Source organism: Papio anubis, chromosome 3, assembly GCF_008728515.1.
Source record: "Papio anubis isolate 15944 chromosome 3, Panubis1.0, whole genome shotgun sequence".
Taxonomy (NCBI): Eukaryota; Metazoa; Chordata; class Mammalia; order Primates; family Cercopithecidae; genus Papio; species Papio anubis.
The window spans coordinates 177,445,666-177,517,754 of NC_044978.1; the positions used below are offsets into that span (position 1 = coordinate 177,445,666).

General features: G+C 45.8%; 1 pseudogene across 1 annotated transcript; it reads right to left on the minus strand.

The window, feature by feature from the left end:
* Positions 1 to 28,069: 28,069 nt before the first annotated feature.
* Positions 28,070 to 38,073, minus strand: LOC101003484 (annotated as a pseudogene). The gene has a single exon (XR_004182851.1). The product of XR_004182851.1 is annotated as a zinc finger protein 532 pseudogene (transcript).
* Positions 38,074 to 72,089: the final 34,016 nt, after the last annotated feature.

The window sequence follows — 72,089 nt, forward strand, 5'->3', positions numbered from 1 at the left end:
GGGATGACTGTCTGTCCACGCACCTGTAGAACCACGAATCCAGCCCTAACATGTACCTAAGATACTTTGGAAAAAAAAGAACCTGCTGATATCTGGGGGCATGCAGGGAGGCGAACGGGATGCAGAAGCAAATTCCATCCCAACAAGATGAGATATCATCAGCCTGAGGGTCCTCTAATTGTCCCCATACGAGTCTTCTTAATTAATTCAAGACAAGTAAATGATACGAGGCCTCATAGGCTTCACGGGGCAGCTTCCTGGTGACTAATATTTGAAGCAATAAAAGGAGCCAGAGCATTCCTGCTTCTTAATGGTCTCCAGTCGTCCCTACCCTCGACCCAGACCCACACAGCCCCAGCCTCCTCTGGCTTGGGTCAGAAAATAGCATGGACTAACTTTGGGATGCTTCTGGCTTTCCGGTCATTTACAAAGTGCGTTGGCATCTTTTGCCTTGTCTGAGTCTTGTGTCAAGTCTGGTAAAAAACAGGAGATTTGGCAGGGCGGGGGAATATGATTCCCATGATACAGGGAAGGGAACTGAGGTTCTGGGAGTAAAGTGAGTTGGTGGAGCCACACTGCGGGAAGAGAAGTGAGAACTGGATTCTCGGCCTGGGGACACGCTTTCCTTTCATCTGTTCCCTCTCTCCAAGTAGAGGCTTGTGAAGAACTCACCAGAATATCTCATTCTGGGTTCTATGTTCCTAGGAAATGATGGGGCCAAAGAAGTCAGGTAACCCACAGATCCCGGAAACAGCCCCTCCGAACCGAACCGCAGAGCAGAGTGAAGGAGGCAGTGTCCAGATGACAGAGTGCTTTCATGCCCACTTTATCCTAATGGCCTTTTAAATGACCCTGCAAGGCATGCATTCACCCAGATCAGAGCTCAATAAATACTTGCAGTGTGAGTAAACGAGCCCCAGGTTATAACTGGGGAAATTGAGGCCAGGAGAAACCAGGTAACATCATAAAGAAGAGCCAGAACCCTATGGCCAGTCATCTGACACTCCCTCCACCCCATCACCCCTCAAGGGCCTCTGCAGGCAGCAGTTTAATCTGAAGCAAATCCTAAAATAGTCCTCAAGAAGATGAGCCCATCCCAGCTGTAATTCGCCCTCCAGGTGCCTCGAAAGATCTTTTCTAACAAAAACACAGAAATGATTTTTACCATCCAACCAACCATCAGCTCCGTGAACCTTGAGAGAGACGGGAAGGCTGTCGCAACCTCTGTGAACTGAAATGTATTATCAGAAGGATGTAATTACAAGTATTTATGTACACTGATTCTGAACCAGAGAATCCCGGGATGGCGCTGGAGCCAAAACAAGAGAAAAAAAAAAGAGAGAGAGAGAGAAAGGCTTAAAAATGCCTGACAATGAGCAATTCTTCATGGAACAAAACTATTACAATAGCCAGCCTTTGATCTTGCCCGTCTCCTGTTGCCAATTGTATTTTGTCACCATTGGACTGTCACCCGCGAAGGAGCACTTTTGAATTAAGCAGTCTACAGCAATTTAGTCTGCACCGGCTTTGAAGTGCCAACATCAGTCAGGCCAGGACTAACTTTTTTCATTAAAAATTTTTCAGCTTCTCTAAGGGAGCTTTTTGCCTTTTTTTTTTTTTTTTTTTTTTTTTTTAAGCCTGCAGGGGCATTTAGATAAGTTGAGCCTCCAACCCGTGGCCCCAAGACATCAAAAGGAGCTGGGTCCAGTAATGCTGGAGGCAGCCATCACTAAGCCCTAATGGAGTGCTTCATTAAGATCGCTTCAAAGGCCCCCGTTTACAGACTCGGAGATTGACTAATTTACACATTGTGGGAAAATTGCTACCAGCTCTGCCCACACCCCAGCAGGGGGAGAGACGCCCTCTTTCTTTGAAAGGCAAGAACTGCAAACGGCCCCTCTAATTGCAGACTGGCCTTTTCAAGGGAAATACCCAAGCCCTGCCCTGAATTTTGCAATCGGCTGCATTAGCACTCCGCGTCCTCGCACCGACCCTGGGGTCCTGTTTGTCCAGAGGCAGCGTGGCACCAACCCAGCTGTGTGTGCTTTGAAGCTGGATACTCCCAAACACGTTTGGGTTTGAACCCCAGCTCTGATCCTGCCAGCGAGGAGCCTTAGAGCAAGTGACTTAACCTTCTGGGCCTCAGTTTCCCTCATCTGAAAATGAGTGTGATCAAGTCACCTCCCAGGGATGTTTTCGAGGATCAGAGGTAAGGACAGCAGGAGAAGCTCAATGTGCTGGCTATTTTTACCTTAGCGTAAACATATAAGAGGGTGAAAAGGCATCCCCTGAAACTGAAGCCATGTTTTCACAAGCTGTCTTTATGGCTTATTGATTATTTGAGATGTTGGCACACAGATTGGGGCATGAGGTCCACAGACAGGTGCAGGTCAGACCCATGGCTGTTTTAAGAACTGTGTTACATGGCCTCAATGGCAGCACATAACAGCATCAATTCATGTATTAATAGTTTTCCTTTGTCATAAAAGCAAGTTGGGAAGGGTGTAATGAGGCGAGCTCTCTTTGGGATGCTGTGACGTGGATTCACCCACGGGTCTGAAACCAGGTCTGGCTATGGAAGGTTGGTCACCAGAGGCCCTATGGGAAAAGCACCAAGCCCCAGGTGCAGTCACCCTCCCAGCCTGGCTCTGTTCCCAACGTGCTGAGCAACACCAACCATGCCGCCTGTCCTCTCTGATCAGCAGGGTTCTCCTGGGACTGAGAGGGCAAGGCCTAAGTATGCCCAAAGCCTCCTCCCCAGCCTGACGCCTCGGGGTCTTCACCTGGCTTGTGGCCTCAACGTCTCTAGGACCTTGTGAGAGATGCTCGCTCACAGGCTGCCCCAGCCTCCTGAATGGGAATCTGCATTTGGAATGATCCCTGGTGATTGGGGTGCACAGTAAAGTGGAGGAGTTCTGCCCCAACACTTCTCTGGCCCAGGAAAATACAGTGATGGTTGTTTCCTCAGGGGATCCAGCCCGGTGACTTTGGCCTTGGAAGTTGTGATTTTTGAGACTAACAGCCTGGCCAGCCCCTTGCCCACCACCCAACTGGGACTCATTGTGTTTACATCAGTATCACGCAGCTTTACTCTCTAGGGTCACGTGGGATCCCAAGTGTGGTAAAGGAACCTCTGCATCATTCATTGAGCACCTACCGTGTTCAGGCATCCTGCTGGGCACAGCACACCTGGTAAGTAACTGAGATTGTGAGTCATTTGGTCTTTTGGTTGAGTCAGTGGAGCAAGAGATTGAGTGACTTGCCCAGGGTCACACAGCCGGTGAGTGGCCTCCTTCCAATGGGCCCCTGCACCACACCCCCCCTCCAGGCTGCACAGAGGAAGCCCAAGGTGTCCATTTCTGAAGGTACCCCCTGGAGAGGCTGGTTAGATGGGGACCCAAGGGGAGGCCAGAACTGCCACGTCCTCCGGTATTGTCCCCTCCCCCTCTACTTTCTATTTGCCCATCTTCCTAATTAGAGAAAAAAATTCTACACTCACTTCCTCTATTCAACCTTTCACTTAAAAAAAAAAAAAATGCAACTCCCACCCCCTTGGTTCCCAGCCTCGAAGGGAAGCCGCCCTGGCCAGGGGCAAGCATCGCAGCAAACCACTTAGCAAACCGCAAATTTCAGAGGCCTCGTCACATCTGCGTTTTATCAGCTTTTTCCGGATAGTATTACCCTGAGCAATTGTCTGCAGATCGGCCGACAGCTGAGACGTTCAAGCGCTGAATTACGGAGAAAGGGCCGGAGATAAAGCCGAGCACATGTATCCCATCAAAGTAATGAAAGCCGCCTGCCGCCAGGCCGCCCTGCTGCCTCCTTCCTAGCCACCCTGCCGCCCCGCAGGAAGGCTGATTAACCCTTGCGAGGCAGGGGAAGAAGAGCAGGGGTCATCCAATACTCAGGCTAATCAGGGTCCCAAGAACGGGAGGGGGGCGAAGGGGGTGGGCCGGAAAGAACAGCCATCGCAGAGGGCCACTCTGACCTCAGGATTAGACCTGCTGCATTTCCTGTCACAGGATTCGGTGGGACAGCAAAAAGGCAAATGAATAAGAACTTGGTGCCCACAAGGTCCCAGGGACACTGCCTGGGTATTAAACATTCCTAGAGGAGTGAGGGCAGGCCATTTCCTCTGAGCACGGCTTGCCTTACTGTGAACGGATGCCATGTTTGCAAGAGTTGGTAATAATATTTGCTGAGCACTTACTATGGACTGGGCACCTTTGTTCCCCTTGCTTCCTGGCCCACCCCATGGTGTGCTATACCTGGAGCTCATTGCATTGAATTCCAGTGTTTCCTAGTGAGGTGTGGACACCAGGATGTCCCCAGTCCTCTGCTCCCATGACCAATGCTACTTAGGTGTCTGTGTTCTGCCCTTCTAGGGGCCTATGTAACAACTCCCCAGCATCCATACCTCCACAGCCCAGAGTAGGGTCTCGGATGTGGGCTGTACCTAGGCCTAACTTCTGTCCGGACTGACCAGCACGCCTTCAGAAAGACTCTCGGGTTTACAGTACATGAGAGTGCACAGCTCTCCAAGACATTCCAGGCAATGTTACTTCATCCACTTATGGAAATTTGCCTTTTTCATAGTAAGTCTAAAGCGAAGCCGCTGCTTGAAAAACTACCAGTCATTTTTGCTGAGTTTGAACATCTCATTATCCTTGTTAACCATTTAGACCTCTCTTCTGCCTCTCACAACCTGTGGTTATTTTTCTATCAGATCTTTGATGTTTTTCTTATTGTTTGGTAAGAGTTCGGTGTATATTCCAAGTAGTCACCGTTCATCAGTTTGACTCTTTGCGGCATCATCCCGTGCGTCCTCTGTCTGCTGCCGTGGCCGGCGGTGCCTTGGGTGGACAGGAATCCTTAGTTTTCACACAGTCCAATTCTTCATATTTATCTCCTCTGTCTTGTGCTCTTAGGGTCTTTGGAGTAGAATCATTCCTTTTTAGGCACAAAGATATCTCCTTAAGCTTTTTTGATTGGCTTTATTATTTTAACATTCACATTTAGGCCTTTAATCCATCTGGAGCCCACCTTTTGAAAAGCTTAAGGAAGAGATTATCCATTTTTATTGAAGTAAGACAGCTCTGTCTGATGCAGCGTGCTGTTGGCTGAACTGGACCTTTGATTTCCCAGCAGGGACCTCAGCTTGCTCTGGGGCCCTGTCCTGCACCCTAGGCTCCCCAGCAATGTCTTGGGGAGGGGAACATCACTTAAAGTCTCATTTCCCAGCCACCTTCTCCACTTCCATAAACTGCTGCATAGGTTTGGACATCTTCTCTCTGTTTTGTATTCAACCACAATACACACAAAGTAAAGGAGGCCAAGATGACAGAAGATGGTCCTGCAATTAGGACCCCTCCCACCCACCTTCACCCCAGCATTGCAGCCTTGTGTACATTCTTGCCAGGGATCTTTGCCAGTGCAGATCCCTCTGCTGTGAGGGCTTTTCTTTCTTCAGTCCTTCCCATCTGATTGGCCATCTTGAGGGGAGACCTCAAGAGTCAGCTCATTTGTTCACCAATCTGTGTGATCTGTGCACTAAAGAATAATGGATATGCTGTATCTGCCAGGGTTTTCTGGAGAAAAGCAACACAGATGGACACCAGCAAACCTCATGCAACAAAAGACGCTATTTCCAAGATTTGGAGTAGCTCACAAAAGTCAAGAGAAGTTGAACCATCAGGCCGCAGGAAGACAGGAATTGGGTAGCTCTGGGCTTCTACAGAGCAGGAAGTAAGGGGAGGTCAGAAAAACTTGGTGTCAACTCTTATCCCACCTGGCGTTACTCTCTCATGCCTGAAGTTCTCAGCAGGGAGCACAAAATTAATTCAGCTTGGGTCACATGCTCAAAAAGGGTCAGACACCACGACTGACCCTCCGCCAAGACCACTTGCGACAGGAAGGAGCTGGCTCCTGGAGGAAAACACCTCGCAAGGCTTCTGGCAGCCCAGACACGGGTCATCCCTGATGGGCTCTTTATCCCAGATGTGACCTTGATGAGTGCTAGACCCCTAGGTGGGTCCCACAGTGCCTGCTCAAGGACCTCACAGCCCAGTGGAGGAGGCTAGTTAAGTAGAAAGTGCTCAAAACAAGGTAAAGAGTGCTGTGACAGAGGGGGCACAGGGGTGGGACCCCTGACTCCAGGCAGAGCATCAGAGAAGGCTTCCTGTAGGAAGCAGTGCTGTGCTGGGCATTCGCAGAGCTGCAGGAGCTGGTTGAATGGAGAAGCGGGGGAGGGTGTTCTGAGCAGAGGGTGAGCAAAACATGCAGTGAGAAATAGACAAGCAGTTGACGTGGGAATGCTTTTCCTCCTGAGTAACAGAGGGGTCCTGGAATGTTCCATGTGGCCTCGGGGTCTCTGGGGCCCCACTCAGGGTTGGGTTGGAGAAGCCTGAATGCTGGATGAAGGAGACTTCCTATGTTTCTGATCTGACCTGAGAGCTTTTTGGTGGCTGTGAGGGCTGGGTACTCTTTCTTAAGACATTGACGCAACAGCCCCAAAGAGCTGACTCGATCATCAGGGCCAGACCCCTCACCTCGGAGTAGATGAGAAACTCCAGACGAAGGGGAATCTATCTGAATGACTCATCTTTTCTTCCCCTGGGACTCCAGAAAGCATCTGCACTATTCCATTTCCGTAGCAAAATATCTCCATCCTCTTCTCTCTGCCATTTCCACAGAGCTCATTTGAGACACACTAATCTAAACCAACCGGATCATGATACAGAGGGGAAAACTGAGGCCCAGAGAGAGGAAATCCTGGCCACAGTTTGTTCCTTGAGTCTCCTTGTTGAGCTTATAACGGGTCAAGGCTGTGGGGTCAATGCTTGTGTTAAAAAAAAAAAAAAAAGTCACATCCTACCTTCATTTGAAAACCATGTTGTTATCTATTCACACCCACTAGGCTGGCTAATTTAAAAAATGGAAAATAAATGTTGGTGAGAATGTGGAGAAATTGGAAACCCTTGGGTATTGTTGGTGGGAATGTAAAATGGTGCATCCACTGTAAAAAACAGTTTGGTGATTTCTTAAAAAGTTACACATAAAGCTACCATATGACCCAGCAATTCCACTCCTACGTATATTCCCAAGAGAAAGGAAAAGCGATGTCAACATGAAGACTTGCACATGAATGTCCATAGCAATACTACTCTCCATTGCCAAGAGGTAGAAACAGATGTCCATCACTGATGAATGGATAAATAAAATGTAGTCTGTTAAGGCAATGCAATACTATTCAGACATAAAAAAGAATGAGGATCTACAGTGTGGGTGAACCTTGAAGACACTGTGCTAAGGGAAAGAAGGCAGACACAAATGGGCAAACACTGTATAATTCCATTTATATGAAACGTTCAGAATTTGTCCAAGAAAATCCATAGTGGAAGAGAGCTGATGAGTGGTTTACAGGGACTTGGGAGAGGGAAGAAGGAAAGTGACTGGTGAATAGGTATGGGGTTTCCATTTGGGGTGATGGAAATGTGCTGGAACTAAATAGCGGTGATGGCTGCATAGCATGTGAGTGTAACGTACTAAATGCCATTGAATTGTGCATTTTAGAATGGTTACTTTTATGCTAGGTGAGTTTTACCTCAATAAAAATTAAAGCCAGGCTGGGTGCTTACACCTGTAATCCCAGCACCTTGGTTGGCTGAGGCAGGAGGATCATTTCAGCCCAGGAGTTCAAGACCAGCCTAGGCAACATAGGGAGACCTTGTCTCTACAAAAATAAAAAAAAATTAGCCAAGTGTGGTGGGCGTACCTGTGGTCCCAGCTACTTGGGAGGCTGAGGTGGGAGGACCAGTTGGGCCCATGGGGGTCAAGGCTGCGATTCTTCATCGCACCTCTGCACTCCAGCCTGGGCATCACAGCAAAACCCCAGCAACCCCAATCTCTACATAAATACATAAAACCATGTTGTTTATGTCTGAGGGACTTTTGAATGCCATTCTTACACTGTGTCGATTGAGGATGATGTGAAGTTGCAGCAGAACACTTACCGGTGTGGGCCCTGTTCCGAGCCCTTACAGCTCCTCTAGTTCTCACGGCAGCCCTGTCACAAAGCTATCCTCATTATTACCATTTTACAGATGGGGAAACTGAGGCCCTGAATGATAAAGCAGATAGCCCTATGTCATCAAGGAAGGGTGGAGCTGCGATTTGAATCCAGGTAATTTGGCTCCAGAGCCCATGCACTAAAGCATCACAGTGAGACCCTGACTTCGAGTAAGAACCCAAACCGCTCTGAGCCCTGATGGTGCAGTGTGGATCAGAGGATCGGGGGCGGTGAGGATGGATACCTGGGCCTTGAAGGTGCTCCACCAGGATCAGATCCACCCTCCCTCAAAAGTGCTTTGCTTGGGCTTGGTGGGCCTTGAAACAACAATTTGAGGCTTCCTATCCATCCCCATGGGTTCCCTGGGTAATCATGATTAATGCCAGGACTAGGAGCTGGGTGCACTCAGGGCCCTGCTCAGAGTGACTGGCTCTGTGATCACCCACCCCGGCCGCTTGTTACCGGCCCCTGCTGCATAGTGGGCAGCCTGTGGATTCCCTAATGAATTCTATCAGCCCAGTGTGCAGGAGATGGACAGATAGAGAGGCCAAATCCCAAAGTGGATTTATAAGCGGAAATTCAGGGATAAACGCGGGGTTGGGGTAGGTGAAGGGAGTTGACCACATCCACTGCTAAATCTCAGATTGCAAGAGGAGCTTAATTCGTAAGGCTATGTGCTGGAAAAGTCTGCATTAGCCACTTTGGCGTGAGTATATCTCTAAAACCACTAATGAAATTGTACTTTGGTCAATCAACATTTCTGGGGCCAGTGGCATGGGTAATCACTGGGCTTGCGTTGTACTTTTAGACAGGGAAGCCAATGTGGTCCCTGGATCATGCAGTTTTCTTCAACACCGAACGTTTGTTTTTCCATCTTGTGGGTAGTGAGCCTTTCTTGAGCCAAAATATATGTAGCTCACCCATAAAACTTGTATTTTGTAGGAAAGGGAGGATAAAAGCTCCATTGACCCAGCATCCGTCTCCTGCCACACTCTGCCCGAGGCAGGCTCACATGGATTATTGCTTGAATCTGGGAAGTGGTCATTCTTGCAGATGGGAAACTGAGGCTTTGGGAGATGGGGTACCGTGTGCAGGGTCACAGAGCAAGTTGGGGTGAAACAAAATCCCGATCCAGTTCTGTGAGCCTGAAAAGTGAGTTCTCTCTGCTTCACCGATAGGTCCTGGCAAGTGCTGTGGACCCTCGGGGAGCTGGAGGGCTGAGACTGTCTCAGAAAACCGGCTTTGGACTGGATGGGGTGTAGGGAGCGAATGGCAGGAGCTAAGTACAAGGCAGGATGGGGCCCAAATGCCTTGCTCAGTGCCTGAAGTGCCCATCAACCTGTTTCCGTCTCCTGGCCACCTGGGAGAGGACTCTGGAGTTTCTTGGATTCTGGAGGTCAAACCGTCAGGCATGCACTTCCAATAAGGCCTTACACCTGCACGTTAGTTGAAACTCCAAAAGCTGTACAGAGCTTTGGAGGACACATCCTGGCATGGCCACTCACAAGCTGTGTGACTTTGGGGCAAGTTGCTCAGCTTTCTTCTCCTACAAACTTAAACCCTGATCTCAGTCTATTGTCAGCCTAGGAATAGCTGCAATAACAAAATAAGCAAAAGAAAATAAATTACTATTGGAATGGAGGGAAAAGAATACATCTCAGCCATGTACCAGCTGTGTGCCCTTAGTCAAGTTACTTCACCTCTCTGCGCTCAGTTTCCTTACCTGTAAAATGGGCAAATCTTACCTACTCCGAAGGTGTTGCCTGTCATTAAATGAGATAACACATTTAATTACATTAAATGAGTGCTCATTAAAGCACTTAGCAAAGCTCCTTGCATATGATGTTCAAAAAACTGGCTGTTTTATTGACATCATCATCATCATCATTATCACTATAATTACCACCATCATCACTGCCATGATTTCCACTACCATCACAGTTAGCATCAGCATTATCATTTTCATTACCATCCTTATTACTGTCATCATCATCACCATCACCATCACAGCCATGATCATCACTAACATTACCGTCATAACCATCACCATCCTCACCATTACCACCACCATCAACATCATAATCATTAGCATCACCGCCATCATCACCAACATCACTACTGTAACTATCACCATCACCATCATCACCACTGCCACCACCATCATCATCAAAATCATTAGCATCACCATCATCATTACCACTATCATCATTACCAACATCACTATTGTAACTATCACCATCATCATCATTACCACTGCCATGATCGTCACAATCATTACCATTACTATCATCATTATCATCATCATCATTATCACAATAGTTACCATCATCATCATTGCCATGGTTTCCACTATCATCACAATTAGCATTAGCATTATCATTTTCATTACCATCTCTACCATTGTCATTATCATCACCATCATCGCCATTACTAACACCATCATCACCACCACCATCATCACCAACATCACCATCATAACCGTAACCATAACCCCATAACCATCATTGTCACAATCACCACCATTACCACCGCCATTGTCATCACCATAATTTCTAATATTGACATCATTGGTTGTCATGATCATCATGACAATCAGCATCATCTTCATCACTATCGATTGTCATGATCATCATCATCATGTCATGATCGTGATCATCATGACATCAGCATCATCTTCATCATTATCATCCCTTTCGTCATCACCACCACCATCGTCACCACCACCATTATTACCATTAGGTGGACTGCTGGTGTTTCCATGGGACAGATCTGTCATGGTAAGTCTGTGTGGTGGTTTAGGTCTTGAAGCTGATTTTTGTGGCTTGTGGTAGTTAAAAATACTATCCTGGCATTCTCTCCACTGTTTATTGTTTTAGAAAATCTATTAGAAAATTGCTTTCTTCCCAGTATGGTTCTCAAATAGCCAGCATCAGGATTTTCCACTGGCATCTTGGAATGTTCTCATCAGAAATCTCCTGAAAGGCATGATCGTTGAAGCTGGGAGATTTGCCCAAGGGCTGTCTGGGAACAGAGCTTCTAATGCCAATATTATTTGCTCATGCCTAGCTCTTTCCAGCAAACAGAGGCCTTTCAAACTATTAATATATAAACCAACAGCACAAGCACTTTGAAAGGAGAAGGGTATGGGGGCAGGGTACATTCATCTATGCAAGCTGCCATGACAAAATACCAAGGACTAGGTGGCTTAAATAACAGAAATTTATTATTTCACAGTTCTGGAGGTTGAGAAGTTTGAGATCAGGTGTCAGCAAATTTGGTTTCTGGTGAGGGTTCTATACTAATAGTTATGGTATTGTTCACCATCATGCAGTCAGCAAAACATAAACAAATAATCTTGAATGAGGCAATAAAATTCCTTAAGGATTGTCAAATCTCAATCTTTGAGAACGTCTTTTTAGCATTCTGTGTGACAAAATGGGAAGCCTGCATAAAAACACTTCTGCCGCAGACAGAAGAAACACAGTTAGTTATGCAGTCGTTTGAGTGGTAAGAGAAACTCACTGCCTTCTTCAAGGAGCACCCTTTTTATTTGAAAGAATGATTGACATTCTCATTCTGAGAATGAGCAAAGTGAGCCTGTCGCTTCAAGGTGAACAGCTAATAGTATTTATTGCCAGAGAGATGTGAGCTTTCTTTTTCTTGAGACAGAGTCTGACTCTGTTACACAGGCTGGAGTGCAATGGTGCAATTTCGGCTCACTGAAACCTCTGCCTCCTGGGTTCAAGCGATTCTCCTGCCTCAGCCTCCTGAGTAGCTGGGACTACAGACACACGCCACCACACCCAGCTAATTTTTGTGTTTTTACTAGAGACGGAGTTTCACCATGTTGGCCAGGATGGTCTTGATCTCTTGACCTCATGATCCACCCACCTCAGCCTCCCAAAGTGCTGGGATTACAGGCATGAGCCACCATGCCAGGCTGAGATTTGAACTTCTAACAAAACTTAGAGTTTTAGAAAACTTGTATCCGTCATTGTGAGCTTGCTCTCCAAATGTAAAGACTTTTTTGATGATAGTATTAGCGAATGTGCTTTCTTTTGATATTGTAAAATTCATTGTGTCAACATTTGGCAGATCTTGTAAGTCAGTGAACCAGCATTTTCCAATGACTAATGCATGATGTTTCAGAATCTCACATAGGCAGAAGATACATCCAAAGTGCAAGACAGACTAGTGGATTTTAATGTGACAAAGAACAAAATGTGCACTGATGTGTTTTCAGATTCCACATTAAAATACTATACTACTGCTTGTCAAGTTTTGTGTAGTATCAAGAAATTATCTGAAAAGCCTATAAAAATACTTGTCTTGCATCCAACAACATATCTGTGAGGCCAGATTTTCTATATATACTTCAACCAAACAACCTATCTCACAACAGATTGCAGAAGTAGATAGGAGAATTCAATGCTTCTATTAAACCATAAGATAAAAAATTTGCAAAAAATAAGACAATGCCACTCTTCTCACTGATTTTTTTTAAAAAAAACAGGTTATTTGTGTTAGCACATACAAGATTTGTTATTATTGTTTTTAAATGAATTAATAAATATTTTAAAATATTTTTAGTTTTAATGTCTAAATGCTGGTAGATTCAGAACATAAGCAAAAGCTATTTAGGGGTCCTTAGTAATTTTTAACAGTACGAAAGAGGCCGAGTGTGGTGGCTCATACTGGTATCTCAGCACTTTGGGAGGCTGAGGTGGGTGGATCACTTGAGGTCGGGAGTTCAAGACCAGCCTGGCCAACATGGTGAAACCCCGTTTCTACTAAAAATACAAAAATTAGTCAGGCATGGTGGCAGGCGCCTGTGATCCCAGCTACTCAGGAGGCTGAGGTGGGAGAATCACTTGAACCTGGGAGGTGGAGGTTGCAGTGAGATAAGCTTGCACCACTGCACTCTAGCCTGGACAACAGAGTGAGACACCATCTAAAAAAAAAAAATGTACAAAGGGGTCCTGAGATCAAAAAGTTTGAGAACCACTGGTTAGTCCATTTTGCAGCCGAGGAAACCAAAGCTGGAGAGAGGATGGGAATGTGCCTGAGGTCGCCATGCTGGAAAATCACTCAACATGGTGGGAGGGCTGGTGATGTTCCTCCCAGATTCCCCAGCTGCTGGAGGATGGAACTTCGCTGTCGGCCCTCTTTGGGGATTTTTTTTTTTTTTTCTGAAGAAAACTGAACCTGGACTTGGGCTGGAGTCATCCAAACTCATGCCCCTTTCCAGGGTCAGCTCCACCCAGGGCCTGCCCAACTGGGCATCAAGACCTGGCCTCTTGTCCCAAACCAGGAAGGCTCTGAAGGGTCATCCCTGATACAAAGCCCTGGGGAACCTGCACTGCAGTTCCATGCCTTCCTCCGCTCAGCCTGCTCCCTCTTCGCCCGCCCCATAGGTATGGAGCCTCGGAACACGCCCTGAGAACCATCCTGCCCACTTCCTGGGGGACCCCACTGTGACAGCCGATGGAAATGCAAACTGGGCACCTCAGACCCCAGTCCCAGGCTCTTCCACTGGAGGAAGGTCTCAGGACATCAGCAAAGGGTTTAGGTGACACTGAAAACATTTGTCCCATCCCTGATTCACAAGCCACCACAAAGTCAGCTCCTGATGCTCCATTGTTTGATCAGCGGGGCGAGGGAAGCCACACAGTGTTCAGGATCCTTCATACTGGTGGGTCATTTGAAGAAAAGATAGTCCAGTAAAGTGCTGCCTAAAGGGAACTGATTCATTACCCAACTTTTCTCTGTGTACCTACTGTGTGCTAAGCATCTTGCCAGATCCCAAGGAGCTCTGTCCCCTTCCTGAGAGGAGCCAGGGGATGGGGGAGAGAAACCTACAGCTACCATTCTCTGCTGCTCAGTCCAGCGTTCTTTTCCTGAGAACTCACAGTCTAGAGTTTGGGGTGTGGCTTCAGAAGCCAACACTCTGGGCCTCGAACACCCCTCTGCTACTCTCTGCCTCAGTTTCCCCGCCTATGAACTGAGATAGTGATGTACCTACCTCCCAAGGTTACCTTGAGGAACTAAGAATACATAGCAAAGCTTTTGCCGATGTGAGCTATTACTAGAACTTCTCCACCCAGCCCAAGTCCAGACCCTGCACGGGGTCATCTGTAAAAGGATGGGGAAGGGTATTCTGCCGTGAGGGACCAGCATTAGCCAGGGCCTAGGGTTGGAAAGCGTGTGGCTCTGTTAGTCTACCAATGTTCCTCGAGCATCTGCTCTGTGCCGGGTCACACACCAGGCGGGAGGAAGGAGACTTGGCCCCGGCTTCACAGTGCTGACAGAGTTATGCTGGACGTGGCATCAAGCAAAGCACTACAGCAGTCACTGTGCAGCCACCACCGTGGCGATTTGGAGAGTGGAGAGGAGGGCAGGCACTGGCTGGGACTGAACTTAGGCCTATGTGGGGCTTTGATGGGGTGTGGAGGGACAGGGGTGGGGAGGGCCCAGACCAACTACAGTCAGCTCTGAATTCAGATTGAGGAATGCAGACCTGATCCTCTGCTGGCGCTAAGCAGCCTTCATCAGGTTCACAGCTCTCCTCTGCCTAGGTTTGAGAGACTTCAGGGTCAAGGACAGAGCCCTTACAACTCAGAAAAGCAGCTCTGAGCCTATAATTCTGGCAGTTTCTACCTCCATTCAAAGTGCATGAGAGATGAGAACTGAGCTCTCTAAATGTGCTTGTGTATAAGAGGGGAGTGGTTATCTGATCAGAACCTCGGTCTCTCAGAGGTAGGAGAAGCCTGTGCAGCCATTCCTGGATGCATGAATCCACCCTAGGACTTCCCAGACACAGGTTCATGCAGCCCTGCTTGCACACCTCCAGCGACAGTGAGCTCATTGCCTTACTAGCTGGGAAGCTCTCTCCATTCTCCTGCTGAGGTGAAGGCCTTCCCTTTGCTGAAGGTCTTCCTCTTCTATCTCTTGCTTTTATTGTGACCGATTTCCCTTCCAGGCTTGCTTCTGGTTGTCTTTCTCCCTATCTTTTGCCCTTTTACTCTTCTGCTTCCTTGCTTCCTGTGTTCCCCAGGCCTCCCGCTCCCATGCTCTCCCTGCATCAAACCCCTGGAGTCCCATTCACTCACTGTTACCTGAGCATCTCCTGCATGTCGCAGGAACAGAGGCGTTAACTGGGTCAATCCTTGCTGTCATGGTGCAGTGGGGCCCTGCCCACATGGTGGATGAGGTATGAAGGGTGAGGGAGAAACCATTTGTAAATAAATCTCTTCTAGCCAGAAGACTGGAAAATCACAGCATGGAAAGAACACGGAATTCAAACCCAGATCTGCCTGAGTGGGAACAGATCCCATTTCTCCTGCCCCTGTCTGTGTACACCAGTGACTTTACTTTTCTGAGCCTCAGTTTCCTCATCTGGAAAGTAGGTAGATTATGATCTACTTCTCTGGCCTGTTGTGAGGATAAAATAAAATCTGGTGTGTGAGCCCCCTGGCACACAGTGGGTACACAGCCCTCCTGTTGGGGTCCTCCTGTCCAAATCAGCAGGGCCTCAGAGCAACTCCTGAATTCCAGCACCTGGCAAGTGGCTGGCAGGTCAGATTAGGGACATACGTTAGCAACTTTCCGGTCAGCAGAGGTCGGCCAAGCAATTGGCTCCACCAGACTCTGGGCTTCCCTTAACCAATTTGGACACAAGGAACAGCCACAGCACAGACCTTGGCATTCCTCCTGTAACCCCAGCTCCCACGTGCCCAGGGAGGAGTCGTGGCCTCCAATGGTGTGGCCATGCTAACCAAAGAGGGCCAATGCACGCTGGGCAGCTGCTCCTAGGGGTGAGCCCATGATACAGCTTGAAGGCCAGTGTGGCTGAGCCCGGTCCTTCATGCTTACGGCCTAGGGCCTGGGACCTCTCCCCTCCATCTGAAAGGCTGGGCCTGGGCTCTGGTGTCAGACACACCTAGATTCAAACTCCCTGCTGCCACTTTCTAGTTATGGTCCTCTGGGCAAGTCACCTCTCTGACCTCAGTTTTCTCTTCTGTAAAATGGGAGTAAAACGATGCCCACTCCACCGAATCACTGTGAGGGTGAAATGGGAGACAGGATACTTAACACTGCACAGGTGGTCTTTTGGGAAATGCTATTTATTAAAGTGAGTTATCCCACTAAGGTGAATGCCAGGAACAGACCTGAAGAGAATCTGGTCGCTCATATCTACAGGAAATGATAAAAAATGGAGCAGGACCTAAAACCATGCCCAGGGGGTAACAGTGAATAGCTGGCAAGGCTTGGCCTGGGGAGGTCCTGGCAGGTGGGAGGGGCTCACCACATAGCTGTTGACTAAAGGAATGAGAAGTCACTCAGGAGGATTTGATCTCTGCCTTCAACTACATGTGAGAAGGAAAAGCCAGCTTCATCTCTGAGGGGTTAACAGGCAGATCAAGACAAGAAAGATGTGAGGAGGTAGGGTTCAGGGTAAGGAAGTCTCTTTCTGCAGCCAGGGCAGTCCAAAGATAGAGAAAGAAGCTTCTGTGAAAGTGAGCTCCCCATCACTGGAGGTGTATAAATCTGGTTGGAAGAACTGTAGGCAGACGTGTTATAAAGGGATTGCTGCACTGGGTGGAAACTTTATCTCTGAGATGTCCAAGGTACTTTCCAACCCTGAGAGTCTATGATTCCAGGAGAAGTTTTCTCTTCCAACTCCAAGATTAGTGAAGGTAGCCTAATGCTGTTGCCAACAACCTCGTCACTCATTGCTTCATGCTGTGGAAGTGTATTTCTTGGCCAAGTAACAGCTCCATGCAGGTACTTACCAGCGGCCTTCCTCCAGGCAGTGACTCAGGCATCAAGGCTCCTCCACCTGTGGTTCCACCATCCCTCGAGTCTCTGAGTTCTTAGATGGATCCTGTGCATATGGCTAGACAATATGGGAAAAGAAAAAGTGGAGGATCACACGGAAGATTTTCACGGACCAACCTTAGAAATGGTGCACTTAATGTCTCCCCATAGTCCATTGGCCAGAACTGCAAGGGAGGCTGGAAAACGCAGTCCAGCTGGGTGCCCAGGGGAAGAGGAAGTGGGCATGGTGAGCAGTTAGTCACTACCTTAGGAGCTGGGGCTCTCATCTGTGCATTCATTCTTCATTTATCCATCCAGTGAGTGCTCAGTGAGCACTTACTGTGTGCCAAGCCTGTGCCCTGCGATATAAACATGAATTGGACAGTCTCCTCTCTGGGAGTCCACACCTAGGTTCGCAGCCCAGGCACATCCACCAGCTATTGCCTGCAGTTTGGCAGTGACAACCATGATCTAAAGAAGGGATAACTGATGACCTCCATCCTAGCACCACCATATGATATGGAAATGATCTCTCAGGGCCCATGTCCTCATCTGTAAAGCAGGAAGAACACCACTAAGCTCAAAGGATGACGCAATATAAGCTAAGTGTGGGAAGCCCTCTGCAAACGGGAGTTAATATTCCCTATGTCCACATCCTCTAATATCAGTCGTCTCTGAGTGTTTTGGGTCGGATCAGGAGATGCTGTGTACCACAGTAGAACAGTGATGGCCTTCCACACACCCCGCAGGATGGTGAGTGAACATGTGTTTGGTCAGGGATGCTGGAGGTTTTTGCCCTTAAATCCTTGGCAGGTTGGTAGTGATTCCTCTGTCCTCACAAAGAGTGGCCTGAACAGAGGTGCCCAGTCCCAGCTCCACTCACTTCAAGGACTGGGGAGGGAAGAGTCTGAAGGGAAAAGTACCTGGAGCCAATGTGTGTATTCCTCCATCCCTCAGTGCATCAACTTCACTAGAAAGAATAATCCAGGGCAGTTTCTCTTTTATCTCAGAGCCTAATCTCAAAGGGTTGCATTACACAGCCCGGGAGAGTTTTCCCAGAATGGAAAAACTTAATATCAGAGAGGTTTAGCAAGTTTCCTGCTGTCACAGAGCTGAGTGGAAGAGCAGGGATCGCCACCCAAGTTGGCCTGCTTAATGACATCTTTAGGGACGTGAGTGTCAAACTCCCAGGGGAAACCCTGGTTCTAGCTCAGCCATTTTTGCCTCCTGTGTAAGCACTACTTACTTTCTTTGAAAACAGAGATGATGGTAATGTCTTCCCATCTGGAGAGATCAGTGAGAAATATTTTGTGTAAAATCTTGGCCCCAGGTCCAGCACATAGCAGAGACCAAACTGGAAGGTGGCACGGTAAGGTAGTTAGGAGCATGGACACTGAGTCAGCCTCTGCCACTTAGTAACCATGACACCTTATGCAAATGCATCTTCTTTTTGCTTCAGTTTGCTCATCTGTTAAATGGAGATGATGAAATACCAGTAAGTATCATGTAGGCATAGGTTTATTCTCATCTGTACATTGATGTGGTTGATTCCTATTAGTTTGTTAAGCTACCTACTCTTTGCAAATAGATAAGATCAAGGTGTCTTAAGCTAGAGTTTTGCATTTTTACTTTATAGTGCCTGGAAAAAAAGTTCAGCAATCTCAGCTCTCGGAAGGATGTTTGAGCAGAGAGAAGATTGAGTCTAGGAATTCAACTTCCTCCACTTTACTGATGAGGAAACAGAGGTCCAGAAAAGGAAAGAGGTTTACCCAGGAACTTGCGACCCACTCGGTGCTACCCGTTTAGGCTTTGCCCACCTCTTTCTGTTTTAGAAAATGACACCAAGCCTTGCTTAATGTGTGTGATGGAAACCTGCAGAGGCTCCAATGAAGCAGTCCTGGGCCATAATGGGGAAGCCTTGTCTCTCCAACATTAGCCTGGGTTTTGCATTTATTCTTAATGTGAGTCTCCTTTCTTCTTCTGTCTGTCTTATGCCCTGCACATCCCCTCTCAGGCTAAGGTAAACAAGTTGGAGAATTTTAGAATTGTAGCCATATAGACCCTCAGGCAGCAAGAAGTTCTAGACTCCACATTTCAATCCTGCAAATATGTATTATATTAGGCGCCCGAACTAAGGGGATTTAGTGGTAAATAAAACAGACATGGTTTCTGAGCTCACAGTCATGCTGGGAGACAGACACTAAACAAATAACCACAAACAGGTCTGGGTTGGGTGATCTTGAGCAAGTTTCCCCTCAAGCCTCAGTTTCTCCATCTATAAAATAAGATGAATGACCCCTACTTCCCAGAGTTGGCCCGAGGATGAAATGAAGTGGATACAGACGGGGCCACCACCTTAGTAGACATTCTAAAGAGTGGAATTCTTTCCTGCTCTCCCTGATTGTGGAGGGAAAGACCGCACTTGGATTTCTAAGGCTTCTTGAGTAGCTGAAGAAGAAGAGGGTGATACAAATACACAGGACGGCATGCTGTGTGTCAGGCCGGGCCGGGGCTCTCTCGGCATGGCAATTCCACTAGGTCTGAGAAGTCGAAAGCAAAGATTATTAGCTGAAAATGTACCATTGAGCCTGTTCGTTCTCCAGATAATCCAGTTTATGTATCTGATAAAATGGGATCAAAATGAGAAACACATTTCCAAAAGGAGTTGGAAACAGCATTGTCCTTCCCCCAGAGCATTTTACAGCTGCAAAATCATGGTGATTCATGAATGTTCCACATGATCGATCCTCAAGCAGCAGCGAGGGCAGCACTGCAGTTACCCAGGCCAGGGGTGGACTCCGGCTCCACCACATGGAAGCTCAGCAGCCGAGTGGGCAAGTCACAGCTTCTGTGAACCCCGGTTTCCTCATCTATGAAAATGGAAATAATCATATCTGCTAAGCAATGTTACTGGCATGTAATTGAAACTCAAAGGGAACGGCAGAATGTAAGTTTATGAGAGGAAAAAGTTGATCTATTTCATTATGATACCCGCAGTGTTAAAACAGTACTTAGAGCATACCAGGTGCTCATTAAAACGTTCATTGAATGAACAGTACCCAGCAGTGCTCAGCAAATACTTGTTGAATGGACAATTGAATAAATATAGGCATATAAGTATGTCTTTCTAGCCTCACAGCATTTCCTGGATATTTTTGTTTGTTTGTGGAATTTTTGTTGTTGTTGTTGTTGTTGCTTTTGTAGATGAGACATTTGGACTCAGAGACATTTGGACGCATCCTGGCCCATGCACCTAATTAGGGGCTGCCTCTTACCTTTGAACCCAGTTGTGTTTGATCCCATATGCCTTATATTTTCCACGGCATCTAGAAGTTTCTTGGAAGTTGTATCAATTAGGAATGCTTTCCACAGAATCTTAAGCTATAAAGCACAACAGTAGCTTAAGCGATAAAGATGGACTCCTCTTCCATGAGAAGTGGGAGGTGGCAGTTCAGGACTGGGGCAACAGCTGAGCATTGGCATCATGGAACCAGGCTATTTCCAGCTTCCTCTTCTGTCATCCTCCACCAGTTGGCTTTTTGTCCTAATGGTTGTTGCTTTATGGTCACAAATGGCTGCTACAGCTCCAGGCATCACAACCAAGTTCAAAGGCGGGAGGTAGGAAGGAAGGAGGGGGTGGTGCATTTCCTGAAGTGCTTTCTTCTTATATCAGCAAAGGAAAAGGGAACCAGAGGCAGCTATCTCAGAAGACTTCCCCTTAAGCCTTGCTTGTTAGATTGGCCACATGGCCAACCCTGGGCTGCAAGGGCGGCTGGAGAGGTGGGCCTCCAGCAAAGACTGACGGGATGGCCAGAGTCGCCCAGGCCAATCACGATTGTTCCACGGGGACAGGCTCACTGCTGCTCTGAACAAAATTAGGGCCGGATGGTGAGGGGAAGGGAAAGGGGTTGCTCTCTTCGAGTTTCAATTACATGCCAGTAACATTGCTCAGCAGATATGATTATTTCCATTTTCATAGATGAGGAAACCAGGGCTCACAGAAGCTGTGACTTGCCCACTCGGCTGCTGAGCTTCCATGTGGTGGAGCTGGAGTCCACCCCTGGCCTGGGTAACTGCAGTGCTGCCCTCGCTGCTGCTTGAGGATCGATCACGTGAAACATTCATGAATCACCATGATTTTGCAGCTGTAAGGGAAGGGCAAGGGGGTGTGGAAACCCAGACAGACCTGGAAGATACTTGGCCACCCCTTCATTTAACAAACCAGGAGACCAAATCCAGTGTGACTGCCCAAGGACAAGATCTGAAGGAGATCTAGCTTTGTACTGATTTTTGGAAGCAATCTCAGTGAGCAGGGTTCCTGGAAGGTGCCCCACATGAGAGTGTTGATTTTCTCTGCATGCCGACACAGCATTCTGCAGCCATGCAGGGAAGGAGAGTTCCCTCATTCAGTCTGCTTTCAGTTCTTCACATCACATCTTGGAGAAGTGTTTAGTAAGTGCAATGCATGATCCTTGATAATTGCTGGGATTTGCAAAGAAAAAGGATCTAAAGAGCATGATTGGGTTAATTGGGAGGAAATTTGAATGTAGATTTAAGAAGCACATGATAGAATTGAATCGATGTTAAATTTCCTGAGTGTGAAAATCATTGCTGTGTTTATGTAAAAGAATGCCCTTGTTCTAGGAGATACGTGCTGAAGTATTTAGGAGACAATTCATGTTTGTCTCACACTTGTCTACAAATGGTTCACAAAAAATATATATGCATGTGTGCACACGTGCGTGTGCGCGCGCACACACACACACCAGTCCCCCTTTATGCATGGTTTTGCTCTCGTGGTTTCCGTTAGCCTCAGTCAACCGTGGTCTGAAAATATGAAATGGAAAATTCCAGAAATAAACAATTGATAAGTTTAAAATTTTGCAATATTCTGAGTGGCCGTGATGAAATCTCATGCTGTCCCACACCATCCTGCCAGGACATGAATCATCCCTTTTTCCAGTGGGTCCACGCTGGAGACTGGGTGACTACGTACCGTTAGTCACCGCGATCATCTGTTCCTGACATCCAGCCATCAACATTATCCTGTCTCTATGATACAGGATCACCCAAAGCAGGTGTTCCTTCTTCCAAAGCATCATCAGAAGGTGACAGCAGCCTAATCTCCCTTCATCTTATCATGCAGGCGTGTTACCAACTCACATTGTCTCAAGAAGAAGGGGGAGAGCAGTACAAGATGATACTTTGAGAGAGGGAGAAAGTGTTCACATAACTTTTATTATAGTAGATTGTTATAACTGTTCTATCTTATTATTAGTTGTTAAACTCTTAGTCCACCTAATTTATAAATTAAACCTTATCCTAGATATGTATAGGAATAAAACATAGTATATATGTTTTATTATGTATGATTATATATTTATTATGTATGATTATATATTTATTATATATGATTCGGTACTATCTGAGGTTTCAGGTAGCCACTGGGGGTCTTGGAACATATCCCCTGTGGATAAGGGAGCACTGCTGTACACAGCCGTGCACATATCTGTATATATAGACATACATATAAATACATATACACATATACATACACATTCAAAGAGAGAGAGAAGAGGGTGAGACAGAGAAAAAAGCAAATATCAGCATTAATACCCAGTGCATCTAGACACTAAAGAAAGGTCATATAAATGTTTCCTGTGTTATTCATGCAACTCTTTAGTAGGTTTGAAAATTTTCAAAATAAAACATTGGAAAAATAATAAATTAAAACTTTTAAAAGTGAGAAAGCTTAAAGAAAATATCAAGTAAACACACAATGTGTTAGCGGGCGTTAAACCGAGCCCTGCTGTGGGGCCTCTTGGTGGCCAGTAGATCCCGCATTCCAGCGTCAGTCGGCCCCAGGCCTGAGTTCCTCCTATGCCGAATGGGGATGAGGTTGGTCACGGCCTCACAGGTGTGTGGTGAGCATTGTATAAATGACGTGCGTAGAGTCCTCAGCACCAAGCCTGCCCCAGAAGCCAGGTTTCAAAGAAGGGTGACTGTGATGTGCGTCCCTGTAAGTACTACTGGGCCTGGCACATGGGAGGCAGGAAATTGGATGTAACCTGTGGGAGACCCGAACCTGGTGACTTCACCTGTCTGAGTCCCTCCAGAAGGGGATAGCTGGGGATTAAAGGCACGAAAAGACTCCCCAACTTACCCCCCACCGACCCCACACACACACACTTTCATATCTCCTCTTCAGAGAGATCCTCTCCATTGGCTTAGGAGTTGGGGTTGGGCGAGACAGCTGGCCTCTGTGCACTGGGATGGAGCTAATTCCATTTTCCAGTCCCTGTGTCCCAGCACTGGGGTGCCCGCTCCTCCGGGGTGGTGGCCAGCGCCTGGCAGCTCAGAGGAACCTGGAGCTCCTCTTTCCTGGCCCTCTCGGGCAGGCCTGACAATCCCCACTGCTGCAGGGAGGCTCTGCCATCCGTGTGCTAATCCCATTACCCACAAATGAAGATGTAATCACAGCCCTTTCAAAGGGCTCCCAAGGCAGATCCCTCTTTGGAAAGAGAAAAGCAAGTGCAATTGTCCGAGCCACTGACTTCTGAAGCTCCCGCTGGGAGGAGGGGATGCAGAAGTTATTTGGGGCCGGCAGCCTCTCAGCTGGGAAGGGACTGAAATGGCGGTCAGGGCGGAGACAGCCCGAGTGTGGGTGACGAATTAGGACCAGGTGGTGGGGTGGGGTGTGCAAGGGACTGAGGCTCCCCAACTCCCACACTGACCTTACTGCGACCTCACTAGAGCTACAAGCCTATGCCCTGGGATATAAACATGAATAGGACACAGTCACCTCTCTGGGAGTCCAGACCTCGGTTCACACCCAGGCATATCCACCATACCTCTGTTAGCACCATGAAGCTGGGGCCAAGTCTCCTTCCTCCCACCTGGTGTGTGACCCAGTACAAAGCAGACACTCGAGGAACATTGATAGACTAATGGAGCCACACACTTTCCAACCCTAGGCCTTCGCAAATGCTGGTCCCTCACTGCAGAAGATCCCTCCCCATCCTTCTACAGAAGACTGAGATCTCCCCCTTGCAGGGTCTGGACTTGGGCTGGATGGAGAAGTTCTAATCTTTACTGTGACCTCAGTTAGAGATACAGAATTTCAGCGCCTCCCATTGTGCCTCTTTCAAATGGGTGCAAAGGTCTTATCTGATACGTTGTTGAGCAGCTGTGTGTGGAGGTAAAATATAAATGGTGACACGGGCACAGATGTGAGGGCCCTGTTGATGTCAACGTCACATTATATGAACAGTAGTAAACTTTCCTCAACACTGACTACATGCCCAGCACTTTTGTAATGCTACTTTCATTCCCATTTTACAGATGAGGAAACTGAGGCACAGAGCGGTTAAGTGACTTGTTCAAGATCACAGGGCTGGAGAGTGGTGACTAGTTTTAATGGCTAGCAGAAGCAGGAACAAAAGCTACCATCTGCTTGGAACCATCGTTACTTTTGAACAGAAACTCTGGTGTTTGGCAGACAGCAATGAATTCATCTACTTTTGCACAGAAGTAGGGTTATCTTGCCCTTTGACTGTGCCCCTGTAGGCCAGCAGAAATTCTGAGATTCAAGGCGGATGAAGGGAGTGAACCATGACCTGGAGTGGAAAATGTGTCCCTGGGGCTATGTCCTCTGTGCCTCGGGCCTGGGCTCCACGTGGCCCTCATTGCCTTCTAATAATCATTGCTGACTATGTGTGAAGTGCCTTGTGCTAGGCACTGTCCTGTGTGAAATCAGTGGCATGCTAGGAAATGTTTGACAAACAGCTCTTGGAGATAGAACTCCAATCCACAGCATTTCCCCTCATGGTGTAAATAATCCCACTTCCCACCATGGTGGATCTCAAGCTATCAACATGAGGTCATTGACAGGGAATTGAGAGAGGTTGTGTACAACTGGGTCTCCTGTGTGGTTCCAACGCACTGATCTTAAGAACTCACAGCACCCTGATTGGGGGACAGCACTTTTATTATGCCAGTTTTATAGATTAAGGCATTAAGACATTGAGAGGTTAAGACAAGCACTTCCCAAGATCACTTGTCAAGTAAATTCTGATGCTGAACCCTTGTCTCTGGGAACCCAGATGAACATGCTGCCTTCCAAGCAGAGGCCTGTGTTTATCTCCTCTCTTCCTGATCTTCTCAGGGCTAAGTCTACCCCCAGTTAAACTTTACTCTCCTTAAGGGTAAGGATCCCAGCACAAAGCATGAGCACCAGACACAGACAAAGCAACAAGGAGATATTTGGAGAATTGAATTGAATGATTTGATTTCAGTTGGGTCAACGAACTCGTCCAAGGTCACACAGAGGGGCAATAACAGAACCCATGACTGGAACCCATTACTGGAACTCATGACTGTTGGCTTCGGATATGAACCTTAAGTAGCACCTTCAGTGTCAATTCTGAGATTATTGTCACATCCAAGCATGGACATGAAGATTTCTGTTATTCCTGGGAGGGGGCATAGGGGCCGTGGCTTCATACTTTGCATTTTCAATGCACCTTTGCCCCCTTTCTTTTGTAGTGAAAAGCATGACCCAGCACCTTGTGTGTGTTGGAGGCTGAGCAAGACCAAGGGCACCTGGAGGGAAGAGGTCTGAGATTTATGGGCTACTTGATCATTTTTGAGGTTTTTTTCATTTGCTGTGGACTGAATGTTTGTGTCCTCTCAAAATGTATATATTGAAGCCCTAATCCCCAGTGGGATGGTATTTGGAGGTGGGGCCCATGGGAGCTAGTTAAGGTTAGATGATGTCATGGAGATGGGACCCCCATGATAGATTTTGCTCTTACAAAAGAAGAAAAAGACAGGATAGGTTTCTCTCCACTGAATGAGGATGCAACAAGAAGATAGTCTGCAAACCTGAAGAGCACCCTCACCAGACACCAAATCTGCTAGTACCCTGATCTTGGACTTCCCAGTGTCCAGAGCTGTGAGAAACGTTTGTTGGTTTGTTGTCTCAGCCACCCAGTCTATGGTATTTTGTTATAGCGCCCAAATAGACTAAGACACATGATGTCAGTGTTTCCTAAACTAGCAATGCACTGGGGGCAACCAGTGTAACATGGTTGGTGATATGTGAATGAACCTTTTAAAATATTAATACTTTTGCATTTATTTTAATATGTGTTAAAAATATTTCTAGTGTATTATATCAGAAATAGTTTTCACTGCAAACAACAAAACAAAAAATAAAGAAAACAGCAACAAAAACCAGTGGCTTCAACAGGAAGTTTATTTCTCCTCTGCTGTAAGTCAGGGGCTGGCATGGCATGGGATATGGTTTGGCTCTGTGTCCCCACCCAAATCTCATCTCAAATTGTAATCCTCAGTGTCGCAGGAGGGGCCTGGTGGAAGGTGACTGGATCATGGGGGTGGTTTCCCCCATGCTGTTCTTGTGATAGTGAGTTCCCACACAATCTGATGGTTTAAAAGTGACACTTCCCCCTTCTCTCTCCCTCTTGCTGCTGTGGTAAGTCATGCCTTGCTTTCCCTTCACCTTCCGCCATGATTGTAAGTTTCCTGAGACCTCCCAGTTATGCTTCCTGTTAAGCCTGTGGAACTGTGAGTCAATTAAATCTCTTTTCTTCATAAATTACCCATCCTCAGGTAGTTCTTTATAGCAGTGTAAAAACAGACTACTACAGAAAATTGCTACCAGAAATGGGGCACTGCTAAGTGACTTTAGAACTGGGTAATGGGCAGAGGTTGGGACAGTTTGGAGGGCTCAGAAGAAGACAGGAAGATGTGGGAAAGTTTGGAACTTCCTAGAGACTTGTTAAATGGTTTTGACCAAAATGTTGACAGTGACAGGGATAATGAAGTCCAGGGTGAGGTGGTCTCAGACAGAGATGAGGAACTTATTGGGAACTGGAGTAAAGGTCACTTTTGCTATGCTTTAGCAAAGAGACTGGGAGCATTTTGCCCCTGCCCTAGAGATCTGTGGAACTCTAGAAAGATGATTTAGGGCATCTGGTGGAAGAAATTTCTAGGCAGCACAACATTCAAGAGGTAACCTTTTTCTAAAAGTATATACTCATATGCATTCACAAAGATAATCTGATATTGGAACTTATGTTTAAAAGGGAAGCAGAGCACAAAAGTTTGGAAAATTTGAGGTTTGACCATGTGCTAGAAAAGAAAAACCAATTTTCTGGGGAGAAATTTAAGCCACTGGCTGCAGAAATTTTCATAAATAAAGAGAAGCCTAATGTTAATAGCCAAGACAATGGGAAAAATGTCTCCAGAGCATTGCAGAGACCTTCATGGCAGCCTCTCCCATCAAAAACCTAGAGGCCTAGGAGGAAAAAATGGCATCCCGGGCCGAGCCCAGGGCCCCACTGTTCTGTGCAGCCTCAGGACACTGTGCCTTTGTCCCAGCTGCTCCAGCCATGGCTAAAAGGCGCCAAGGTACAGCTTTGGCTATTGTTTCAGAGGGTGCAAGCCCTAAGCCTTGGTGGCTTTCTTGTGGTGTTGGCCCTGCAGGTGCACAGAATGCAAGAGTTAAGGTTTGAGAGCCTCTTCCTAGATTTCAGAAGACATATGGAAACAACTGGATGCCCAGGCAGAAGTCTGCTGCAGGGGTGGAGCCCTCATGGAGAACTTCTACTAGGGCAGTGCAGAGGGGGAAATGTGGGATTGGATCCCCCACACAGAGTCACCACTGGTGCACTGCCTAGTGGAGCTGTGAGAAGAGGGCCATCATCCTCCAGACCCCAGAATGGTAGATCCACTGACAGCTTGCACTATGCATCTGGAAAAACCACAGGCACTAAATGCCAACCTGTGAAAGCAGCCTCAGGGTCTGTACTCCACAAAGCCACAGAAGTGGAGCTGCCCAAGGCCTTGTGAGCCCACCCCTTACATCAGCATGCCGTGGATGTGAGACATGGAGTTAAAGGAGATCATTTCAGAGCTTTAAGATTTAATGACTGCCTTGCTGAGTTTCTGACTTGCATGGGGCCTGTAGTCCCTTTGTTTTGGCCAATTTCTCCCATTTGGAACTGGAAGATTTACCCAATTCCTGTAACCCCATTGCATCTTGGAAGTAACTGACTTACTTTTTATTTTACAGGCTCATAGGTGGAAAAGACTTGCCTTGTCTCAGATGAGACTTTGGACTTGGACTTTTGGGTTAATGCTGAAATGAGTTAACACTTTGGGGGACTGTTGGGAAGGTATGATTGTGTTTTGAAATGTGAAAAGAACATGAGATTTGGGAGGGGACAGGGGACAGCAGTAGAATGACATGATTTGGGGCTGCATTTCCACCCAAATCTTACCTCAAATTGTAATCCCCATGTGCTGAGGGAGGGCCTGGTGGGAGGTGATTGAATTATGGGGGTAGTTTCCCCCATGCTGTTCTCACAATAGTGAGTGAGTTCTCATGGGATCTGGTGGTTTAAAAGTGGCACTTCCTCCTTCACTGTCTCTCCTGCCACATGGTAAGACATGCCTTACTTCACCTTTGCCTTCTGCTATGATTGTAACTTTCCTGAAGCCTCCTAGTCATGTTTCCTGTTTAGCCTGCAGAACTGTGAGTCAATTAAACTTCTTTTCTTCATAAATTTCACAGCCTCAGGTAGTTCTTTATAGCCATATGAAAACAGACTAATACAGCATGCCACAAGATCAAGGACCATCTCTTTCTATTTTGTTGCTCTGCTATGCCGGGCTTCCACTCTCAAGGTCACCTCATGGTCTAATCTGGCTGCTGCTGCTCTGGCTATCACGCCCATATTCCAGACAGCAGCAAGGAGAACAGGAAAGGAGAAAGATACATTCCTCTCTTTTAACTCACACTTACATCCCACTGGTGAGGACAAGCTATAAAACCACACTTAGTGAGATGGATATGGTGGCTCATGACTGTAATTCAAACACTTTGGGAGGCCAAGGCTGGAGGATCACTTGAGGCCAGGAGTTTGAGACCAGCCTGGGAAACATAGCAAGACCACATCTCTAAAAACATTTACAAAAACAAAAAACCCACACTTTTCCTTGTAAGAGAAGCCAGGACAGGGAATCTTTATTCCAAGCTACTCTGTGGCCAGCAAAGAAATAAGAGGTTCTTCCACAGGGAAGAAGGGGAGAACAATTATTGTGGAAAGACTGAGGTCTTTTCCACACACATCCAAACTGTGATTTCATTGATATTATTGCTTGGGATGAGATTAGAGTATTTAAAAGTTGAGGCCATTGAAAGAGGATGATTAAGGACATTAAGTCCAGGTAACAGGTGGGTGTGGTAACCATTGCGAAGGCAGTAAGAAGTGGTGAGCGTCTGCATTACTCCAGGATCTGGAGTTGGTACTGTTAGGACAGCTTCCTTCCTCTTGCAAAGGAGGCAAGCCCAGGCTTAGAGAGGCTGGGCAGCTGGCCCTGCTGCCTCCAAGGCCAGAGCTCACACCCTCGTCTCTTCCCAGGATTATAGCAGCCACTGACCCAGGGCTCTCCCAACAGCACGGCTTCTTTCTGGCCCACCCTCCATCACAGAGGCTGCAAAGATGGAGTCCTCCCTTTCCAGCTTCCCTCACAGCTCGGGGTGTCCCAGGGACCTGATGTAAGCATTAAAGCATAAAACAAGGTAGGGAATTTGGGATTGTCATTGATATTGATTTTGACTCTGGATTCTCATTGATTTCAGAACCACACATGCCCTCAGGAACTAGCCACAGGCTGCCCGGCTGCCTGAAAAGAAACTCATCCAGCAAATTCAACCTCGAATTATAAAAAGGAAAAAGTGCCAAGTGCAGTTCTTGACACGTAGTAGGTACTTAGCATTAGTTTATGCTTATAAATATTCCACACCAGGGCATTCCAAGTGTATTCATTCTTTCCTTAAATGCATTTAATGCATGGAAAGACTTAGACTAGTGCCAGGCATAGAAAGTACTCCCTAAGTGTTAGCCACTATTCTTATGATTATCATGGCATTGTTGGGATTGTCATCATTCATTCATTCAACAAACATCTATCGCACCCCCATGTGTGCCGTGCACGGCCTTGGCACTGTGGAATCGGCAATAAAAAAGGCAGAGTCTCTGCCCTGCTGGGAGCCCAGCCCCTAAGTGATTCATCCCACACTTAATGAGCTTGAGTTGTGATTCATGCCAGGGGCCCTGAAAGCATGAAGCAGGGCCACTGAGCTTACCCAGGGCTTCCCTGGGGAGCAGCTGTCATGAGTTGAGTCCTCAGGAACCAGCTGGAGTCAGCCCAGCTAAGAGTGGAGAAGAGCTCACGGGGCTCCAGAGGCTCATCCAGGGCTGCTCAGCAAACCAGGCATGAAGGCCAAAGACCCTCTGTGCTGGCCGCATTAACCAGCTTGTCGGGCCTCGGCTCCCAGGCCCAGAGTTTGGGACAGGGCCAGGTGGGCTCAGAGCAGGCCAGGCCTTGGCAGATGCTTGTGTGCTGAAGGCAGGGTAGCGCTGCCTGGCTGCCTCCCTGACCTCCCGGGGCATCTCCTTTGTGTGGCAGTACTGTCCCCCATGCCGAGCCCCTTGGGATCCAGTTTCTGTGGAGGCTGGCTTGCAAAACCCGGGGTATTGTCCTGTAACAGCAGGCTCTGGGGTGGGTTCAATGAAAATCCAGCCCTGCATGGATTCTAACCTGAAAAGAATTATGTTACATCAATAGATGGTGCCCATAATGTGCCAGCATCCAGGGCTTTTAATTGACTTGGGCTTAATTAATGATTGGGAGAACATCCACGGATAGCCCAAGGCTCCAAAGGGAGGGGCTGGGGATAGATTAATAACGTAAAGGACTGGATGGAGACACTCCGTTCAACTGCTGCTAGACCGTGTGTGGAGCTGGCTTTGGCGTGTGACAGTACAAAGTGGGATGGGAAAATATTTGATGAGAAAATCCCTCACCGTACGCCGAGAGGACCTGCTCCTTCCCTGCTGCTCAAATCAGAAGTTACAGCTTGAGACGCATCTGCGCCTGCCTTCTCATCACGTTTAGTGAAGACACCCACTCTAAGAATCCTAGGACAAAGTGACCCCGAGGACTGGACCCGTCTTATCCTTGATAGTTTGGAGACTCGTTAGTTTTTGTTCCCAAGGAATTCTGCACATTTCCTTGGAGTCCTTTCTGTGGTTTCTAAGATAATTTAACGCAAGTTCTGTGAACATGTCTTTGGAATTTTATTAGCATGCCATGAGGGTTAGTTAAGAATTCCATGGAAGCTGGGGGACTCTTCCAAGTAAGAATTCCATGCTGTTTCTGCGAGAATTCATTAAGGATCACATGGCAACTCTGAGAGGTTTTCATGAAAATTCATTGAGAACTCCATAGGTCTCCTGTGAACATTCCCTCAGACTTGTGGAAAAATTCTACGAGAAGGAGGCACAGATGACATGAACATTCTAGGAGCAATTGAAGGAAGTGCAGCAGGACTTACGGGAGGGCTTATAAAAGATTCCATGAGGCTGCTTTGCAAAAATCCCATCCAAATGTTTCAAGAATTCCGTAGGAGTTCTTTGGAAGCGTGTCAGAACCTTAAGCACATCCACGGCAGAATTTTCTGCCGGAGTCGCCACTGCCTTAGCACTACGTCCACATGTGTCAGAACCCCAGCTCCAAATCACTGATCAGGGAGGCTCCCTTGAAAGAGACTCCTACTTTCTTTTTCTTTCTTAGTTTCATTTTTAAAATTTCTTTTACTAAAATGAAAATCAGTTTGTTAGAAACATACTCGCTCTGGATACCTGCTGAGGGTTAGAACACAACGAATAACTGACTATGGAAACATACCACAAGGAAATGGAAGAGTTAGGACCACTCTGAAGAGGAAAGAGTCTTCAAATCTTTCCCTATGAATCCTGTGAAGAATGTGTGCTGATTGACAATATTTCTCACATGGTCTGGTGTCGGAGGCAAGAACATGGGAGTGGCGGTCAGGAGTTCCTGGTTCTAGTTCCAGGTCTGCCATTAACTCATTGTATAAGCTTGGGCCAGTCTCTGGGTCTCAATTTCCCCTTTTGTAAAATGAGAATTTTTTTTTTTCAAGGGCCAAATGTCCCATGTTTATTTACATATGAAATGTGTTTCATACAGTTATGATGGATGGAGTGCTTAACACCCGACAGCAGCAAGACCTTTTGAGGAACTGAACGTTGACTACAGTATATCATGCAAGTATCTATATATACACAAACGAATTCCTTTTCTTAAAAAAAAAAAAAAAAAGTACAAAACATGTTCAGGGATAAATACAAGGTATAAAATGCAAAAGAAAACACAAAACAAAACCAAAAAATAGAACTCTCTCAGAGAACTCTAAATAGAAGGGACAGAAGAGTAACTCTGCTGCATTTTAATAAAGCAGAACTACCAGCATTAAATATACTCTTGAAATGGCTGAACTAAACCCGGGTGGCTCAGTGCTTAAGGTAACGGCCCATTGCAATACACAGGCGGCTGCACTGATAAGTCGGTGGTGGAAGTTGTGCATCCCGACTCTAAGTACCAGAACGTTTGGCAGTAGCACCCGGAACAGGAAACGCCAACTCTTTTGACAGCAAAGGGTTAAGTCAATTGATTTTTTTCTGTCAAGAGCCAGAGAAACGCTTGATATTCTTAGTTGTGTTTCTGCAATAGTTAATAAACTACATGACAAAAACCTGACTCTATAAATCTATTGGTCTAACTATGTATTTGCAACTTTTATAGCAGTCCAGCCCTTTGATTATTTTCCCTCCCTGTGCTCTTAAAGCCAGCCTTGCAGACCTGCCCAGAAAACCAGTCCCATTTTTTTCTTTTGAATAGTTTTCCCCATTCCTCAAAATGGAATTGAGGAAATCAGCATTCCTTATTAGATTCCTGGCTTCAGTTTTTATCCACGGCTGGGAAAGGAGTGACCTGCAAGGCTGCTTTAAACACCCTTCGACGTGGCCTGAAGGCAAAGGCACGCCCACACTGGAGCGCAGTTGTGTCAAATGTGAACTCACTCCCTCAGGGCAGGCACATCAGGAAGTGCTAAGACACTTAAAAGTTCCTAGTGTTTTTGAGACCCACAATTACTTACAATTTATGTAGTGAATTCTAAAAATTAAAAACACTAAAAAAGGCATTATTTTAGCCTGTAATTTGTTAACCCATTAAAAATCCAAACATACAAAATGGTTTATTTGAATTCAGGAACTGCCCCTGTTACTAAGAACTCTGTTTTAAAGAAACGGTACAAAAAGAAAAATTCTAACCTAGAACAACTTAGATGGTTTTCCACTATTTAGTGACACAAACATGTAACAAAGCGTATAAAAAGTTATTCATTTAAATATATACAAACTATTTTAAACTCAAATACTGTTTTAATACTTATCGAGGATATATACAACGAGCTGAAGGAAGGTATGTTGAAAGAGAATATATTGCAACATACACTGTTAACTCTATTATACTGCAAACTTTTTGTAACAAAAATGTCTTTTTTATTCCAATGTGGACAGGGATTTTCCCCATGGAGCATCTGTGGCTATTTCTCGGCTGAGCTCATCCTTTTGGATTTGATGAAGGCCATGCCATGTGTCCGCATGTGAGTATTTAAGGCAGCTTCAGTTTCAAAAGTTTTTGCGCACACTTTGCACTTTCTGTCTGACACGGCGCCATCGGGGGATTCATCCTCGTGGCTGGGTTTGTTCTCCCGTTGGTTATCATCCCCAGCCCCATTTTGCTTGGACACTGGCTGAGGTTCCCTTAACGTATGTACGATGAAGAGGTGCCTGGACAGAGAGATGTGAGATGTGTAGCAGAGACCACACTCCCGGCACTGGTAGGAAGAACCATCCGATTTGTGCTGAGGGATGTGTTCGTGGAACTGCAGCAGGTTTTCGGTGGAGGAGCCACACACGGCACACTTGTGGACCTTAAAAACATTGATTTTCAGCTTTTTCAGTGGTTGAGTGATGGCTCCTCTGGGAGGCCTAAACTCCAGAACCGGTTTTTTCAGCTTCCACTTGGGACTGGGGACCTTGGTGTCTTCTTTTATTTCTGCTTCCTCTTCATTGGTGGCGTCGTCTCATTTCTTTCAGGTCAGGGTCCTTCATGCCGTGCATCAGCTGGACGTGCTTCTTCAGCATCGACTGGGTAAAGGTACTTCTGGAGTCTGGGCAGTGTGAGCAGGCGTACACTTTCCTGATGCCTTTGTGCTTGATCCGGTTGTGCCGGCACAGGCTGTGGGACGAGCTGAAAGGCTTGTCACGCTGGCAGCAGGGGTGTTTCTTCACTTGCTTCCCGTGCTCCTGCCTCGCGTGGGATGTGTACACATCTCTCTGCATGAACAGGCGGTCACACTCCCAACACGTCCACGCAGGCCTGGCCACTTTCTTCGTTTCCATTGATTTTTTCACAAGAGATGGAGATTTCTTTTCCAATTTCTCTTTCCCAGTCATGGATTTAGTGTCCTCTTTGTTCTGATTTGCTGAATTTTGAGTTGCAGGCTTAATGCTCAAAGGCAGGTTTAACCCCAAATTTGGAGGTCCTTCAATACTTTTCAATGTGCCATGCATAGACTTGATATGGTCCATCATAAGTTGCTTCTGTGCATATAAAAGAGAACAGTCTGGACACTTGAAAACAGACGCCTTCTGGTTTTCAATGTATTGGTCAAAGTGGAGATACAGCAGGGTTTGCAGGGTGAACACAGTGTTGCACATGGAACACTTATATATTATTTTTGGTTCTCCTATCTTGATGCCAGGATGCTGAAGGTAGGCGTGGGAATGTGTGCTTGGGGCAGACTTAAACGCCACTGGACAAATAAGACACTTGTAGAAGACTTCACCGTGAGAACCTTGAATGTGAGACTTCAGAGCAGCCACATCAGAGTACACAACATTGCAATGCACACATTGAAAACCAACTCTTCTTGTGTAGTGCAGACAGTTCTTGGTGACATGGGTCTGGAAATGCACAGACCTGCAGAAGGCACCTGCACTCAGGGCAGGTGTAGGGAGATTTGTGCTGATGGATTCTCCGGTGTGATGCATAACTGCAATGGTTAGGAAGCAGCATCTGGCAGACAGTGCAAGTCTTTTGTCCACTCGGATCTGCAGCCTGCTGGATATGTGTAGCCAGTGTCGTTTTGTCCGGGAAGACTTCATTACACTCCAAACATTGTAGACTATGTCCACACGGTTTGGAGGGGTCTTCAACTAGGGGCATGGCTGGGGTGATGGAAGTGCTTGAAGGAGCCGATATGACTGTCCCAGTTATGCCAGACTGAATTTTTGTGAGAGTGTGTGTGCCAGCTCCCACAGGGCTCTGAAGAGTGGAAGTTGAAGTGGAAGTATTGCTTGATGGAGAAACTATCATTTGATCTACTGGGACTGGCTTTAAAATTAAGTGGGAGCATTGCATTACCACCCCTTTCTCCTTATGCCCACAGGCATGGGAAAGGAGGCTGCATTTGTTGTAAAAAACGAGGTTCTTTGTACAATGGTTGCACGTTACTTCGATGCGCATGCTCCGTCTGTCGGAGTGCTGAGTCAGACTCTTTTCAAGTGCAAAGGAGTCCCCACACTCCAAGCACTTGTACCCAGGCATCGGTAATGTGATCCCTGCATTGGTGGGAGGACTGAGGTTTGGGATGTAAACAGGGACTGGATTGACACTGCTCAGCACCTTGCTGAAAGCTTCCACCACAGAACTCTGCAAGGACGACATCACCTGGACTTGAGACACATTTTTGGGGGGTTGAGAGGCTGCTGCATTGATTATTGCCTGCTTTATTTGTTGCTGAGGTTTGGTTAGCACTTGGTGGAGTTCAGAGGTGGCCTGGGCACCCTGAGGCAAAAGGTTAAGGTTGGCAAGGTGCACAGTCTTTGGCACTAGTTTGGCATTGGCCAGGCTGGATGCCAGCACCATGACAGTTTACTGCTGGATGGCGTTGGTGGCTTTAATGATGGCACTGCTGGTGCTCAGGACAGAGGCAGCAGATATGACCTTGACTTTCACCGTGGTGTTGTTAGCGAGCTTCAAATTAATGACTTGGGATCCTGCCGTCTTCACAGTGGACACTGGGAGGAAAACAGTAGCCACAGGCTTGATTGTGACCTGTTTGGGGGTGAGCTCTGCAGGGAAAACTGACCACGTGGTCATGACCACGGACTGGAGAGGCGCCCTGGGGGGAGAGGAAAGGACAGCTTCTGATGCTGGAGACGAAAGAATGGATGCCACAGAGGCTATCAGGGATGCCATCTGCTCGGAAGGTTTCTTCCCAGAGTCAAGATCCACTCTGGCAATACCCTGGTCACTGTCCTCTTGATTTCCCCAGAAGATGTCTTAATGGTTTTTATGCAGACTTTGGGAATTGCTGGTGTGGACCCTGCAGGAGAGGACGGGGAGCCCTTGCTGCTGTTCTCACTTGAGATGCTTCTGGGACTATCCGGTTGCTTTAGGGATGGTTTTTGGTTTTTTTTGTTTTTTGGTCCCCTTGATGAGATTCTGGGATTCAGGAGACTTGTCGGCTGCTCTCCGACTGTCTTTTAGTTCTTTTGGTAACAGGGAGGATTCCATCAAATTGGCCACTGGTTCTTTGCAGGAGTCTGAAGCCGCCTTTTTAGCACTGAGAACTGTGATGGCAGCGATGCAGGACCAGAGCTTGGAGGATGACTTTGTCTTCATGGCGCAACGCCAGAGAGGCCGGTGTCATTCTTATTGGAGCTCACTTTCCCATCCAGGACTCTGTTTTCCAGCATTCTTTCAATTTATCCTCTGCTTTTCTGACTTTAAAAGGTTCATAAACACTTAGGTTTATAGAATTGGCTTCTGCTTCTCTCTTAACAACTTTGTTTTCCTCCATATTGCCTGATGTAGAGAGTCCCGTTTTGCTGGAGTTTTCCCCTCCGAGTGCCTTCAGCTTATCGTAGCCCTGCCGGGGAGCTGACCCCGTCAACAGGTTGGACCTGCAGCTTAGCACGTCCTCCTTGTCAGGGGGTCATCCACCTCCATCTTCTCATCGTCATCAAACTCTTCAGCCCTGGAGATCGGGCTAAACTGACTGAATGTTGAGTCTTTCAGAGTCACCTCAGGGGCAGGCATGTCTCCTTTCAAGGACTTCATTCCATCTTTACTGTAACTGTAAAGATGGAGAACGCTGTGAGAAATCCATTATGTAGGCCATTGCCGGTGGGGTTATGGCCGTCTTTCTCCCTGCCCTCGGAGGAGTGGATGTTCCCAATATTCTTGATGATAACGCTGACACCCACGTCGGAAGATGATGGTGCTGGGCATCATCCTCTCCATGAGCGTTCTGCTTCATGTGACTTTTCATGGTCATTGTGTCCAGACTCAGTAGCTGCTTTAGGATCGACCATATCTGGGATGTCAAATGCTGCCAAGAGGTCATCAAAGTCTGGGGTCTTCATATCCCCCATGGTCATGAATTTGAGCAGATGTTCTTGTGAACCTTGACCTTTTGGAAAGACTTTAGACCTATGTTCAGTTACTGTCACAGGGCTGCATTCTCAACAAATAGGAAAGGGTTAAAAGCAGACCCAGTCAACAGGCCTTTTGGCCTTCATAATAGTCAGAAGCATCCCCAACACTCTTTAGTAGCGTCTGAAAGAAAAACCACAAAACAGAACATACCCGCCTTCCCCGGGTTGGCCTTCGCGGCGGTCAAGCCCGGGCGTCTGGGCCGTAGCTCCTATGACCTTTGTTCACTGCAGCGCCGCTGGCGGCTGCTGCTGTGGCTGCTGCTGCTGTCGTCGGAGCGGCGGCGGCGGCGGGGGTGGCTTCCATGTTACGGGCGTGTCATCTGCCTTCCTGCTGCCGGGGTCTGTGTGTGCGTGTGCGGTGGAGCGGCCTCGCCGAGCGCCTGGCCCGGGCACCGCGCTTCCCGTAGCACCGCGCTCTAGGCCTATGGCTGGAGGTGCGGGCCCGGGCGGCGGCAGCGGCCGTAAAATGAGAATTTTTAGACTGGGAAATCCCCATGGACTCTTCCAACCCTGACAGTCTGTGGTTCTGCAAAGTAATAATGATGGTGCTGGTAATGGTGATAATGGTGGTGATGGTGATGTTGGTACTGATTGTGTTGGTGGTGATGGTGAGTGATAATACTGGTTGTAAAGGTGGTGATGGTAATGATGGTGACGGTGATGGTAGTGATGATGACGGTGGTGATGGTGGTGGTGGTAATGGTGGTAGTAACAGTGGGTTATGGTGATGACTGAGTATTATAGTCGTAAATGTCGTAATCGTCGTAATCATTAAATATGTAAGTGATAAAGAGTAATGTAAAGTATGATAATAAAATAAATACAAGTCGTGAAGTAAATAGTAAATGTCGAATATCATCGTCGAAAGTAAATTAAATGGTAAATAATGTAATAATCGTCGTCCCGGCTTCATCCGTAAATAAATCGTCGAGATAATAAATTAATAAGTAATAAATGTCGTAGAAGTCATCATTGTCAAAGTAATGTAATAAAGTAATGGTAAATATCGTAAAGTAAAGTAAAATTAATAAATTAAAAAGGTAATGTCGTAAAAATAATAAAGTAATCTCATGTAATCATCGTAGTAAAGTAATAAATAGTAATAAATAATGTCGTATCGTAATGTCGTAAATAAATAATATCGTGACAGTGATGATGATGGTGGTGATAGTGATGGTGGTGATGGTGGTGGTGGTGATGGTGATGATGGTGGTGATAGTGATAATGGTGAGGGTGATGATGGTGGTGATGGTGATGGTGGTGATAGTGATAATGGTGATGGTGATGGTGGTGATGGTGATGGTAGTGATAGTGATAGTGGTGATGGTGATGATGGTGGTGATGGTAATGGTGGATTGGTTATGATGGTGATAATGTTTGTGGTGATGGTGGTGGTATGATGATGATGGTGGTGGTGGAGGTGGTGGTGGTAACCACAGTAATTACCATCCCTGAGCATTTATACTACTGCTCTGCTGGCTTTCATTCTCTTCTTAAAACTCCATATTTGAAATCATTTGAGGATAGGAGACATGTTTATCTCTCCTAGTTTATAGAAGAGGAGATTGAAGCCCCCAGAAATTTGATGGAGGTCACATGGCTGATAACCAGCAGATTCAGCATCTAATCCGTGATTGTCCTACCTCCCACTTCTATTAGGCACCACTCCACACTGTTTCTTCTACCATTTGCTGCTCTAATCTTTTGACTTTCAAGGAAGTTCTCCAATGTATCATGCAAAGTACCTGTGATAGCAAAAGCCTCAGGCTGCCTGATTTGTTCACGTTTTGTAAACACCTACTTTCATCCCTCATTCCTGCTCCATCATGATCTGCCCTTTTGTTTGCTCATCCCTTATCCAAGATTCCAATCATGTACCTCTTCTCCCATGTGGTCTATCCTGCACACACCAGGTGAATTTCTTGCAAATGATGTTTACCATCACAAAATTCTTATGCTCAGAAATTTTTAGTGGATTCTCCTAGTGTGAAGGACTAAATAAACTAAGTTAAACTTTTGAAAGTCCCTTAGGGCATCCTTCTAGGACCTCTAATATCACAGTGTCTGTGATAGCTCCTTAATGCTCTGGGCTAAATTCCATCTCTGTGACTTTGTTTATGCACATACTGCCTGGAATGCCTTCCTCCTCCCTCTCCATCCTGCTTCTTCCAAAAATGAGACTTACTAGACTACTTTAATCTGCAATCTAGAACATTCACACATTCTTCTTCATGGAGTAGCACGACAGGCTACAATGTGTATTATTTGGACAGCTCTTCTCACACTGAATGGACAGGGCAAATCACTAAAAGTGGGGACCACATTGTGTCAGAGCCACGCAGACGTGGCCCTGCTGCTGACCAGCTACATGATCTTGGGCAAGTGACTTTACCTCTCCTAGCGAGTTTCCTCATCTATTACAAAATGAAAAGGAAATAATACAATCTTAGTGGGCAGAGGTATTCTGGAAAGTGAAATGAGAGAACAGAAAGATCTTCCTGATAAGCTTTAGAAGTTGTAAAGACAATCAGGAATGTCAGGCTCGGAGCACACTGCCTGGACTGGAAAAGGTGCTTGGGAATGTGAGTTGATTGTCCTCTCCTACACATCCTCAAGCACACAAGCACACTGCGGGGCACATGATGCTGTAATCATCTTTTAGAACACCTGTGCTCCAGGCATTGTGCCAAATCTTGGCATCAAGAGCACTTTTAATCCTTTTTCTCTCCTTTAATTGTTCTGATTTTTTTCTGCCAATATCCCCATGTGACAGCAGGGGATACTGAGGCTTACAGACAGGATTCAAAGCTGGGTTGGTTCATCTAAATCTTAGCCCCTTGGCTTTGCTGCCCTTCAGCAGCACACACTAAATACCCATGTGCTGCTTTTCTTTTCTTTTCTTTCTTTCTTTTTTTTTTTTTTTTTGACAAGGTCTCACTTTGTCACCCAGGCTGGAGTGAAGTGGCAAGATCATGGCTTATTGCAACGTCGACCTCCCAGGCTCATGTGATCTTCCCACATCAGCCTCCTGAATAGCTGGGACGACAGGCACATGTCACCACAGGGATAATTTTATTTTATTTTTTGTAGTGATAGGATTTTGCTATGTTGCCCATGCTGGTCTCAAACTCCTGGACTCAAGTGATCCGCCTGCTTGGCCTCCCAAAGTGCTGGGGTTACAAGTGTGAACCACTGCACCTGGCCGCCATGTGCTTCTTGACCAAGCAAACTTCCTGGTTCCTCAGTCCTGGAGTGCCTCCATGCACACAAATGGACCACAGCCTGCTCCTCAGGGAGAGTTTGTGGTTTGTGCTTGTGTGGGAAATGGTTTCTAATCAACAACAGTAGAGGAGGCTGACCTACAGGTCAAATTTAAATGCCCCTTGTTATGGAGGGAAATTTCCACATGGTTTTACAGGGAGTGGGTAAATCAACAGCAAGGCCCTTGGAATCATCATCTCAAAGCTAAGGAGAAAGTCAAGGTTGATAAGGAGCTTAGGCCTTTGATTCTGATGGAAAAATGGGTTCAGAGAGAAGGAGTGATTTGCTAAAGCTAGTGGCAGGGCTTGGGGGGATTCTGCAGCCTGATTCCCTGTTCACTGCACATCTCGACCCACCTCTCCTGTGTCCCACTCCCTAGAGGCCTGGCTCTCTGCCAGGACTAACCTGGCCATCTTCTCCATGTTCTAATGGCGACGGGTGATAGTGTGACATTTTACACTTCCCAGCTATCATTTTCTGTCACTTTTATTTATAACATCGTCACCATGTTTCTGGCCTTATGCTCGTCTCCATGAAAATTATTGAGCAATGAAGGAGTTGAACCATGAAGGAGACAAAATCATTGCTCTCTCTAAGAGTTGTAGTGACACATGGCCAACTTAAAGGAGTATAAAAATCAAACAAATAGGACTCATTTTTCTCTGACATAAGAATTCTTGAAATAACTGGTCCAGAATCCAGGGCTCCTTAGGACCCAGGACTCCTCAACTCATTGGTGCCACCATCCATAGCCTGCAGTTCCTGTACTCTTGGTCACAGGGCAGACGTCCTCCACCCCCACCATCATAATGTCTTTCTGAGCAGGAAGAAGGGATAAATGTGAGGGGCAAAAAAGCATATGCCAGTTGGTTCATCCCTGTTTAAGGTCTTTGCTAGAAAGATCTTCCCCATACATCCCATTGGCTACTGCAAACTGCAAGAGAGGCTGAGAATTAAGTTTGTATTTGAGTTGGTAGACTGCAGCCTCCAAGTAAAACCGTAGTGCTCTTAAAAAGAAAGAAGGGAAGTGGATATTGAATAGACTACCAGCTGTCTCTGCCACAGTGGAGTCAAAGACTTCCTAAAATTGTATGCAAAATGAGGAATATATACATGTGATTTTCAGGGAAGAGAGTCTATAACATTCCTTACATTTTCTATGGGATCCATTGGGTTGAGTACCTCTGGTCCAAATAAAGACCTGTGCAGCAACAATTCAAATAGCTTAACATTGGTTCTTCATGCCCACACCCAGTCAATTTCCTCAGCATTATCAGCATGGGAGGCATTAGGAAAACAATGCAAGGCTCCAGGGCAAGGATTCTGCTTTACCAGCCCAGAGCTTCCATATCACAGCTGCATGACCATGGGAAATCCCATAACCCTTTTGAACCTCAGTTTCTTAGTCTATTAAAAGGGAGGAAAAACGTACCTCAAAAACTTGTAAGAGGATATTTCTGCTTCTTGCATAGAAGTAGGAACAGGAACCAGATTTATTCTCCCTCCTGAAACAAATGAAAACCAAGACAAAACATGTGAAAACTGGTTTTCAGATGTTGGCCATCAGGCAGCACAGGATCAAAATCCTTGAGAAAGAGAAAACAAACAAGGCTACAATTGCCCAGCCTATTGCTGGAAATGGAGACCATTTCCTGAGATCAGTGCAAGGAGGCTATCTTAGTAAGTTTTATCCTGCAACAACAGAATACCTGAGGCTGAGTAGTTTATAAACAACAGAGATTTACTTCTTACAGTTCTGGGGGCTGAGAAGTCCAAGATTAGGTGGCCTCCATCTGGCGACAGTCTTTGTGCTGGATCATCCCATGGTGGATGGCAGTAGGGCAAGGGAGGGTGAAAGAGAGCAAGAAATCAAACTCTCAGCCTCAAGCTCTTTTATAATCAGCACTAATCCATTCTGAAGAATGGAACCCTCACAACCCAAACACCTCCCATTAGGCCCCATCTCCCAACACTGTTGCACTGGGGATTCTATTTCCAGCACATGTGTTCTGGGCAACACATTCCAACTACAGGAGAGGTCGAACCCAGGCAGCATTTGACCATCTCCACAAGCTGAGGCGGTGGAAGTGGGAGTACAGGGAGTATGAGATGGCTGAAATTCACGCAGAGCACCAGAGGTGGAAATAACACAGAAAGGGCTGCACAGGGTCCCTCCTGAGTCTTCATCGGATCCTGTGAGTACTTATCAGCACTTGCATGAAAGGAAGCTACCCTCCTCCAAAGAATTAGAGAAAAAATCCCTAGAGCGCAAACAGGCCAGGAATATAGCGTTTTTACCAGCCACAGTGGATAAGCCTCATAGTTAGAAGAATGTCAGAGTGCTCCAGAAGACATTTATGGTCTTAAAAGTGGGCAAAATTAGCCCTGGACTAAAGGCTGCCTTGATAGCATCTAACAAAGATTAAAAACGAACCTTGAAAGGAACAAATGGCTCCCAAGTTATTTAACCGTGTTGCAGGAAAAATATCTCAAGAATACTTACAGAATATAAAAATGTCTAGCACACAAGAAAATAAATATCATAATATGTGGTACAAAAGAAGCAATGGCATGCAGAGAAACAGTAAGATAAAATGTATGATGAGAGCATCAGTCAATAGAAACAGAACAAAAAATAACACAGGTGATAGCATTAAGAGACAAGGACCCTAAGACAGTTATTACAACTACATAACTATGTCTAAGAAAGTAGAGAAAAAATTGAGCATGTTGAGACATAGAAGGTATAAAATAATCAAACTTCTAGAAATGAAAATTACAATGCTTGAGATTTTTAAAAAATAAAACAAAACACTTTGTGAGATTAACAGCAGATTAGAAACTGCAGAGAGAAAAGATAAGTGAACTTGAAGACCTAGTAATAGAAACTATTCAAAAAGGAAATACAGAAAAGAAAAAAACTGAAAAAATTGAACAGAGCATCATTGAGCTGTGGTACAGATTCTAGTTTGCTAACAAATGTGTATTGTAGTCCACAAAAGAGAAGAGAGAAAGGGAGAATAGAAACAATATTGGAAGAATTAAGAGCTAAAAACATTTCTAAATTTGATGAAAACTTTAACCCAGAGAGCCAGTGAACCCACTACAAAAAAAAAAAAAAAAGAAGAAAACATTATCAAGGTACGTCATAATTAAATTGCTCAAAAACAATGATAAGGAGAAAATCTCAAAAGTACCCTGTTTAAAAAAAAAAAAAAAGACATTACATATAGAAAAACAATGATAACAATAGCTGCAGATCTCTCATTGGAATCAATGTAAGCCAGAAAGAAGTGGAGCAAAATATTTAAAGAACTGAAAGAAAAAAAAAAAACTGTGGATAAAAATCTTATGCCCAGCAAAAGTTCTTTCTAAAGAAAGGGGAAATAAAAAGAGAGGGGTGAAAAGGACATACAAACATTAAAAGCAGCAGAGCAATATTACAAGAAGTATTAAAGGAAATTATTCAGCCAAAGTAACATGAGACGGGATGAAAACCTGGATCTACACAAAGAAAAAATGAACAGCAGAAATGGTAAATATGTTGGTAATATAAGGGGTTTCTTTTCTAAATTTCTGACCACTTTGAAATGTAATTGGCAGTTTATATTTTAAAATAACAACCATGTGGTTTATAACCTGTAGAGCGTGAATATGTAACAATAGCAGCAAAAAGGCTAGGAGGTGGTTCGTTCTTAAACTATAATGTGAAGTGGTGTAATACTCCTTGAAGGTAAACCGTGATAGGTTAAAAATGTATACTATCAACACTAACGCATCACTAGAGAAACAAAACATTCAACTTTTGCCAAAGTGCCAAGGCAATTCAATAAGGAAAAGATAATCTATCAACAAATGATGCTGTAACAATTGGATAGCCATATGCAAGAAAATGAACCCCGACATTGACCCGAGAGCATGTGCAAACACTAACCGAAACTATATCATAAATCTAAAGTGTAAGAGCTAAAACTATAAAACTTCAAGAGGAAAGCATAGAAGAAAATCATAGTGATCTTTGATTTGTTAAGATTTCTTAAATAGGACACAGAAATTTCCTACTATAAAAGAAAAGCATCGAATTGTATTTAATCAAAATATAAAGCTTTTGCTTTTCAAAAGACACTCAAATGAAAAGGCAAGCCACAAACTTGGCAGTTTTTTTATGAAACATATATCCAGAAAAGGACTCATATCTAGAATATATAAATAATTATCATATCTCTGTAAGAAAAACAAACTAATTTTTAAATGGACAAAAGACTTAAATAAGATATGTGGATAGCAAATACTGACATTAAAGATGCCCAACATCATTAATCATTAGGGAATTAAAACTACAAGGAGATGGGGCGAGGAGGCTCATACCTGTAATCCTTGTGCTTCGGGATGCTGGAGCCAGAGGATCACTTGAGGCCAGGAGTTTGAGACCAGCCTGAGCAACATAGTGAGACTGTGTCTTTAATTTTTTTTTAATTAGTTGAACATGGTGATTAGTGCCTGTAATCTGAGCTACTTCAGAGGTTGAGGTGGGAGAATCACTTAAGACCAGGAGTTAAGAGTCTGCAGTGAACTCAGATGGAGCCACTGCCCTCCAGTGTGGTTGATAGAGTGTGACCCTGTCTCAAATAAAATAAAATAAAAAATAAAACTGTAAGGAGATACCACTACACACACACGCTAAAATGAAAAAGACCGATTAACCAAGTATCAGAGAAAATGTAGAACAAATAGAGCTGTCATAGACTGCTGGTAGGAACATGAAAAGGTGCAGTCTCTTTGGAAAGCAGTTTGGGAATTTCTCCAAAAGTTACACTCACATCCCCAAATGACCCACCATTCTACTACTAGGTATTTAGCCAACAGAGATGAAAGCACACAGAACTGCACACAAATGTTGGGAACACGTTGAGCCGCTTTATTTGCAATAGCCCCAAACTAGAAACTATCCAAATATCCATCAGCAGGTGAATAATAAACTGACTGTGGTATATCTACACAGCAGAATGCTACCCAGCAAAAAAGCAATGAGCAGTAGTACATGCGCATCGTGGACAGGTATCAAATTAATTATGTGGGGTGGAAGAAGACAGACCAAAAATGTACATAATGTAATGGTTCCATTTACATAAAATTCTAGAAAATCTGTAATAACAAATAGAAGATTTAGTGGCTCTCTGGAGTACCCAGCAGGGAAAGCAGGAAGGGATTATAAAGATGCCCCAGGAAACTTTGAGGGATGATAACTTCTAAGTTAACTAACTTCGTTGTGATGACTGGTTGATTTGAGTTTGTATGCATCTGCTAACACGTTATCAAGTTGTACACTTAAAATATATGCAGTTTATTGTATGTCAATTACATCTCAATAAAGCTGGGATTTTTTTTTAAAGGTAGAAAGAGAAACTGAAATACTAGACAAGAAGGAGGTAACAGCATGAGTTATGCATTCCAGACGTAACATTCTTCTAATGAAGATGAAAATGGTTCAAAAATAAAATGAGTTCCTAAGAAGAGAGCCAATAAGATTAGACATGTAAATGCTTTTCCTGTGGCAAGCTTTGCTCTTAGAGGTATTCCTGAGCTCACTCATTGCATGTTCTCAACAACCTCCTGGGGGAGCGACTGTACTGTCCTCATTTTATCGACAAGGACACAGGCCCAAAGAAGTGAAGGAACTTGCCCAAGGTCACACAGCTAGAAAGAGGTTGAGTCCAGAAGATGAACCCAAGCAATTTGGCTGAGTGGCCTGGGCTCCTGTTCCTGCCACTCCCTTCTGTCCCTTGTGCCTTGTCCAGGGAGCTGAAAACAGCTGCAGTTCTATTCACAGCCCTAACGCCACAGCTGGGGTCTCTGGGAAGCTCTGTGGTTTTGGCCCCCTATGAGAGCTGTAGTACCTGTTCCTTCTTTCTCTTCCCCAGCCTCCTCCCATTACCACGGCATCCCTTTGGAACATCTTAGAGTTTCAGAACTTCCCAGGACCTTCAAGAGCAATTTCATGCCACCATGCCTGCTTGCAACCCTCCTCCAATACACATGCCCTGTTTTGCCAGCCAAGCCAGAACCTCACCTCAGGCTCAGCTCATCTGTGAAGTCTTGACTGACTCAAGTCCCCATCCCCAAGCAGAATTGGGCCTGTCCTCCTCTGCTCCCATTCTATGCCTGGTAGAGACTCTGAACCTGGCCGCAGTTCAAGGGCAGGAAAGCCTGGCTGTGGAGGATGCCAGATTCTGGGAAAGGCACCAAAAAGTCATAGTAAATAATGTGGGACAGGGGAGGCTGATCAGAGCTTAGCTTGCAAATAAAATTTAAAATTGTGAAACAGGCCAGGCATGGTGGCTTGCACCTGTAATCCTCACACTTTGGGAGGCCAAGTCGGGGAGATCATTTGAGGTCAGCAGTTTGAGACCAACTTGACCAACATGGTAAAACCCCATCTCTACTAAAACTGCAAAAAAAAAAAAAATTAGTTGGGCATAGTGGCAGGCAGGCACCTCTAGTCCTAGCTACTGAGGAGGCTGAGGCAGAATTGCTTGAACTTGGGAGGCAGAGGCTGCAGTGAGTTGAGATCACGCCACTGGGTGACAGAGCGAGACTCTGTCTCAATAAATAGATAGATAAATAAATAAATAAAATAACATTGTGAAACAGTTTATTTTACATTTCACAACGTTTAGTCCTATGATACCAATGGACTGGCTCCTGGGACCGGTCAAGATGAGATGAGAGTTGGTCCTTCTGGAGATCCTGACAAATTGTACGACACCAGGATGTGTCAAGTCAAGGGCATCATTTTTTACAGCATTCGAGGAGTTCATCGATGCTCCCAGGAGCTTCTCTCAAGTTTGGATACGCAAATCCCTCCTCTTGAAGTGCCTGTGCTGTCCTGATTGAGTGGATCTGCTCTTCATCAAATGTTCTCGGAGTTAATCCCACCAGATCCTCATGTGTCTCCAGTTCTGCTTGTGGCAGAAGAAATTCTTGGAGTCTATGAACATGTCACCTTACCTGATAAAGAGGACTTTGTGGATGTGATGACGTTAAAGACCTTGAGATGGGGGAACTCTCCTGGACAGTCTGGGTGGGCCCAAAGTCATCACAAGGGTCCTCATAAGAGGGAAGCACGAGGGTCAAAGTCACAAAAAGTATACGTGATGAAGGAACCACAGGTTGGAGTGATGCATTTTGAGGATGGAAGAAAGGGCCACGACCCCATGGAACACAGGAGGCCCCTAGAAGAAGGAAAAGGCGAGGAAATGAAATCTCCCCTAGGAAGAACACTGTCTTTCCCATACCTTGATTTTAGCCTCAGGGAGACCTATTTCTGATTTCTGACCTCCAGAACTGTAAGGTAATAGCTTTGTGTTCTTCAAGTCACTAAGTTTGTGTTCATTTGTCACAGCAGCAGTAGGAATCAAATGCAACCATTTTTATTCACTTTGAGGAAATTGCACATCTTTGAGAACTTTGAAATTTGTTTTGCAGTCATAGTGGGAGCTGGATACATGGTTGATGTTCTGTGTGTGCCCCTCCAATCATCCCACCCAGGCCCTCACTCTCCTATAAATGTCACACAGCCAAGTCCTCCCTGGGAACTGCCCTCTGCAGAAGATAGCAGCCTCATCCAAGGTTATACCCACTCCACTGGGGCAGCCTGCATTGAATGAACAGTCAATCTCAGGGGACAAAGCCTGGCCTTGATTTGGACAGTTTCAGCTCATCCCAGCTTCAGAGCTCCACGTGGTGCTCAGTGGTGGCTGCATCACAGTTCAGCTTCTCCCCTGTCCAAGGTGCTCCTCTCTCTCCCTCCTAGGCATTGCTGCCCAGAGCACTCTCCAGGAATTTTCTGCATGCCTATCAGCTCTCAGACATGTTTCTTGGGATACTCCATGTAAGACAGCAAACATTTAAATTGTGTTGCTTACAGTCAGAGGAGTCAGATGGCCTCATACTGGTCTGCCTTGAGCAGAGACACAGTTTGTGGTTTTCACAAGATGATTGGTGGAGGTGAGCAGAAAAGGCCGTTTGCTGGAGCATATGTAGTCCATTCACTTGTGAGTCTCTTCCTGTTACAAAGACCTGTGTTTTTTCCTTTGCTGCACAGTACCTGCCAGGACTTGGATAATGAACCCACATGTAAAGGGACTGTGTAAACTTGTCTTTCTGTGTCTGCACATCCCCTCCAGACAAGCCCAGCCCAATAGCCTGCTGAATACCACTAAGTGATCCTCATCAATGCCAAATAAACCAGAGAATCATCATGATGAACCCTGACCCCTCACCCCAAATCATGACATAGAGTAAAATGTTTTGTGCCACTAAGTTTGAGGCTGTTTGTTACGCAGCAGTGGATACCTGGAACAGTCATTTGGACTGACCTTTGGACAGTCATTTGGAGAAGTGACATCATATTAAATGATTAGCAAGTACCACTGCAGGAACTAGTGGGGGTGGAGGGAGCACCTCCAGATTGGAAGGGCAAAAAGAAAAAGTTTTGAGACTGTACTAAGTGCCAAGCCTCAGGCAAGAGCTTCCACCTCTGCTATCTCCAAGAGTCTTACAATCCTTGGCTGAGGTGGGAAGGCCTCTCCCCATTCTACAGAGAGGCAGATGAATGCCTGGAGAAAGGTAAGGTGACTTGCTCAAAGTCACACCACTAGTTCCTTGCATTCAGCTATTTACCAATTAATTAATTAATTCAACAAGTATCTCGTGTCTGCTATAAGGCAAGCTCCATGCGAGTTCCTGGGGAAGCATCATGAAAAAAAGAAAGGGTAGAGTTGGTAACAGGAATTGGGAGTGCACGCGGGAGAGAGGGCTGCAGATGCAAGTTGGGTGGTCAGAGTGAACTTTTCCAGGAGGGAACACTTAAGCCAGTATGGAAGGGGGTAACGGTGGGAACTTGCGGTCTAGGGAAGCTTCCTCCACAGCTCTGGGGCTCAGGTCTACAGCCTGCAGGGCATAGACACTCCTGAGCTTTCCAGTATAGAAACCTGCACCGCCTTCAACTGTGCTGGGCACTGCCTGGGCCCTCCATTGGAGGCAGGGCAGAGCAGGCAACGTGGCACCAGATAATGATGCCTCTGTGTCGCCCACACTGGCCACACCAGCTGCAAGAGCCATCCGGTGGCTCCAAGTTAATTGCTCCAGAGCACAAGGGGCTGTATAATTTGGATCAAAGGGCCCCTCTCTTGAAGTCTTAATTGTGGCACTTCACGCTGCCCTGGGGCGAGCTGAGCCACAGCAGCACTGCCTATGGGGTGGTGCCTCTGGTCTCAGCTTTGCCACTTGCCACTGTGTGTTGTCAACATTTCCTGGCCTCAGTTTCTTTGCCTATAAAATGGAAGTGAAAAACTCCTCCTTCCCACTACCCCCTACCATAGGCGAGGATGAAGTCAGGAAGTTGGTATGCAAATAATGCCATAAACACCTCTTGAATCCTAAGTCCTACTTACACTGGACAAATTGCTGTTCTTTGAACTCACTCTAGTTATTGATCCATCCATCCATTCATTCAGCATTGCCTGTGTGCCCGTTTTGTGCCAGGCATGGGTTCTGGGGTTACAGAGGTGACTAAGACACCGTCACTGACCTCTACGAGCTGACTGTCTGGAGAGGAGACAGGCAAGGGTTGAACAGAGAACCACAATCCTGCTGGGGAAGGGGTCTTTGGGCTGGGCTTTGAAGCTTGCACAGGAGTCTGCCCCTTTATGGGAGGACATCCAAGCACAGGAAACTGCACGTGCAGAGAGGCAAGGCGTGATGCAGTGTGTCAGTGGGGAATACTCACTGGACAGTGGAGGCAAGGGCTTTACAGGCCAGCAGGGGAGTCTGGACTTGAGAGCCATAGAAGGGTTTTAAGCAAGGGAGAGATATGATCGGCTTTATCTAGGGGGAGGGATCTCTGCTAGCAATGTACAGGCCAAAGAGTAAGAGGCTGGGGACAAAGAAATCAGGAAGGAGGCAGTTGCAATGACTTAAATGAGACTTCATTCCTACACTCCGTGAATACTTTTTGAACACCTACTGTAAGCCAAGCACTGCACGGGCTCTGGGAAAATGGGAGACAGTGCTTTCACTCTTAGCATCCCTGCTCCGTGCCTTCTGCTTCCTCTTCCTGGACTTCAGGGGCTGGAAAGCTAAAAACTACATTTCCCAGACTTCCTTGCAATTCTGGATCCAAGACAAATTCGGTTCCACCAAATAGATGCATCTGGAGCCCTGGAAAGCACAAACTAGGCGAGGTCTTCTTTCCAGCGCTTCGGGCTCCTTTTTGTTGGCAGCCAGGGCACATTTCTGCCGCAGTCGACGTTCCAGTGGAGTGTGCTTCCTGCAGGTTCCTAGAGGGTGAGGGGCAGTTTTAGCAGTGGTTGCAACCTCCTGATTTCCTCTCCCTGATCCCTGATTATAGCCATAGCTATGGTCCTTTTCTGTTGAGATCTAACCTCCTATATAAAGTGTGCAAAAATGGATTCTTGATTGGTTTTTGATATGTATACATAAATCCAAGTAACCACCCCATCGTCTAGCTATAAAGCATCTCCATCTGCCCAGTGCCCTGGGCCCCCTAAGCTCCACAGTGGAAGTGGTGACCTTCTGGTTTCCCATCTTACCATGGTGGAAACCTTAGTAGCCACCCTGACCAGTCACTCCCAGGAGATTCAGCCTCCAGCTCCTCCTTAGCCTTCCCAAGAGGTTTGCAAGCACCTCATCCCCTGTTAAGTCTCTGAGAAAACAGAAGGGGCCTTGGGAGTTGGCGTTGCCGGATGTAGCACACAGAGGTTTGGACTGATGCCTCCTAATAAGTTGTGTGCTTCTGGGTCGACAGGAGGTAGAGAGGGGATGGGGCATTTGGTGGTGCACAGAACAGAGGAGGTAGAACCATGACTGCTCCCTGTGCAGTTTCTTTGGCCAGAAATGCCCTCGCCACTACTGCCTTGTGGGTAGGTGAGTGGGTGCCACCTTCAAAGCTCAGATGCCACCCCTTCCAGAGGCCCCTCTGACCCACCAGGTAGATAGATCAGCACCTCTGCACCTGTGAATCTGGGCCAAGCTTTGTTGTATTTAAATGTAATTGTGCATTGTACACAATTCCATCTTTAGGACAGTGCGTCCTGGCAGGGACAAAGGGCAGGGATGCTATTCTTCCTTTGTGCTCCATTGATCACCACCGTACCTGGAGTATCAGTCATCTCAGCTTGACCGTGAGTTACAGGTTCTCAGGGACTTCATATCTTAGTTATCTGGGTCCCTGCGGACCAGCACAGGTCTCATCCTTCTCCATTGCCAGAGAGAATATCAGGAGCCATGTGGCCCAGGCAGGGGGCAGCCTCTGCTACCCAGAGCCATAGGCACTGCAGGGAAGCAGAGTGAGGAGCAGGACCTCAGGTGATCCACGTGGCCGGTGCTGCTGCCCAGGGCTGTCTTCTACATGCTCCAGGCTTTCTTGTGCGTGGCCCAGGTGTGGGGTTTCAGGAGGGCTAGGGCTGGGCTGGCAACGGCTTGGCCATGCAGTGGGTGCTCACTGACAGTGAGTGTTTAGCTTTATGTTCCTGGGAAGTCAGATGGCCTCAGTTCAAATCCCAGCTCTGCTACCTGCCAGCTTCAGGGCCTCATGTGAGTCTCTCAACCTTCTGTGTCTCCATTTTCTCATTTCTGAAAGCGGGACAGCTACTCACAGGGTTTGCCACAGGTCTGGTTCTTTGGGAAACAGATTCTGTGATTCATGCACCCAAGATTTTAGTGGTGCATCTGAAGGAACAAGGAAAGCAGGGCTCAACAGCATGCCAGAGGTGACAAGAGTCAGGAGGGGCCGCTCTGCAGATGGAGCACATCCAGCCCCTTGGGGCTGACTTGGGGCCACTCCTCCTTCCTGCCTTGGCCAAGAGGGCTCGTTAGTTGAAGTCAAATATGGCGGGGGACTCAGGAGCGAGCCTTTGCCACTAACACTTTCTGCAACACAGAGCTGTGTCCCTCCTGAACCATGTCATCTGCCATAGCCTTGCTGTGAGAATCCAGTTACTGTTTCTCTGTGTTGGTGAGGCCAGCAGTCACAGCTCTTCTGGTGAGAAATGTTACTATATTTGTGGGGAGCGGCATTCGGGACAGCTCGTGCAAACACAGGCTAACCAGACCTACAGGTGAGGGAGCGGCAGGAGGCAGAGATCATGGGTGAAAACAATCTGTTCCCAAATTCTGGATGGGCCCTAATTGCAAACGAAGAGCCCGTCAGTGTGGTGGGTCCCAGGAGGCAACGCCAGGGAGAGAGCTGGTGACTGGAGTTGTCTTGGTTCTGTCCATGTTTCTCAAATAAATAAGTTGTGCACCATGCAAATCCCCACTTAAAAACAAAAAACAAACAAACAAACAAACAAAACTGGATTTTCCTGTGAAACATAAACTATAGCTTAGCATTTCTTGGCAGTCAGTGGTTTCCAGAATCTCATGCAGGTTAAAAATAAAAATGCAAAGCATTGTGATAATCCCTTCTGTTCTCGTGGCTCTTTCCACTTTGTCAAGTATTTTCTCAGTCATCTCACCACACAGACCCCACCACAATCTTTCCAGGCTGGGGGTTTTATTCCTAATGATAGATGAGAAAACTGAGGCACCCAAGGCCACAGAAAGGGAAGTGAGATCCCCAGACTCAGGCCAGACCTGCTTGGCTCCACATGGAGGAACCCTCTGCTCGGCCACTTGTCTTCTTGTTAATGTGTTAGGTGAGATCAGGAAAAATACTAAATATCACATCACGAATGTGTTCAAAGCCAACTGGTGTTCCCAGTAGGGTTGGAATTGATGTCCTCGTCCTTCCAGTCTAAACCTGGGAGACATTTTCCTGTCTATGTCTTACTTGGTGTTACCAGTCAGGGTCCAATGGCAAAGAGTATTTTCAAGTGTTTAATAATGAGACTGTTTAGAAGGGCTGGGCAGTATTTGCAAGGGGATGAGTGTGGAGCTCATCCTAAGCTACAGCCCCATTTTAGGGCCAGGGTCCAAGAACTCAGGGGACAGAGTCACCATCCTGGAGGAGGGAGAGAAGGGGCCTGTGAGCTCAGTGCGGGAGACTGGGTCCTCTTCCCACTGACCAAGACTGTATGACCTGCAAGATTGGACCAAGGTCACAGGCTCATGGACTGCTGGGCTCAGGGCAGCTGGGTGTTGAACAAATGAAGGGCTTACCAGGATTCAGGTCTCCAGAAATGGCAGCTCAGAGAAAGGTCTCTCCTCCAGGTGGAATCCAGCACAGAATGTTACCTGGGGCCTGTGGCCATCACTCCCAGGCATTCGTGGGGGCCCTGGTCTGATCACCTCCTTGCAGAGCCGTTAGCCTATCTCACAGTCTGCCCCGCCACTTGCTAGCTATAGCGGTATCACCATACACCAGTTACTCCATGACTTTAAGCCCCAGGTTCTAATCTATAGCAATAGACTGGGTGCCTGGGGTTGTTAATTTGTGAATGCAAGATGTACCCAGAGTGTGCTCATAAAGTAATCTTCTGAGGAAGAAATGCCATGAAGGGAAATGGTGGCATGATGTCATGGAGCTGAGCCACACACAGATACAATATCACATAATTCCTGTTGCCTCTTCCAGGAAGTCTCCCCAGACTGGTGCCACCCTCCGTCTGAAATAAGAATCTCCTTTGGGCTCCCACATTCCTCGTGCCTCTATCATAACATGTATGAGTCCACACCTCTGGGCTCCTTGTTGGCCATTCCTCGAGACTGTGAGCTCTTTGAGAACAGGAACCTTGTCCTTTTCTCCCCATAACCTCAGATCTAGCATATTTCCTGGCACATAGGAGGTGCTATAGACAATGTTTGTATGCTCTCAACATTCATCTGTTGAAATCTTGTCTCCATTGTGATGGTATTAGGAGATGGGGTCTTTGGGATTGGGTCATAAGGGTGGAACCCATATGAATGGGATTAGTGCCCTTATTAAAGAGAACCCAGAGAACTCCCTCCCTTTTCTGCCATGTGAGGTTACAGCAAGAAGAACGGCCATCTATGAGCCAGGAAGTGGGCCCTCACCAGACACCAAACCTGCAGGCACCTTGATCTTGGACTTCCCAGGCCCCTGAACTGTAAAAAATAAATTTTTATTGCATAAGCTGCTCATGTTATGGTATTTTGTTACAGCAGACCAAACTGACCAAGACAGAAGGCCTATCCCTCGTCAAATAATTGTTGAATGAATGAATGAATAAATGAAGGAATGAATGAATGTATCCTTCAATAATGCTGAGAGGCAGATGGAATAGACAGTATTGACCCATCTTATAGAAAGGGAAACAGATTCTGAGAGTAGAAGTGACTCACCCAAGGACACAGTTGCAAGTCTGTAGTTGACCTTGCATTAGAAAGTTTCAAGGGTTTTGTAGGATGATAAATCCTGGTCTTGTCTTATGTCTAGCTGTCTTCTAAGAGCACAGCCCTGACCCTAGAGAATTCCTTCTGTTCTGCAAAAAGCCAGTGGAGGCCCAGGGGCCTGAAATAGGCCAGGGGAGCAAGAAAAGGCTGTTTCTCACTCAGAAAATAATGGCACCCAAATCCCTGTTCACCTTATTTAATGCTCCAAATTTTCTAAGAGGCCTAATTGAACATTCCTCCGTGGAACCCTCTGGGTGGAACAATTAACCGGCCTCTTAGCAGCGAGTAGCTCCCTGGGCAGGCCCCAGATTTATGTCTCCTGGGGAGGCAGCCTATTAGCTGTGGCCATAAATCTCAGGGCCCTGGCTGGCAAGGTGGATTTTAATAAAATCATAGGGGACGGAGCCAGGCTGGGGCAGCAGATTTCCGGGGGGAGAGCCAACATTTGCCTGTAATTAATCGGGACGCCTTTGAGCTCTGGGGAAATGCCCAGGATTTTAATGAAAATTCAGGAGCTGGAATCAGTGACCAGTTGGCAGCCACATCAGTGTCCCAGCTGGGACTGGGGATGCAAGGAACCTGGGGGAGCTGGGGCCACCCCTGACAAGGGGTCTTGACATGGGGTGTTATTCAGTGGAACTGGTACAATTATCCTGCTTGTTTAACTATTAGAATACTTTCATACTCGTTGGTAAATTGTTTCCTCAACCCCCTACGGGCCTCCCACTTTCTAGGGACCCTTGCACAGGAATCCCTGGGCCTCCTCATAATCCCGAAACAAAAGGGCAGATACCTGACCCAGCAAGGGGCTTCCTGATCCTTCAGCCTTCTTGGTCAGTGCTCAGGGCCTGAACTTGGCTGTCCTGTTAGCCAGGTCTGCACATGTTAAAGTGCCCTAGGCGCTCACCCAGGTGACTTTCTTTTCATCTCTCTTCTCTCTACATTCTCCTGCCCATCTATATCTCCAGTTCATACCCTCTCTTGAGCTGCAGATTCATATCCTCAACCACTTCCTTGATGTTTCCTCTGGAAATCACGGGCATCACCTCTTCAACACATCCAAAACCAAACAGCTCCTCCCCAAACTTGTTCCTCCCTCCTCCCTGGGCCCTCCATCCTGACCTTAATAAACACCACCATCTTTGCTTCATTTGCTCTTTCAGGCCAAAATCTCGGGGGTATTCTTGGATGCCTCCCTCCATTTCCTCATCCCTCAACAAGTCTTGCCAGTTCTTCCCCCAAAGATCATGTCACCCAGTTCCTTCCTGTTCCTAGCCACCATTGGATGCTGCCTGGGCAACTGCCATCAACTCCTACTTTGTGTCCTTGCTTCCATTCTTGCCTCCCTGTCTTCTCATCCACAAAGTGGACCAGGAGAGCTCAAATGTCGCTCCCAAGAAAGACTTCCCCAAACATGCTAGCATTGCGATAATAAGCGCTGAGGCTTCCAGGTGCTTCACATGCTCTTTGTTCAACGATCTGGACAACACTGTGACAGCATGTGCTATTGTCATCCCCATTTTTCAAATGAGGTACAGAGATGTTAAATAATTTGCTTGAGGCCACCCAAATGGCTGGTTTCAAAGGCTGTGCCACTCTCCAAGGAGACCTCACCATCCCAGCCTCTTCCTGCCCCAACTCTTGTCCCAAGTGTCCCCTGTCTGCTGTTTATTTCCCTCTAAACACACCTATCTGTTTGCTCTCTGACCCCCAAAGCCTGTGGTCTCCTGGAGGTGGGATGTTCAGTCATGTTCACCAGCTCCTGGCACACAGTGGGTGAGCCATAAAGACGTGTTAACTTGAACCCATTTTGTTGTCAGTGGATAGTAGGTGGGAAATGATTTTGGAAACCATGTAGCCCCCACATGGGTCCCAGATTGGCCAAAAGGTTTTTCCTCTTTGGGAAGGGATCAGCTCTCATGCTACATGGAGCAAGTCCCTGGAATCCCACCCTGGGACTGGACATATTCTCTTGTTACTTCTTATTATGGGAGGCAGGGGAGCAAGATGCATGCTGTCAAGGGTAATATTGAGGATTTGCTGAGAGGGTAGATCCTGTGTTAAGTATTCACATCACTCAAGGAAAAGGACAGAGGAAGAGAGGGAGGGAGAGAAAAAAAGGAGGGAAGGGAGGGAGGTAAGGAAGAAAGAAAGAATGGAAAGAATGAATGAAGGAAAAGAGAATGAAAGAAGGGAAAGAAGAAGAGAGAGTGAAGAGAGGAAGTCAGAAAAGTTCTTAAGGTGGGAAGGGACCTTAGAAATCATCTAATCATTACTTCATCCAACTATATTGTCAAAATCAGTGAACCTGAGACCCTGGGGAGTAAGTGACTTGCCCAGTGTCACGTAAGTTCCTGGTTAAACTACGACTACTTTGGAGCCAGCTTTCCTGTCTCAAAGTCCAGGCTACCTTGTATGTAGCAAAGAGTTCTTCTTATACTCAGACAACACTAAAACTCAATGTCTGGCTTTTTTCTCTATCCCTCGAGAGCTGGTTAAGTGTATCTGGATAAACCAGGCTATGTTCTGGGGAAGGTGTTTCAGAGAGAGGAAGATGAAAACTGTAATCAAGACTAGTCTAAAATTCATATAACATAGGCCACGGCCTGGATGGTGGAACTTCAGGGTCATAGTAGAGCTTTTTACTCCGACTGAAAACGTCTCCATGGTGTTGTATCCTCACAATTCCTTATCCAGGACAAGGCTTTTTATTCCACAAAATTTGATTTGTTTATTTGTAAATGCCCTTGGTAGGCAAAATATACCTGAAAAGTTGCACTGGGCTTAAATGCCTGTTACAAGGTGCCTTCTTGAGAATAGCTCATGATAGAAATAGTAGAGAGTCAGTTGAAGGATGGGGATCACAGGGAAGTAAGCAAAGAGTTCAGGATGAAAAATTAGAGGAGATAAGGCAAATGCCACAATTTCACAATTAAGAAGCTCTTGCTCTAATGTATACACCTAAAAATCAGTCACAAAGAGACAGCACAAAGTAGTTTCTCAACAGAAAAGCCTGAGGTTGAATGTACACCAAGTTTGACGTGAACAAAGAAGCAGTGATCTAAACAATGCCAGGAGGAAAAAAAAAATGATTTTTATAAAAGCTTTAATTATCTAGACATTTTAGACAAATAAAATTGCTCATTGTTATTCAAAAGCAAAAACAAAAGAATCACAACCAATAAATGACTCCTATTTGTTTAATAGCTTTGTTTATGGAGTATATCCAGCAGACCTAAATCCGGTATACAGTGTACGGATTCCAGACTTAAATCTCCAGAGGGCAGAGGAGACATCTCAAGCATCTGGGGTCTTCTGTGCCTGGGAATTGGTGGCACCAGGCAAGTGATTATGGCAAGCAATCATTCCCTGCAGAGAACAGCTTTTACTACAGTCTAACAGAAAATTCTCCCAAGAATCTCTTATTGGTCTCTCACCACTCGTAGTCAACCAAGTAATGGAAGTTCTGGTCAGGGTAGTCAGGCAAGAGAAAGAAATAAAAGGTATTCAAATAGGAAGAGAGGAAGTCAAGTTGTCTCTGTTTGCAGACAGCATGATTTTATACTTAGAAAACCCCATCATCTCAGCCCAAAAACTTCTTGAAATGATAAGCAATTTCGGCAAAGTCTCAGGATACAAAATCAACGTGCAAAAATCTCAAGCATTCCTTTACACCAACAATAGGCACGCAGAGAGCCAAATCATGAGTGAACTCCCATTCACAATCACTACAAATAGAATAAAATAACTAGGGATGGAGATAACAAGGGATGTGAAGGACCTCTTCAAGGAGAACTACAAACCACTACTCAAGGAAATAAGACAGGACACACAAACAAATGGAAAAACATTCCACCCTCATGGATAGGAAGAATCAATACTGTGAAAATGGCCATACTGCCCAAAGTAATTTGTAGATTCAATGCTATTCCCATCAAACTACCATTGACATTCTTCACAGAATTAGAAAAATCTATTTTAAATTTCATATGGAATCAAAGAAGACCTCGTACAGCCAAGACAATCCTAAGCAACATGGACAAAGCTGGAGGCATCACACTTCCTGACTTCAAACTATACTGTAAGGCTACAGTAACCAAAAGAGCATAGTACTGGTACCAAAACAGACATATAGACCAATGGAGCAGAACAGAAACCTCAAAAATTACTCCACACATCTGCAACTATCTGATCTTCGACAAACCTGACAAAAACATGCAATGGGGAAAGGATTTCCTCAGTAAATGGTGCTGGGAAAAGTGGTTAGCCATGTGCAGAAAACTGAAACTGGACCCCTTCTTTACCCCTTATACAAAAATTAACTCAAGATGGATTAAAGACTTAAATGTAAAACCCCAAACCATAAAAACCCTAGAAGAAAACCTAGGCAATACTATTCAGTATTGAACAGGCATGGGCAAAGACTTCATGATGAAAATGACAAAAGCAATTGCAACAAAAGCCAAAATTGACAAATAGGATCTAACTAAACTAAAAAGCTTCTGCACAACAAAAGAAACTATCATCAGAGTGGACAGGAAACCTACAGAATAGGAGAAAATTTTTGCAATCTACCCATCTGATAAAGGTCTAATATCCAGAATTTACAAGAAACTCAGACAAATTTACAGGAAAAAAACAATCAACCACATCAAAAGTGGGCAAAGGATATGGACAGACACTTCTCAAAAGAAGACATTTACATGGCCAACAAAGATGAAAAAAAGCTCAACATCATTGATTATTAGAGAAATGCAAATCAAAACCACAATTGAGATACCATCTCATGCCAGTCAGAATGACGATTATTAAAAAGTCAGGAAATAATAGATGCCGGTGAGGCTGTGGAGAAATAGGAATGCTTTTACACTGTTGCTGGGAATATGGTTCAACCATTGTGGAAGAGAGTGTGGCAATTTCCCAAGGACCTAGAACCAGAAATACCATTTGAACTAGCAGTGTAATTACTGGGTATACCCAAAGGAATATAAATCATTCTTCTATAAAGACACATGCACACGTATGTTTATTACAGCATTATTTACAACAGCAAAGTCACGGAACCAACTCAAATCTCCATCAGTGATAGACTGCATAAAGAAAACATTGTACATATACACCATGGAATACTATGCAGCCATAAAAAGAATGAGATCATGTCCTTTGCAGGGATATGGATGAAACTGGAAGCCATCATCCTCAGCAAACTAACACAGGAACAGAAAACCAAACACCACATGTTCTCACTCACAAGTGGGAGTTGAACATTGAGAACACCTGGACACAGGGGACCAACACCCACCAGGGCCTATGGAGGGGTGGGGGTGAGGAGAAGGAACTTAGAAGATGGGTCAATAGGTGCAGCAAACCACCATGGCACACATATACCTATGTGACAAACCTGCACGTTCTGCACATGTATCCTGTTTTTGGTTTTTAGAAGAAATAAAGGTGAAAAAAATCTCTTGTTGAGCCCCTGAGCTGCAAGACTGACAATCCCTAGAGATGAGCTGGAAAGATTTGCCTTTCCATCCTTGCTAACCCCCTGACCTCAGTTTCTTCATCTATAAAATGGGAGTAAAGTTCCCTACCTCCAGGCTTACTTGTGAAGATAAAATGGTTGAGGAGTAGAAGATGTTTCATCTGTCTGTCTGGGGGGTACAGAGGTGGAGCACACTGATGTTGGTCCATCTTGCTTGGAAACAGTGGGTCTGAAAGGTAACAGGTCTTTCAACTTGGGGGCAGAGAAATGCCTTTTATGTCTGTGTATGGAGTCTAAAGAAGGCATTTAAACCTGAGCAGTTGGGAACATTCAGATACCTCTAAGTGAAAGAATAGCAGGGATTCGGGTGGGATGGCTGGTATGAGTGGACAACCATTTTCAAAGCAATTCTGAACTCCTCCGGGTTCTGAAAGACCCTGCCCACGCTCAGGGACCTGACAGATCATCTAAAGTAGTCAGATACTCTCAGCTCTGCCTATGAAGAAACTGAGGCCCAAATAGGGTGAGCAGTTTTCCTGAGGCCATCTGGGCAGGCCAAAGTATATTTGTGCAATTGTGTTGCTATAAAGAAATACCTGAGACTGGGTAATTTATAAAGAAAAGAGATTTATTTGGTTCACGTTTCTGCATGCTGTAAATGAAGCATAGTGCCTCAGCATCTGCTTCTGGTGAGGGCCTCAATAAGCTTCCAACCACAGCACAAGATAAAGGGGAGCCAGCGTGTCACATGGCAAGAGAGCGAGCAAGAGAGAGATGCCAGGCTCTTTTAAAGAACCAACTCTCACATGAACTAATAGAGTGAGAACTCATTACCATGGTCGTATGGTTTGACTCTATGTCCCCACCCAAATCTCATCTTGAATTGTAGTTCCCATAATCCCCATGTGTTGTGAGAGGGATCTGGTGGGAGGTAATTGAATCATGGGGTCAGTTACCCTCATGCTGCTCTCATGATAGTGAGTGAGTTCTCATGGGACCTGATGGTTTTATAAGGGCTTTCCCCCCTTTTGCTTGACACTTCTTACTGCTGCCATGTGAAGAAGGACATGTTTGCTTCCCCTTCTGCCATGACTCTAAGTTTCCTGAGGCCTCCCTAGCCATGCAAAACTGTGAGTCAATTAAACCTCTTTCCTTTATAAATTACCAAGTCTCAGGTATGTCTTCGTTAGCAGAGTGAGAATAGACTAATACACATGGGGAAGGCATTTTATGAGGGATCCACCCCCATGACTGAAACACCTCCCACCAGGCCCTGCCTCCAACACTGGGTATTACACTTCAACATGAGATTTGGAGGGAACAAATATCCAAACCATATCACCAAGTATCCTGGAATTGCCAGGGGCATAACCCTGCCATGGGATGTGGTTATAAATCAACTTGATCCCTAGTGCTGCAGTTTAAATGTCACTTCTCAGAGAAAACATCACTGACCTCTCCCAAGGCAACCCTTTCTACTGTCATCTAGTGATGCCTTGCACATTTTCTGGAGGCTGCTCCATTAAAATCTACTTTTTATATGAAAGTAGATTTTATGAAACATCAACCTCCTCTCTGCTGGTACTCACCTCTGGTCATGGGGACCTTCCAGAGTGTTGCTGAGCAAACGAATGCCTGACTCTCATTGTTACACACCATATAACCAGAAGTAGAATTGGACCAAGTAGGTTCTTTAATGCTATGTTTAGCCCACCCTGGATGTGACACTCTTATCTCTTGGTGTTCCTTCTCTTGAATTCCTGTGGATATGCCTGGCTCCTGCCCATCATTCTGAGAGCTGGACATTGTCTGACTCACCAGTTTCTCCTGAAACCCCTGGCATAGTTTCCTGCATATAGTAGGTGCTCATGGAACAGTGGGTGCAAAATGGTGGAGTGTGAAGGAGACCCAGTTTTACATCTTGACCTCTACAAGTCTCTCAGTCTCCTTCTGCAAAATGGAGAACATATTCCTCAGGAATGTGCATGGATTACATAAGATGTTTTGATAGGGCTTAGCAGAGTGAATGGTACATAGTAAATTCCAGCTGCATCAGTCCTCCCAATGCCCTACTGGGTAATTTGTCATTAAACACAGTGCCCAGTGTCTCCCTGCACCACCCACATCCCCTCAGCCTCCCTCCTTCTGTGATGATCTCATGGCTCTTCACCCTCCACCCCACCACAGCAATCACTCTCTTTGCCTCCAAAGAGATGGCCATATTGACTACATCCAGGCCTGTGTTCACACTGGGACCCTTGCCTATAGTGTTCTCCTCACTCTCCAATCACTGAAGACCTTTGATGCTTAAATGATGCTGTCTGTAGGAAACCTTACGTGCCTGCTGCTACAGGTAGATTCAGCCACTCACAACAGTGGAGTGTAGGGGACCTGACCTTCCCCACAGGTAGATCTGGATATTCCCTCATTCACATCCCACTGACCTATGCCTCCATTGTCTGTGTGCCTGTCTGTTGGGGCCCATGTCTGCTTAATCATTGTGTCTCTAGGTCTCAGCACAGGCTGGGCACATAAGTGGGCCTTGGGTGATCTTTCAAAGATCTAAAGGACAGAGAGACAAGCCCATGAGTTGGTGTTCCATTTGACACACCCCTAGGTCAAACAGTTTCATTAAAAAGTAGTGACACTCACTGTCTCCCAAGTTGGTCAACTTAGCTCCCTGCTGGGGTCTTTTTCCTCCTCAAACCCAACAGAAGCCCCCACCCCATCAGCAATGAAGAATCAGGCCTTTACCAGCTGCGGGAGCTGTGTAACAGTAAAGCAGCATAATTATATCTTAATAATTGTTTTGCAGCATAGGATTTATAATTACTAAATGTGTGATAACTGCTCCTTAAATGCCCATGCTCTTTAAAAAACCTAATTTATAATTTAAAAAGCTGACACTTCTTGGAGCGCTTTATTTTATCTTGTCGGGAGTAATGGAAGAGTAAGTTATTGAAAACCTTTATTTTTCATTAGCCTTAAATTCAACGACAATTAATGTGCCCAATTTGATTATAAACTGCACAAATTAAACAATAAAGAGCTGTCTAATGAGAAATTAATTATGAGGAAGGGAAGGGGAGCGGGGCTGGATAAAAGCAATAACTTACGGCCCGTGGCAGCATGTGTCAGGTTTTAAAGGAGATGAAGGGCCCTCTCCTCAATGTGTGTCTTTGCTGATAGGACCCATCACAGATCAGTTGATCCAGAAACCATAACAGGCTAGTAATTGAAACTGCCAAAATCAATAGTGCTGACAGCCTTAATTAAATTAAATATGGCTGTGATGGGCTCCCAGAGCCTGGCGTCGGCGGGCCACTTGACCCTCCGGCTGAGCACGCCTGATGGAGTGCAGCCACCGCGTGATGGATCTGACCCCAGGGGACAGTTGGCGACCAGGCTCCTGCAGACAGAGGCTCCGAAAGGAGTGAGGCACTGCCTGCCCCCTGCTGCCTGGCCAGCCCGGTGGCTGAGGAAGACTCCGACATGGAGCTTCCCCTTCAAAGTGTTGGCTCTGTTCTGTCGGGAGTCAGGAAGTCTGTGTCCTGCGGCACCTAATTTGGGAGTGCAGAGGAGCCCCATGCATTAGAGAAGGGGGAGCAGGAGAGGAAAAGACAATGCACCAGTGAATCGCTCCTTGACAAATGTGACTGTTTACCATGACCTTGGATGAGAAGCATTTGTTTTTCACGACAGCCCTGGTGGGAGAAACTAGTCAGATAGGCCAGCCTCATTTTCCTCTTCTGTAGAATGGGTACCTGCGCTGAGAGAGTTGCAGGAGTTGGATACATGAAATGCACAGCCTGGGATGCAGAGCCCTGCATGGGGTAAACAGCCGATGAGTGGATAAGGAGCAAATGAACATCTCGCTGTGACTGCCACTGCCATAGACTGTCATCCCATTTTGCAACAAACAAGCAGGGGCCCGGAGAGGGAATGTGAGTCCTTCAGACTACACACTCAGAACCTCTGACCCAGAGCCAGGGTTCTTTCTTCGTCAATATGATGCCACCCAAGCATGAAGCATGTTTAGTTTTGACAGATACTTTTTCCCCACACAGAATCCTGTCCTGTGAGAAAAGTTATGGGGATTTTCAACTCCATTTAACAGATGAGCAAACTGAGCAACTAAGCAACTTGACCAAGATCACTCTGTTGGTGAGTGCCAGAACCAGGCTACAACCCAGCAATCCACTAGAATGAGGCCCAAAACCGAAGCCAAGGACTGACAGAGGGACCCCAGACCCTTGGCTGGGAGGCCCAGGGAACCACTTGGCACTACTGAGCTGCTGGAATCTGGGACCTAACCTCTTCCCCTAGAAGCCTGATTTTTTTTTTAAAAAGGTCTATTTGCTAAGAAGACAAAGTACAAACCCAATAGCAGCTCTCGAAGTTTTATTTCTGTGGTTGTTCCTATAATTCTTTTTTCTCGCTGCCAAAAAATCATCAGGTTAATTTTTTAAAAACACATGGAAAGGTCTAGGACACACACTTCCCCCTCTTGCCATTCCTGTGAATTTGGGGATTAATACATGGGGTTGCTTAGATACCTTGGAGCAAGTAACCCCAGCACAAGGTAGTAGAAAGAACTCTGGAGTTTTCACAGAAAGCCTTTGTTGGATTCAAATCCTAACTCCATTGTTTATTAGCTGTGTGACCCTGGATGTGTCACCCAACCTCTCTGCTTTCTTTCCCTACATCTGCCCATGGGAACAAGACCTCCCTTCCTCTCGGAACTGATGTGTTATTGAAGCAGTGATGCCCAAGAAAGGGCTTTGCAAATGAGAGAATCTGATGTAAATGGCATCTTCTCTGTTCATGATCAGGCACTGGTATTCCACTTGCTTTAGCCACAGGTTGAGTGAAGGAAAAAAAAAATGCACATGATCATGTTCTGAGATATTGTTATTTCCTTACAAAAAAAGAAATCAACAACTACAAAAAAACTGGCCTCATAAACATTGGTTTTCACCATAGGAAGCTGAACAAATAAATATCTTCACAGTTTGTTCGACTGTCGGCAGGCTTGAGCTGACTTCTTAAATGACATAAAATAGGCGGCTCGAGTTCCCCAATGTTTATGTCAGCACTAACAAACTGTCCCTTCATTACAGGCCTGCCGGAGATCAGAGGCCCAGATTATTGAAGGAGACGCCTTTGAGATGCCCAAGCGGTTGCTGTGACAACTCTGCTGGAGGGCGGGAGGCGGCGAGGGCAGGCGGCTGACTGTTGGCTGTGGACAGGCTCCAGGCGTGCCAGGCCAGAGTGGGGATAATCCCACCCCAGGCTGCTTAGCTGAGGGTTCTCTGCACATTAAGCACCTTAACTCGCTGCCCTGCTGCACCCCAGCCACGGAGGCCTTGGTGAAGGTGGAATCTTAGAGAACAGCTGGGAAGCCAACAGGTCAAGCAGTTTGATGACTGTTTCCTTAAAGCTGATGAAAAAGCAATGTGGATAATATTTCCTAACAATAATGGCCAGCAGTTAGTGTTCACTGCCAGGCCCCTGCACAGTACCAAGAGCTCAGGTTTTACATCAGCATGACGTATGTGGAATCCCTGGCCAGCTCTGTGACCTTGAGCAAAGTCACTCAACCTCTTTGAATCTCAGGCGCTAGTGTTGAGCATGGACACAATAATACCTTCCACCTTGTAGGTTTGCCGCAGCCCTGGAGCACTCCTGTGCCAAGCCCCACAGAAAGCTCAAGCATGGGGGCTCCGGGACTGCACTATTGGGGTTCAAACTCCAGCTCTGTCACTCTCGGGCTGTATGACCTTGGGCCAGTCACCTAATCTCTTGAGCCTCAGTTTCCTCATCTGCAAAATAGAGATACCAGCACCTGATATGGTTTGGCTCTGTGTCCCCACCCCAACCTCATGTGGAATTGTAATCCCCAATGTTGGAGGAGGCGCCCAGTGGGAGGTGATTGAATCATAGAGGCAGACTTCCCTTTTGCTGTTCTTGTCGTAATAAGTGAGTTATCATGAGATCTGCTTGTTTAAGTGTGTAGCACTTCCCCCTCTGCTCTCTCTCCTGCTCCACCTTGTGAAGATGTACCTGCATCCTCTTCACCTTCCATCATGATTGTAAGTTTCCTGAGGCTTCCCCAGCCGTGCTTCCTGCACAGCATGTAGAACTGTTAGTCAATTCAATCTCTTTTCGTCATAAATCACTCAGTCTCAGGTACTTCCTTATGGCAATATGAGAATGGACTAATACAGAAAATTGGTGCTGGAAGTGGGGTGTTGCTATAAAGATACCTGAAAATGTGGAAGCAGCTTTGAAACTGGGTAAAGGGGAGAGGTTGGAACAGTGTAGAAGGCTCAGAAGAAGAAAACAAGGTGAGGGAAAGTTTGGAACTTCCTAGAGACTTGTTAAATTGTTGTGACCAAAATGCTGACAGTAATATGGAGAGTGAAGTCCAGACTGAGGTGGTCTCAGATAGAGATGAGGAACTTATTGGGAACTGGAGCAAAGGTCACTTTTGTTATGTGCTAGCAAAGAGGTTGAAGGCATTGTGGCCTTGCCCTAGAGATCTGTGGAACTTTGAACTTGAGAGAGATGACTTGGGGAATATGGCAGAAAGAATTTCTAAGCAGCAAAGTGTTCAAGACATGGCCTGGTTGCTTCTAACAGTGTATGGTCATATGTGTGAGCAAAGAGATAATCTGAAACTGGAAACTATACTTAAAAGGAATACAGAGCATAAAAGTTTAGAAAATTTGCAGCCTGACCATGTGGTAGAAAAGAAAAACTCATTTTCTGTTGGAGGAATTCAAGTTGGCTACAGAAATTTTCATAACTAAAGAGGAACTGCATGTTACTAGCCGAGACAGTGGGGAAAATGCCTCGAAGGCATTTCAGAGACCTTCATGGCAGCCTCTGTCATCACAGGCCTGGAGGCCCAGGAGGAAAGAATGGTTTTTGCGGGCCTGGTCCACAAAAACCTGTGCAACCTCCTCAGGACACTGCTTCCTGTGTCCAGCCACTCCAGCTCCAGCTGTGGCTAAAAGGGCCCCAGATATATCTCAAGTGGCTGCTCCAGGGGTGTAAGCTGTAAGAAGACTTGGTGTTAAGCCTGCAGGTACACAGAAGGCAAGAGTTGAGGCTTGAGAGTCTCCACCTTGATTTCAGAGAAAAAAACGCCATGAGGTCCAGGCAGAAGCCTGCTGCAGGGCAGAGCCCTCATGGAGAACTTCTACTAGGGCAGTTCAGAGGGAGAAATGTGGGGTTGGAGCCCCCACACAAAGTCCCTACTGGGACACTGCCTAGTGGAGCTGTGAGAAGAGGGCCACTGTCCTCCAGACCCCAGAATGATAGGCCCACTGACAGCTTGCACCATGTGCCTGGAAAAGCCACAGGCACTCAACACCTGCCCATGAGAGCAGCCTTGGGGGATGTGCCCTGTGGAGTCACAGGGGTGGAAATCCCCCAGGCCCTGGGAGCCCACCTCTCACATCATTGTGACCTGGATGTGAGAGAATGGAGTCGAAAAAGATTATTTTGGGGGTTTAATATTTAATTACTGCCCTGCTGAGAAGTATTAGTATTTAATATTTAATATTTATTTTTATTTAATATTCAATTACTCCCCTGTTTGAGGCCTATAGTCTCTTTGTTTTGGCTGATTTCTCCCTTTTGGAATGGGTGAATTTACCCAATGCCTGTACCCCCGTTATATTAATATCTTGGAAGTAGCTAACTTGTTTTTGACTTTATAGGCTCATAGGCAGAAGGGACTTGCTTTGTCTCAGAAGAGACTTAGGACTTGAACTTTTGAGTTAATGCTGGAATGAGTTAAGACTTTGGGGAACTGTTGGGAAGGCATGATTGTGTTTTGAAATGTGAGAAGAACATCAGCAAGGATCAGTTTGGCTTTGTGTCCTCACCCAAATCTCATGTCGAATTGTAATCCTCAGCATTGGAAGAAGGGCCCAGTGGAGGTGATTGGGTCATGGAGGTAGACTTGCCCCTTGCTGTTCTTGTGATCATGGGTTTTCATGACATCTGGTTGTTTAAAAGTGTAGAGCACCTCCCCCTTTGCTCTCTCTCTCCTGCTCCATGATGTGAAGATGTGCCTGCTTCCCCTTTGCCTTCTGCCATGACTTTAAGTTTCCTGAGGCCTCCCCAGCCATGCTGCATGTACGACCTGCAGAACTGTGAGTCAATTACACCTCTTTTCTTTATAAATTACCCAGTCTCAGGTAGTTCTTTAGAGCAATGTGAGAATGTACTACTACAGAAAATACACTCAACTCAAATGAAAAGGTAAAGTACTGATGTAGTTAATAAACATTTACCATGATTTGATCTTCTCAGAACTATCAGACAAGGAGGGTTTTGATGCTCAAAATCTATGCATGAAGACTCTGAGGCTCCAGGAGGTTGGGTGCCTGCTCCAGGGCCCACACCTTCTGACCGAAATCTCATCACTGGAATTGACATCCCAGACAGCCTGAGGCCGAAACCTGTGTGCTTTCCGCTGTGAGCCACAGTGACTGCTATGGGAAATAACACATCACACACATGTGTACATGCACACACACACTCTGCTATATGTCATGAATTGTTGGTGAAACTATGAGTCCACTGGGCACAAATTACAACAGGGATAGATAAAACACCTTCTTCAAAACAGAGCCTTCCACTGGAGAACTGAGCTAGCTGACCCTGTCAGAACTGGTCCCACGCTGCTCTGGCCCTGTGGCTTCTCTAGACTTGCAGAATGATAGGGGTAGATGTAGTTCACTCCCGCCATCTGAAGCTGTGTGAACTGCAGTAAGGGAATGCAGAATGTCAGGTTAACTCAATCAGGTGGAGGACTGTTAACTGAGGTGGGCTTACTGAGGTCATCTGAAAATCTCTCAACTGACTCATTCACTGATTCATTCATTCATTCATTCATTCATTCATTCAACATTGTTAATTGGGTTCCTACTTCTTGTGGTGTTGTGCCAGGACTGGGGATGCAGTAAAACATAGTTCCTTCCCTCCAGATCAAAACCACAATGAAATATCAACTCACACAAAGGGAAGCCCATCAGACTAACAGCAGATCTCTCGGTAGAAACTCTACAAGCCAGAAGAGAGTGGGGGCCAATATTCAACATTCTTAAAGAAAATAATTTTCAACCCAGAATTTCATATCCAGCCAAACTAAGTTTCATAAATGAAGGAGAAATAAAATCCTTTACAGACAAGCAAATGCTTAGAGATTTTGTCACCACCAGGCCTGCCCTACAAGAGACCCTGAAGGAAGCACTAAACATGGAAAGGAACAACCGGTACCAGCCATTGCAAAAACATGCCAAATGTAAAGACCATCGATGCTAGGAAGAAACTGCATCAACTAATGAGCAAAATAACCAGCCAATATCACAATGACAGGACCAAGTTCACGCATAACAATATTAACCTTAAATGTAAATGGACTAAATGCTCCAATTAAAAGACACAGACTGGCGAATTGGATAAAGAGTCAAGACCCATCAGTTTGCTGTATTCAGGAGATCCATCTCACATGCAGAGACACACATAGGCTCAAAACAAAGGGACGGAGGAAGATCTACCAAGCAAATGGAGAACAAAAAAAAGCAGGGATTGCAATCCTAGTCTCTGATAAAACAGACTTTAAACCATCAAAGATCAAAAGAGACAAAGAAGGCCATTACATAATGGTAAAGGGATCAATTCAACGAGAAGAGCTAACTATCCTAAATATATATGCACCCAATACAGGAGCACCCAGATTCATAAAGCAAGTCCTTAGAGACTTACAAAGAGACTTAGAATCCCATACAATAATAATGGGAGACTTCAACACCCCATTGTCAACATTAGACAGATCAACGAGACAGAAAGTTAACAAGGATACCCAGGAATTGAACTCAACTCTGCACCAAGCAGACCTAATAGACATCTACAGAACTCTCCACCCCAAATCAACAGAATATACATTCTTCTCAGCAGTACATCACACTTATTCCAAAATTGACCACATAATTGGAAGTAAAGCACTCCTTAGCAAATGTACAAGAACAGAAATTATAACAAACTGTCTCTCAGACCACAGTGCAATCAAACTAAAACTCAGGACTAAGAAACTCAATCAAAACCGCTCAACTACATGGAAACTGAACAACCTGCTCCTGAATGACTATTGGGTACATAACGAAATGAAGGCAGAAATAAAGATGTTCTTTGAAACCAATGAGAACAAAGATACAACATACCAGAATCTCTGGGACACATTTAAAGCAGTGTGTAGAGGGAAATTTATAGCACTAAATGCCCACAAGAGAAAGCTGGAAATATCTAAAATTGACACTCTAACACTACAATTGAAAGAACTAGAGAAGCAAGAGCAAACACATTCAAAAGCTAGCAGAAGGCAAGAAATAACTAAGATCAGAGCAGAACTGAAGGAGATAGAGACACAAAAAACCCTCCAAAAAATCAATGAATCCAGGAGTTGGTTTTTTGAAAAGATCAACACAATTGATAGACTGCTAGCAAGACTAATAAAGAAGAAAAGAGAGAAGAATCAAATAGATGCAATAAAAAATGATAAAGGAGATATCACCATCAATCCCACAGAAATACAAACTACCCTCAGAGAATACTGTAAACACCTCTACACAAATAAACTAGAAAATCCAGAAGAAATGGATAATTTCCTGGACACTTACACTCTCCCAAGACTAAACCAGGAAAAAGTTGAATCCCTGAATAGACCAATAGCAGGCTCTGAAATTGAGGCAATAATTAATAGCCTACCAACCAAAAAAGTCCAGGACCAGATGGATTCACAGCTGAATTCTATCAGAGGTTCAAGGAGGAGCTGGTACCATTCCTTCTGAAACTATTCCAATCAATAGAAAAAGGGGGGATCCTCCTTAACTCATTTTATGAGGCCAACATCATCCTGATACCAAAACCTGGCAGAGACACACACACAAAAAAGAGAATTTTAGACCAATATCCCTGATGAACATTGATGCAAAAATCCTCAATAAAATACTGGCAAACTGAATCCAGCAGCACATCAAAAAGCTTATCCACCATGATCAAGTGGGCTTCATCCCTGGGATGCAAGGCTGATTCAACATACACAAATCAATAAACGTAACCCAGCATATAAACAGAACCAAAGACAAAAACCACATGATTATCTCAATAGATGCAGAAAAGACCTTTGACAAAATTCAACAGCCCTTCATGCTAAAAACTCTCAAAAAATTCGATATTGATGGAATGTATCTCAAAATAATAAGAGCTATTTATGACAAACCCACAGCCAATATCATACTGAATGGGCAAAAACTGGAAGCATTCCCTTTGAAAACTGGCACAAGACAGGGATGTCCTCTCTCACCACTCCTATTCAACATAGTGTTGGAAATTCTGGCCAGGGCAATCAGGCAAGAGAAAGAAATAAAGGATATTCAGTTAGGAAAAGAAGAAGTCAAGTTGTCCCTGTTTGCAGATGACATGATTGTATATTTAGAAAACCCCATCATCTCAGCCCAAAATCTCCTTAAGCTGATAAGCAACTTCAGCAAACTCTCAGGATACAAAATTAATGTGCAAAAATCACAAGCATTCTTATACACCA